The sequence below is a fragment of the Rattus norvegicus genome, chromosome 13, assembly GCF_036323735.1.
Source record: "Rattus norvegicus strain BN/NHsdMcwi chromosome 13, GRCr8, whole genome shotgun sequence".
Lineage (NCBI taxonomy): Eukaryota > Metazoa > Chordata > Mammalia > Rodentia > Muridae > Rattus > Rattus norvegicus.
In genome coordinates this window covers 15083543-15155631 of record NC_086031.1, presented here as the reverse complement: position 1 = coordinate 15155631, position 72089 = coordinate 15083543, and positions in this window count along the sequence as shown.

The window sequence follows — 72089 nt, the reverse complement described above, 5'->3', positions numbered from 1 at the left end:
CGGGATTCAAAATTTACCAAGTATCTGACTGAGCCACTCTGTAAGGAGGGGAAGATAATCTTAAACTCAAGAATAGCCATTAGAAAAGGTTCTTTGTCCTGAACTAACCACATCAGAACTTTGGGGAAGGGCCTATAAAACATCCTTGGTAGACTGTGTCTTCCTCAAATACTCAGCCATCAGAGATTAAAAAGATGGAAATTTTAACCAGTGATATAAAAACTACTGTTTTGTGCCAATAGGCACTATATTTATTTTCCCAGTACTAAAGTATTACAAAGTAAAATTGCCTACTTTCCCTACATTTTATAATTTATCACAGAGTGAGGACTTTGTTTTTCACATTAACTACCCCTACCATTCAACTGAAAACTCTGGATAATAAAAACTTTTGAGAAACTATACTCAATTTAATCAGGAACTAAAATATTTGAAGATAACAATTTAGTGTCATTTTATATAGTGCAGGCAAACTTGAACTCCTAGGGTTCTAGGGATATTTGGATAGAGTGCTATCTATTTATTTCTTAGAGTTGAACGTTTACATTCCTTAGATATTGTATTACATTTTTGTGAAAGATCTGACAGAACTTTTGTCTCATAGGAGTAGAAATTGTCCCCAAAGCCTGTATTTCTAACATTGTCTTAGACCTAGGTGCTGCCAGCATAGGAACATACTTTAGGATCCACTACCTTGGAAGGTTTAGCCGGTGTGTGAATTCTCTGCTGAGAGATATGCTATTTAATAGATGAAAGCATCTAATTGTTTATATGTGAAGTATTTATGTGTTATGTGTATGTTTGTGTATAATGTGTATGGTAGGTGTGTGTATGGTGTGTGGTGTATGTATGTGTGGTGTAAGTGCATGTGATACACGTGGTGTTTTTATGTATGTGTGTGCAGTATGAGTGCATTTGGTATGTGGGGAGTGTGTGTGTGTGTGTGTGTGTGTGTGTGTTTCTGTGCTTGTATATATGAGGGTTTGTATGTCCTATGTATAGTTTTTATATAGCTTGTATGTATTTGGTTTGTACAGGGTGTGTGGTATATGTGGTATGATTTTGTCTTTAGATGTGAGTGTGTTATGTGAGTGTGGTAGATGTGTGTATTGTGTGGTGTGTGAATGTATTATGTTGGTGTGGTAATGTATTGTTCCTGGAAGTAGAAGGACAACAGTGAATATATATATATATATATATATATATATATATATATATATATATATATTCAGTTTGGTTCCCAACACTGACTTTAGGTAGTTTAAAACTGCCTGAATCTCTAATTCCAGAGGAACCAACAAACACTCTGCTCTGACATGTGAGGGCCCTTGTCATTGAAAGCACATAATTATTATTAAAATAAAAACATTTTGAAAATAGTTCTGATTTTGTAGGAAATCAAAATTGCATCAATGATTCTGCAAAGTGATACATGTAGATTGAAAATGGGCATGGTTGGCACTGAGAGCAGAAAACAGGTTTAGAAGCAATATCAGGTAGGAGGCCATCGTGATAGGCCATTGAGGACAAAATCATAGAGAAATATGAGGAAGTGTAGTGTGACTTGTTGATTTCCAGTGGGTGTTCATTAGCTAATGATGTGGAGAAAAGAGTAAAGTAGTAGAATTTGCAGAAGGTTCCAGGACAGGTAAAGGTCAACCCAGTGTTATGGGTGAGGTAGACATCCCATCCTGGAGGCACCTGGGTAATGACGCAGAGGAAGTAAAGTGTCCCAGTTAATATTCATTCCTCTTCACTTGAGCTTTGTGAACCACCCTTTGATGCAGCTGAAGTACCCTCCCTTTCCCAGTGTTGACACCCCAGTCTTCCTTCTGGCCACACCTTCTTTATGCTTCATCTTTGTCATCACTGACACTATCATCTCACAGTTACCAATACTAACATCATTATGGCTGTTCGAGAACTGACTTCTAAGTTGTGCTCCTCTTTGGCCTCCAACGGTTGCTAGATGTTCTGTGGAAATTCAAATCTCCCAGTAAAAAAAATATTTCTGGTATTTGATTTACTTAACAATGGAAATGATCTTTTGTTTTGCTTTTGCTTTTGTTTTATTTTGTTTGTTTGTTTTGTCTTTTGGCTCAAGAGATTCATGATTTTCTGGCTCCTGCTTTACACTGTTACTTCTTAATTTTCTCACCTCAGATCAGAAATGTTACTTCCTCTATGTTGGGTATGGTGGCTCTTTGAATGGGCCCTGCATGTATTATTTTCCTAGGAGTTCATGAACGGACATCTATTCATTGCATAGAAAAGACCCACTCATTACTAGCTTAGTGAACCAATAAGTTTGCTGAGGTGACATATAGGAGAATAGGAGATGGGTTACTGCTAAGAGCATAGATGACTGGAAGGTACATTGAAAATAAGTTTATACAACATGAGTAAAGAATCAAACATCTTTATCCCTATATCCCTCTACTCTATCTGCCATCATCTCCAGAAAGATAATCTACACACTGCAGCATTTGGTTCCTGTGCTCATAGCTCAGGATTCGTGTGCTCCTATTCCCAGTGAATCTCTTAAGGTTTACTTGCTTGTGAGACTTGAAAGTTTTTTTTTTACTTCTGGGACCATTTGTATTTCATTTACTTCCTGAGTCTTACAAATTCTCTTCTTCCCCTAGGAATCATAGCCTCAACATGGAGTGATTAGCTGTGGAAGTGCATGAATGTTAGTTCTCTTTTTAACAGTTCAGTACCTGTTTGTACTGACTATTGGGTGGAGAGCCTGTGTCATGTGCTTCTAGTGTGCCATAATTTGTACTTTCTTATTCAGTTCCCTCTCTGGTGAGTTTTCCAAAGGCAATAGCCTTTTCAGTTTCCATGTACTATGCTTTCTTTCTGCTGAGGACTTTATAACCTGAGCCAGTTATAAAGATTTGTTTTGGGGACCAAAAAAGTGATACACTGGTTATGGAGAGGATTTAGATAAGAAGAATGTGACTATCTTTATCCAGAACACTAAGAAGAACAAATAAGAAAGTTATTATAAGCTTAGTGAGTGGGCTTAGAAAGCCAGACAGAATTCTAAACTGGATGGAAAGGAGAGAGATTAAGAAATCTTTATTCCCCACATTCAAGTAAGGCCCAGAAATAGTTTAGTCAGTAAAACTTTGCATCTCTGAGGACCTGAGTTCATTTTCCAGAACAGATCAAAAAGTTGCAAATGTGGTGATAGAGGTTAAAAGGACCAGGAAGGAACACCCTGCCTCTAGCTTGACTCAACCACTAAGACTTGGAAATTTCTGTCCTTGTGACTCAGCCTAAATGACCAGATTATGTTTCCTATGAAAACTACTTTCCCACTCATTGTGCATGCTCCAAGAAGACCATAAAAGCTCTTACATCCAGCCCTTTGTTGTCTCTCTTCCTGTTCAGAGGAAGATATGATCCTATTCCTCCTTTCAATAAATCTTTTATTTGAGTTTTATTGCTTGGTGTGACTTTGTGGCAGTCTTTGCCTCTTGACTGACAACATATTCCGGTGCCAGAAAAATCCCTATACAGTCAAGTGTGCCTGTAATCTCATTCCTGGGAAGGCAGAGAGAGACAGATCCCTGGGGCTCATTGGACAGTTCTGACAGTTCTGAGGCTTTGTCTGAGAAAGCAAAACAAAACCCACATGATGAACAATGCCTGAAGAATAACACCAGGAGATATTTTTTTTGATCCCATACATACACATACATGGACATTTGCATGCACAAGTATGCCTATGTTTACATGCACACATACAGATACACACACACACAGACACACATATACACACACATAGTGAGAGTGTCACAGACAGACAGCCACACATAGATAGATAGATGGATAGATAGATAGATAGATAGATAGATAGATAGATAGATAGATAGATATGGAACATGTGGTGAGGTAGGGAGGAGGTGCGGTGAAGTTCCGGGTCACTATTTATCTCTCCTTCTCTGTACACATTCATTTATTTGGGCACTTGTACCCATGCACCCAAATGCAGAGATAATAGGCATTTGGTGCCTTCTTTTAACAACCCCTTCTTAATTACCATGACATGGTATATCTTATTAAATTCACAGCTAACTCCTTTTCTTTAAGTCACCAAACAGAAAGCTGCACCTCCCTTTCGGTATTTGTACCACATCGTTTTCATTGATGGGTTACAGAAACATTACAAGTAGGACAAAAGATCTGAACCCACATCTGGGGTTGAAACACACCCTAACACAGATCTCTGAAACCTGAAATCCAACAATCCATGAGCATGAAATCTCCGCAGTCCCTGAGATCAAAATTCCAAAAATTCCCGAGCTTGGTTTGAAATCTCACCAGACTTCACATTGGAAATTTCTATTCTGGAAATCTCCCCCAAGAAGCCCTATATAAACCTGTTTCTTGCTCATTTCCCTTCTGATCTTGGCCAAACAGAGACCCTTGGGTTTTAAATCTTGGCTCTAGTCTATGCAGAACATGCCAAGCCAACATGGTCCCACATGGAGAGGTTCAATGAGAGAAGAAGAGTAGAAGGGAGGAGAAGTAAAGGCTGTCCATGGGCGTGTGGAGGGAGTGATGGGAAGGGAATGGGGAGAGAAGGGAAGAAGGAAAAGAGAGTACTAGAGCAGAGAAGAAAAGAGCAAAGGGAATGAGGAGGGGGCAAGCAGCCCCTTATACAGTGTCAGGCACAGCTGGCTGTTGCCAGGACAACTGTGAAGCAGAGCATACCTGGCTGTTGCAAGGTAGCCATGGGGATGGAGCTTAGACAGAATACCAACAGAGGCAGACACCTTCTTCTATTTGTCTCAATCAATGTCATATGTGGTTTGTAGTGTGGAGTAATTCTGTGGTATTACTTGTCTTCCAACTGCCAGTATACCTTTCTCTTTAGAGCTGTGCACGTACAATGAGTAAACCTTTCCCCAGAAGATCTATATCACCTACAGCACAGGGATGCAGTGAATTTCCAGGCTCAGACTCTCAGGTTTGTTCCGGAAGTGCTCTTTCCCCTTGAACCTTCTCCTTGGGTCAAGGCTCACTCTGTGTATTAGTTTTATTTCTATTACTCTGATAAAATGCCATACCCAAAAGCAACTTGGCAAACAAAGTTTATTTTGACTTATGATTCTAGATGGTAAGAGTCCAAAATGACAGGGCAGCATCACAACAAGGAGGTATGGTGCCCAGACCAGGAAGGTGAGAGCTTGTATTTTCACTATATACAGGAATTAGAAAGAACACGTCAGAAGTATAGACAGCCTATACATCCTGAAAGCCTGTTCCTAGTGATACATTTCCTCAATTAAGTTCAGCCTTCAAACCTCCTCAAATGCAACCACATGCTGGGCACCATGTTTTCAAATATATAAGTTGACTTTGGACATTTCTCATTCAAACCACACAGCACACTTTAAACAAACTGCATTTGGTGAAAACTGATTCACCTAAAGACCAGAATTAGTTCCTTTAGACAACATTGCAATGGTGATTTAATTAACTCTTCCTGGGCTTTTTTGCATTAACTTTTCCAGAAGAGATTCAGCAAACATTCAATCACTCCACATTGGCAACAGTGACAGTCGAATTTATAATTTCAGTAAAGTTCAACTTAGAGAGAGACCAGTGATTTTAATAGGTCTTCTTTATAGAATGTGTGAGGGCTTATGGACAAGTCTCCTATGGGAGATAAAATGGCTGGATCACCAGAAAATCCATTCTCATTATTAATGACATTCTCACTGAAGTTGTACCATATAGTCCATCATTCAGTTAAGCTTCCACTTTTTATATACCATTTACCAAGATCACTTGCACCTGAGTAAGGGAGTAGGGGAAAACCTGGACTCATAGATGAGGGTTTTCTTACTGTGCTGGTATATCAGTAGTTACACAATCAGTACCAAAGAATTGGCTCATATTTCAGTGGTCTGTTCTAGTTTTCATGGCTTCTTAGCAAGCCACAAAATACCATCATATGAGGAGGAAAAAATCTACTGTCACACAATGAAATGCTTCCTTTTAAAGCTTCCACCATTTCTCAAAATCTCACTTGGAATAATCTGCCTGGTACCTCTTAGAGACAGACTTCATCTGAACAAAAACAATTGCTTATAGAAATTTATTTACTTTTTCTTTGTTAGAGCATGTCTTACCTCTTTAAGAGATTGGTCACTCTGGCTAGACCAGACAATTTGAATAAATCAGGATATCTCTACTTCTTATAGGCCAGAGAGTTCAGAAGTCATTCTGTTTTGTGGCTTCATAACTTCTAAATCTGTAGTTTGAACCAGTACATGTGTCCTCCAAGCTCCTGGTCAGGGAGGCTACCCTATAGCAAACCATGAGCAGTGGAACTTCTAGCAGCTCTTTTCCTTTGTTAAAGTGATTTCAATGAAGGTTCTTCTGGCCTCCCTCATCATATCATCTTGTCTACAGCAGCTCTTTCTCCCCTTCATTAAACTATGTCTTCCTTTCTATTTCTAGGCCTTAACTGTTTTTTGTCCACTTGTGTTTTATGTTTGTTTGTTTTTATTTTTGTTTTTTTTATATATGGAGACATTTGTACCATACTGACAACCATATCTTCTTAGTGAAGACTCTGTGTAGTACAAGTAGAGAATATAATTGCAAAATCCTTACTTCAGAGGAAGAATGTGACTATCTTTATCCAGAACACTAAGAAGCACAGACAAGAAAGTTATTATCGGCCTAGTGAGTGGGCTCAAATGGCAAAAGTTCTTGTTGCACAAGAATGAGGATATGGGATCAGTTCCTCACAGTCTACATAAAAATCTGGACACAATAGCAAGAGTCTGTAATTCTAGTGTTCCTTAAAGGAAATGGGAGGTGGAGAATGCAGAAGACATGGAAGGTTGGCCTAGAGTATGCACATAAAAACAAATAAGTGTTTGGACCCAAAGTGGTCAAGAACTCCACAAGGAGCCCATCAGAGTACACTAACCTGTACCCATGGGAGCTCCCAGAGACTGAATCACCAACCAAAGAGCAAGCACAGTCTGGACCTAAGCAGTTGAACATCCACAGCAGATGAGCAGTTTGATCTTCTTGCAGGATCCTGAATAAATTGAGCAGGGGTTGACCCTCAGCCTATTTCCTGCCTGTCTGTGGATGAAATGCCTTGTCTACCCTCTGTGGGAGAGGAGGTGCCTAGTTCCAGTGCAACCTAGTTTTCAAGAGTGGTGTTAGTAGCGGGTTTGACACCCAAAGGGGGATTTAGCCTTTTCAAAAGAGAAAGGGGTGGAATAGTGGGATGACTTGCATGAAGGTTAACTGGGAAAAGAGGTGGGGGGGTGATATTGGGATGTAATGTGAATAAATAAATTAAAAACAATAATCAAAATGAGGTGACATTTGAATACTAATAGTTGTGTGACATTGTTGCTATTGCACCCACAGGCATATACACATGATTTCTGGTGATGCAGAACTAGTTCTACAAGTCAGAATTAGTTAGATCCTTATTTTTTTAATCTACATTTAACAGTTCACTACAATTATCTTTGAAAATCAAGAGTTGGAGCTGTCTTGACTTCCCATCTTCCCAGTAGTTCATACAACCAGGCAAACCCACAGGGCTTTTAAAAAATTCAGAGATATCTTTAGAGCTATTTAATCATTTTTGTAACAGCATTGTATTGGGACAGTGTGGTTTGATCAACAAACTGTCATGGGCTCCCGTCGGTTGAAGTAGGGACTTAAACAGAAAGAAAGAAACACAAAGCAGGCCTTAGTTTTATAGCTGTGATCCATAAAGCATGCAGCTTCTGATAATTATTTCTCTACCCAGAGTGCCCTTTGGGGTAACTCAGAGCTGTTGATGCTCATATTGATCTTGAAGTTGAAAGAGTTAGTTCACAATCACTGCCATTGACAAGGGTTCTTACAGATCATTAACCACAAGATGATGTGGTACAGTTCATTAAAATTCTTTCTCATCCCCTGCATTTGTATACAGGCTTAGGGGCATTTATCACTTTGTGACTCGTGCAGAGATTTTTCTCCATAGAATGCAGTTTTTCTTCTCCCCTTTTCCATGATGAAATTTGTACTAAGATGAATAGTCTTTTAAATGCAAATGAAAATGAAATACCAATGAAGAATCAAAGGTTTGGGGATGCAACCTCCTGTCCCACTACCGCACCCCACTTCCTATTCATGACTGTCTGGCTACATAGCTGCTTTCATAAATACGTTTGCTCAGAGCTCTCGTTAAAATAATTGTATACAAATTGTCTTAGCAGGCTCCTCTCTATAATTGCTTGCATTTAAATACAGACAGAAAAATTACATACATGTTTAAAATAGTATCTTTCCTCTTTGTTTAATTATTCTTTTTAGTAAAGATGTATTTATTTATTTTATTTTTGTTTTTGTTTATATAAGTGTGTGTCACAATGGGATTATATGTGCAAAATATGTCTAGATGCCTGGGGAGGCCAGGGCACTTTGGACCCCATGTAATTGAAGTGACAGGGAAATATAAGTTTCTTGATGTGAGTTGTGGGAACCGAAACTCGTTCCTTTACAATAACAGTGCTCTTAACCATTGAGACCTCTCTTCAGCTCTTCCATTTTTTTATTAATACATAAATACTGAGAATGCTATTCCTTGTAAAGTACCCATATTGCAATGGAGCCAGACCACAAGACTAAGGGGTAGGAAACAGGAAATGAGGGGGTGTTTTCCTTTCCTCTTCAGGGTCTCATGTAGGTTTTATTTTAGAAAAGGCTTTTTCTCTCTGAAGACCTGTATGACAAATATTTTTGGGTTGTATGGATTCTGCACCTGCACATGCTTACCAAAATGTAGCCAACGAAGCAACAGGCAAAATTTCAGCCAAATAAGAATATAAATTTATTTATATGAATTTTATATACCCTGTGTCCACATCTCCCTCCCTCCCTCTCTCTCTCTCTCTCTCTCTCTCTCTCTCTCTCTCTCTCACACACACACACACACACACACACACTGTGTGTGTGTGTTTGTGTAGATTAAACTACAATCATTCTCCAGACACTATCTGTTTTGCATTTTGAAACAAGAATTTTCACTGGCGCTGAGTCCAAGAAGTAGGCCAGACTGACTTGCTAGCAAACCCTAAACATTCTCCTGGTTTCTCTGCCACTGCATTATGTGGCTCCTGCTTCACAAACACATTTGTTCTCAGATATTCTTGTGCTAATTTTATATAAATATCAGATTTCTCAGTAGACTTTTGCACTATAATTGATTTTCTTTGAATATAAACAATAAGGGGGAGATTACAGGCAATTTACAAAGAAACTCTTCCCTCTTTCTTATCCCTGGAGTTACAAGTTTGTGTCATTATGCCTGTTTGGACTCTGAGGAACAAACAGGTTGTTGGCTTGCAGGGCATGTGATTTGCTGATGGGGTTACTTCTCCAGTCACCATACACTTTTTAAGTGCATGGAATACACATCTGTTTTCCTGTCTCAACTATTTAAAATGTATTCTTATTTCAATAGTTTCTCATACAAAGCCTCCCAGGAGAATTGCAGTTGGTGACCACCATACACAAAGGTGTTTTCTTTCCCTTTATTGGAAACAGTAGCACTCAGACAAGGGTTCTCAGATGTTGTACCTGGGCCAGTGCCAGCATCACTGGGGACGTCTGAGACTGTCTCAGTGCCAGAGACTGAAGGAGAAGGGGTGACAAATGCAATGGCCTATAACTGTTAGAATTTTTCTGGATATATACTTGTGTTCCTTCAGTACTATTTAGAAAGTCATGTCTTCCATCAATGCCCCATGTCATCATAGCCACATAAGATGGGAATGAGTGTGGAGGCCACACATCAACATATCAAATTGAGAGATGTTGGAAAATATCCAACAGTATATACCTCGGGTCTTATATAGACACATGTGTTGACAACAGCCACCCAAACCCAAGCTAGGCATGGTGGTACTTAACTGGAATTTCAGTGTTCAGAGGTGTAGAGACCAGCCAATCCCTGAGGCTTACTCTCCAGCTAGCCAAGTTACAAAGTTGAATTCTAGGTAAAAGCAAGTGACCTCTCTTATAACTGAAAGTCAGACTGAAAGAGTTTTAGTTCTGGTACACATAAAAAGAACACACACACACACACATAAACAGACACACACACACAATTATGAGAGGGAGAGGGAGAGAGAGAGAGAAAGAGAGAGAGAGGCAGACAGACACACACACACACATACACAAACACGCACACATACAATCATCCACAGATACAGCCACACATAGACATATGAACAGCAGACATAGGCACACACACATAGAGATACACATCCATACAGATACAGAAACACACACATACATACCATATAACACTGATATACACACACAGTCATATACATAGACACACAAACACACAAACACACACACACAGTCATGGGAGGGAGAGAGGGAGAGAGAGAGGGAGAGAGAGAGAGAGAGCTAGAGAGAGAAAGAGAGGCAGATACACACACACAAACACACAGGCACACACACACACACACAATCAGTCACATATACAGCAACACATAGACACATGAACAGCAGGCATATGCACACACACATAGAGATACACATCCATACAGATACAAACACACATACATTCATACCATATCACACTGATATACACAAAGGCAAACACATGTACACACAGCCATATACATAAACACCTACACACACACACACACACACATAAATCAAAAGAAGCTGACCACAATGCACAGTACTTTTCTGTGGGGCTGAGTACTCAGAACACTGTCCTAGGGTTCTGGCACTCATCAGACCTATATGACTTTCCATTCACTGCTTGATCCTCCATCTTAGACTTTAGTACCCAGAACCCAGCACTATACCAGCATCAGGGAGCTTGGGTTTGGCATATCGTAAGTTTTGCCATTGACTTGCACTGTAAGGGACTGTGTTAAATTCTTTTCTGGAGAGCAGTGGGCTGACAAGACCAGCTGTTGCCAAATGGGGATTCCTTTAAATTCACATGTATTTTGGTTATTTGTCTAACCCTGACTGGGGAGGACCCATCTTCTACTATCTGACTGGTTTTCTTTCTGTCTTTGTTGCTCAACCTTTGCTTCTATACTTTGTGACTTTGTTTATCTAATTCCCACCTACAATTCTTTGAGTCACTCCCTAGTCCTAGTATGCTTAAAATTGCTTTTCACAGCCTTAATGCAGAAAAACTGGAAAATGCAGAATGGTGCAAAGAACTTTAAACTGTTCATAACATGTTCACCTAGGCACAAAACCTCTCTTCACAGACTGACACATTTCTTTCTTTCCAGATCCTTTTATATGGCCACACAGAGGACACACTGATCTTTATCTCTCTCTTTCTCTTACACACACACACACACACACACACACACACACACTCACCCATGCATATACAGACTTACACACACATATACAAATACAGACACACATAGAGATGATACATGTACACATACTTCAAGAGAGAAAGAGAGAAAAAGAGAAAGAGAGAAAGAGAGAGAGAGAGAGAGAGAGACATGACATTCCCCTACACTTATAAAATCAGATCCCAATACAGTAATTTATTATTTTATGGGTATATGTCCAGAGGTATATGTGTACATGTATAAGGATATGTGCTTGTGTGTACACTTTTACAAGAGATCAGAGTATGAACTTAAATGATATCGCTCAGGAACTACCTTGTTTTTTTGTGACACGTGTTCTCACTGGTTCAGAACTTGGGAGCAGTCCCAGATGGTCAGCCATTGAGTCCTGGGGATCAGCTCCTTCGTTGCTCTGGAATTATAGGTATGCACTACCATAGTCAGGTTTATGTGGGTCATTGAACTCATGTTTTCATGTTTGTACAACAGACACTATACTGACCAAGCTTTTTATCCAGCCCTTACATAACCTAGTTTTTTTTAATATCTGAGCTTCACTTATCTGTATATGAATGTTTGCCAAGATGTGTTTGTGTGTGTGTGTGTGTGTGTGTGTGTGTGTGTGTGTGTGTGTGTGTGTATTAACACATGTCCCTGGAGGCCAGAGGAGAGGTGTTAGCTTCTTTGCAACTGATGTGTCACATGTTTGTGACTGTGATGTGGGTATTCAAACAGAAGGAAAGTCGTGTAGAAAAGCTCTCCAGCCACTATAAAAATGTCTTTTTTTATACTTAACATATTGTCACTATTTTCCTATAAAAATAAATGCATTTTACAGTGCTTTTGTGTTTGTATAAAGGCATGTTGTGTTTTTACCACTTTTGGAGATTTAGGTTATTTTCAACTTTTACCATAAAACAACAACCACAACAAAAACAAAAAATAAAAGCAGTATTGCAGAAAGAATTCTTGAGGCTGAGTATGTCATTCATAATTATCTCCCCAGAAATCATTTTCAGAAGAATTGCAGGTGCCTTCTCCATCTGCGTGTTTTGAATCTTCTTATTAAACAATCTCTGAATGTACAATACTTGGAATTATGCACCTGACCTGGATATGTATAAGCGTGTTTCCTAAACATTCACTGTGCAATGTAGTATAATATACATTTATGAGGTATCAAGTATTGTAAGTAATCTAAAAAGGACTTAAGTATATGAAGACATATTTAGATTTTATGCAAATTCAATCTCCCATGAATACTGGGAGCCAATTGTGGTGTTCACATACCTCCCTCAATATTCTTTGCAGAATTATGCATTATGGACATTCTTTTATGCTTGGTCAACAGCACATCTGAATACCCATTTCCCTTTGTCTTTGTCACACAAGATGTTATTATGTAAAATAAATGTCTGATTTTACTTTTGAATTAAAACACCCAACCTTACTATTTTACATCGCCTGTCTTGCATAACTAATAATGTATACTTCTTTCCTTAAATAATCATATATTTGTATTTTGGGGATTTTTGTTCCTTTTATTTATGTATTTATATTTATTCTGTATGCATTGTTCATATATATTATTTATTAAACACATTCTCCTCATTGCCTTATAACTTCCCTTTTCCTTTCATCCCTACTTCTCATAGTCTCCTTTATTCCCCCACACATTGCATTTCTGATTTTATGTCACACACTCATATATGATTTTGTGTATTTATATAAAGTAGAACCACAAACAAGATAAAACATACAATATTCATCTTCTTGAGATATAATTAAATTTCTTAATTTGATTATACCTAGCTGTATTAACTTTTTAGAAAATGATATAACTTGGTTCTTTCTGGCTAAAGACATTTTATTGTGAATTTATGCCACATTTAATTCATCCATTCTTTGGCTTTGGTCTGTGCTGCAAGAAACACTGATGGGAAAATACCTCAGTGAAATGTTGACTTGGAATCTCATGACATGTTGGTACAGCTGTGTCATAAGGAAGAACTACTTTTATTTGTTGAGAAATCTACATATTAATTTCTGTAGTGATTAGACTAGGTCACATCCCCACTGTCACTATGTAATGGATAGAATTTTTTCCATCCTCTCAGGTATTTGTTACTACATGTTTTCTTATTGCTTGTCACTTTCATTGGGGTATGACCGAATTTCACCATAGTAATAAGTCACACTTTTCTGATCACTAGTTGCCATGGCTAGTGGTAATTGTAAACTTGACAAAACTTAGAATCACCTTGAAGTATGGATTTAGGGCAAGTCCATGGTCCATTTTCTTGATTGCATTAAATAAATTGGGCAGGCTTATCCATGATGGTTGACATCATTGCATAACTAGGGAATTCTGAATTTTATAAGTATGCACAATGCTGATCATAGGTCTATATGCATGAATTTATTCCTCATTGCCTTTTGAATATGGATATGATATGACTAGTTGTCTCAAGTTCTATAATATTTCTGCAATGAGAGACTACAACTTGGAATGAAAAGCTACAATTAACCTTTCATTGTTTCCTTTAGTGTGTTTCCTTGCAGAAACTGAAATGAAACTAAGACATCTGTAGTAGTTAGCATTTCTTCTTTCCATTTCTTCCTTATTGGAGGTCTTGCTTCTGTTGTTGTTGTTGTCGTGGCTGCTGCTGTTTGTTTTGTTTTTCTCCTCCAATGTGAATCAAATTCATTGATCAGGGGTTGACAATATGTTTTGTTGACATCTTTGCTCACAGAAATTTTATTTTACTTATTGGACATTGACTCCTTCATACATTGCATTACACTGCTTTTGCTTCTCTTCTTGATTGAGCACTAATCACTTCTGTTTTATATCTTCATAAAAAACCCTGCTGTTGGGAAGGTCATTTAAAAATTGAAAAATTAACAGTACTAGAAACATATCATTCAGATAGGCTGATATTTGACTTTTAAAACATGAGCTCTTACAAGCTACTGATAATCTGGTTTTCATGGGTCCCTACTCCCACATAGCATATGGCTGATTTTAAGGTTTGTGAAGTCAGTCAAATCTCATTTGCCTCTGTTGAGGTATATGTATGTTTTTCAGTTGTTGTTCAAAGTCTGTGACTTGAAATCTTGGTCTTATGCTAACCCGTGAGACAAATGCCCATATTCACACACATTCTAAAGAACAAGCTTTAAAAAATTAATTTATCTGCTGAGAGTTCAGAGTAGCATACAGCTCAAGGGCTAGTGATTACCTGCTAAGTATTTTTTATGAATTGTAAGCAAGCACTCAGTGACGATGTGAAACTTCTAAACAACCTGAAGAAGTATTAGACTCCTCTCAGGGAAACTTTCTGATCCTAGTCAGGTTTTTTTATACAATTAGGTCTGCAGGGCATAGTTGGGATGGAGAGACTCCTCTCTTCATTGGAGTTGTGTGACTCACATCTGGTGCATAAGAAGTGACAGCCCTAGAGGTCATCTATAGTCACTATCCCTTTTTATTTCCTCCTCTACTCTAGTGTTGTGTTGTCTAAATAGTCCTGTATGTTTCTGTAGACTCATAAAAATGATTAACAATTTGAAACAAAAGTAACTATAGATATTTTTAGCATTGCATGGTACAGTAAACTTCAATGGATGGAATGATTAGATATATTGGGGAGTCCTACAATCATTACAGGAGATCTATGATATTACTTGCAATTTTTGTGTTGTGACAGTTTCATTCAGATGCAAAATTATAATTGCTTATGCTTCAACACAATTTGAGGCAAGACACCAAATAAGTTAATGCCACAGATTAACTGCAAAGGAAAATATATTGTCTTACTGAGAGAATGAAGATGTCCATAATTTAAAGAAATGTAATAGAGAGGTAGTGGTATTGCTCAATGGTGGAACTGTCTTGCTGGCTGAGAGTGAGGAGTTTGAAGCCCAGTACCTGCATAAAAAGTCCAACATGGCTGGTTGTAACTAAAACCACAGTTCTGAGAGAGGCAAGGAGAGGATGCTCACTGGGCTCGATAGTTGTTTAAACTTAAGATTCAATGACACTGTCTCAAGGGCAGAGTCATACAGTAGAACACCGTAATCTCTTCCTTTGTCTTCACCACATGTGCTTATGCGTACATGCAAATATCCTCCCCAAGTAAAAATATACCCCTATCTATCTATCTATCTATCTATCTATCTATCTATCTATCTATCTATCTCTACCTCTATCTCTATCTCTCTCTCTTCTTTCTCACTCCCTTGCTCACACACTCACATACACACATACATACATAAAAGAAAATTATGCAAGGGCAAAATTTCAAAGAAAGTGGGAGATAGACTACTTTTCTGTTGTTGTTGTTATTGTTTGCTTGTTTTTGTAACAGAGTGAAAAAATATACCACATGTGGTTTCCAACTGCCCATTTCAACTCATGTAGAGAAATTACCACTTTTCTTGCCATTGTTTAGTTATTTTGTGTGTGTGTGTGTGTGTGTGTGTGTGTGTGTGTAGTAATGAATGTGTACATATGTTTATGAATGTGTGATTGACCATGCCTGCAAATGTGGAGGTTGTTAAAGAAGTAAATGTTGCTGTGATTGATTAGAAGTTGTATGACTAGAACAATGAAGGCTGGGAGGTGGGAGGGTGCATCTCAGTTTCTAAGTTATGAGTGGAAACTGCCTGTCTTTAACTTGTTGGATCAAGACTCACCCTAATGGTCTTATTTGAATGTAAATACCTCTCTCTGTGAAGGTAATGCCTTCCAAGACTGTCAGATTTGGTACTGAATATTAGGACTTCTGCAATGAGTTTGGAGTTTAGAGGGGGCACAGTACAAGTCATAACAATGTGTCAACTCCCATTCCCCAATATTGTTTGTGTAAGAACATTTAAGTTATTGTTAACATTGAAATGACATTAAACAACAAACAAAAACGTCAATTGGTGTATGTATTGGTGTTTGGGATGAGTGTATGAGGTTCTCATTTTGTAATCACTGACTGTAGACTTTCCTGGCCAGGCCCTGTAAGGATAATTTGGAAGACTGGTCCCTGTGTCTCAAGAAGGTTCGCCTGATTACATCCTTTTCAACATGATAGCAGAGGTTTAAGTAAGCCTGTGTCAGATTAATAGGAGCAAATACACTAATCTTATCAATTGGTTCAATCCTGATGCGTTCTTACTGGATGAATTACTAAGAAGTGGGATATGTCTTAAAGAAGTATAGTACTGAAAGCATTTCTTTGGGGAGGGCATTCTCCTGTCTCTGCCTGTTTCCAGATGATATGAGAAGAGCAGTCTGTTCTGTAAAACAATCCCAAAACCAAGATGTTCCTCCTTTTGTCAGGCCCAACACAATGTATCATATCATCATGGGCTGAAACTGAGAGGCAAAATAAATCAGCCTTCTGTCTGTTTTCTCATGTATTTTACCAGCGAATGGCAAAATGTGTGAGTTTGCTCATCTACCTTCAAACAACTTAAAATGAGAACTCATTAACAGAAACTCAACTAAAGAGACCTTTCTGAATCCAGGCCCATCTGTCTGCAAAGAACTTTCCTTTCATTAACTGCAAAGGAAAATATATTATAATATATATAAATATATTAAATATATTAAAATATATTTAAATAGTTTCCATTAAAATTACCCTTGAGATATAAGAGAGTAAGGAAGCTCAGCTTCCTGTGCATAATAGCATTTAAAATTTCCCTTTGGGATCTGGGGACATGGATCCCCTCTCTGTCAAAGGCTCATGTTGTAAGCATGAGGACCTAAGTGACAACCCCTACAAACAAAGCAGAAAGACTTGGTGTACACGTGCTGGGAAGGGAGAGACAGAAAAAAGCCTGGGACTAAGCTGTTTGATCAGCCTAGTCTATTTGGCAATTTCCAGGACAGTGAGAGACAATATATCAAACAAGGAAGGTGGAGATGGGAAAGGTCAAAGCAAGGTGTATGTAAGGATGTGTGAAAGAAACATTTGAAGCCATCTGTTTTATAAACTCATTGAAACATAATTTTATAAAAAGCTTGGGTAGAGGTATTTTTGCAAAGGTGGATAATATTTCTACAAGAATCATAGTTTATTAGCTAATATTTTCAGTGCTAAATGTAGTATACTCTCCTCTGTGTTGTTTGTCAGGGAGCACCATAGTCCCCCAAACAATACAGGCTAGTGTCATTGCTCTTGGTTTCCCAGACTTTGGTGATAAAATCCTATTGGTGAAGACACCATCACACACTTCAAACAGAACATACAAAGGAACCAAGTTTTAACTGAGCAGGAAGCTTACTACCTGCTGTTTTAAAATTCATGGGTCTTAAAGGTTTTCTGAAGACTCTAGCAGAAGAGCCATGAAATCATGCCCCACTATTTGGGGAACCCACCAAAGATGTCCAGTCAGACACAGATTATAGCTAATTGAAAGAATTTATTACAGCTAAGTGGGAAGACATTCAGGCTCTCTAGACCTAAGTCTCACTCAATGTGTCCAGAACTAAAGCCTTTTTGAAGGCAAAATAAGTGTCTTGGTATTCATGTCAGCATCTGCAAAGAGGCTTTACAGAAGCAAGCCATTCAACAGAAGGTAAAAGGAGCTTAGCAGGAGGGGTTATTTACATGATGGCAGCTTAACAGATTAACAAAGGAACATTTAATTGGGGCATCATAGCCTTGGGTTTAGAGAACAGAGTTGGGTAATTTTCCATAGAATTCTCCATAAAAGAAATCACTAAGAAGAAATGATTTTGATCTGTAATGAAATAAATTCTTTATCTTTTAAATTAATTATTTTGGGATACTTAGTCATCACAAGAGAACAATAAAAATTAACACGCTGATCTCAAGGTGCAATTACAAAACCTGCCATTATTTATCAAGCAAGTGTGATGAGGAATATTGTATAATTCTAGTACACTATTACCACACGCTTTCATATTTACTCTTTACTTATTCCTTAGTAATTTCATACAAATGAACAAAGTATATTTAGATCATATCATTTTTTTAACCCAGCCAACAACTCTTAGAACTCACCCTAAATCCCCAACTCCTGTTAAAAAATACCCACTTAGATGAAAAGAGGAATGAGATTAAGCAGAATGTATTATATGTAAACGAATAAAATTTTCAGGTAACGCATTTAATTAAAAAAAAGTAGAAATTGAATTGAGTTAGTGTTGCCTATGTGTGCACAGGTATAGTGTAAATTCCTGGAGAATAAATATCTTATCAGGGTCGACCCCACTGTATGAATTGAATTCCTGTCTCCCAGAAACCTTCAGCGCTCAGTACCTATTCTTTTACGTATTGATATTTGTGAGTTCATCCTCTATCCATGTGAAAGGTTTACTTGTAAGATGTTACTCAGCCAATTACAGTTTCTTGGAGTTTTTAGCTCTTCTAATCATACTGTCCCATCTTCCATAATCTTTCCTGATCCTTGTGCTATAGGAGTAATGACATAGTTGCCTCATTTAGGGTTTAGTACTACAAAATTGCTTATTCTCTGCACTTTAACCATTTAGTGAAACTGTTTTACATCTAGAATGTCCTCCATCCAGCAGTTACTTATTATATATTTTCTGAAGACATGAATTGGTAAAATAAGACTGGAAATTAAGACCATAAATGGCAGAATCCTATCTCCTCTTTCTCTGAAGGCACTTGTATTGCTTTATAGGTTTCTTTACCAAATAACCAGTTCAACATTATCTTATGCATTAATACTGATTATCCTTTCATTTGCATATATAAACAAATATCTATTCACTCCACTTTTGGCACTGTAGATAGAGCAATAAAATGATTCCACAGGTTTGTCTTCATCTATCAATGGATTTTTCAGGTTACCTAAAATTGCGAATGTGACTCAATGGCAATTGAATGATATAACGGTGGATGGATCCTTTTTTAGTGAAAACTTAAGCAAACCTTATTCAAAACACAGTCTCCTCTCTCCAATTATATATATATAATTATATATATATAATATATATAATTTTGAGCCCAGGTTTTTGATGATTTTAAGTTTTAAGAGTTTTCTATATGGTAATTTTTGTTTATTTCTGTGCCTTTTATGTTTGCCTTAGTTTTTCATTTTAAGAGCCTTATTTCTCTTTCTAGGTGAGAGCACTTTGATCTGGAGGAAATATTTACTGAACTGTCATAATAATTCCTACATTGATATTTTGGTTCATTTTTATTTTACCAATCTTCATTGTCTATCGTCTGCTCATACAATTTTTCCTGTTGCCTCAAATTAGTGTATACATATAAATATATATTAGACTGTATGGTTTTGAGTCCTGAGTTCTCCCCTGGCATGTTAATAAACTAATACATTTCCAAAATGCAGATAGATGACATTAGGGTTTTTTTGTTTGTTTTTTGTTTTGCTTTGGCCATTAAGAGGGCATTCCTTCCAACCTCATATTTTCTCTGACATACTTGGACTTTAGGTCCTCATACTGTCAGTTAATTTGAATTCTAAACTGTTTAATTGTGTCACATCAAGAGGAAAAAAAATGTTGCTATTTTCTTAGACCTGACCTAGTTCTGTTAGAGGCCAAATGAGTCAGGCACGCTGAAGCCTAGATTCCTAATTGATGCACCTTCAAAGTATCTCTTCCACAGTTTCAGCTAAAACTTTCTGGTGCAAGATGAGCACGTCCAGAGGTATTTTTTCTCATCACTTTCATTTCTTATACATATGATCCAAAACTTGGACTAAACGCACAAAAATTGTTACTCTTTTTTAATTTCTAATTTCAGACTCACCATACTTAGGAAGTAAAAAAAGAGAATAGATGGATTTGCATTCTTCTACATACTGACATCCAGTTGAACTAGCATCATTTCTTGAAAATGCTATCTTTCTTCCATTGGATGGTCTAAGCTCCTTTGTTAATGATCAAGTGACTATAGAGGTATAGGCTCATTACTGTGTCTTTAGTAACATACAGTTTTTATGACTATTGCTCTGTAATACTGCTTAAAGTCAAGGATGGTGATTACCCCAGAATTTCTTTTATTGTTGAGTACAAGTTTTCACTAACCTGGGTTTTTTGTTATTCCAAATGAATTTGCAAATTGCTATTTCTATCTCTATAAAAATTTGAAAAGTGAGGAACTGTCTTGAACACATGGGCACTGGGAAAAAATTTTTGAACAACACACCAATGGCTCATACTCTCAGATCAAGAATCGACAAATGGGACCTCATAAAACTTCAAAGTTTTATACACCAAAAGAGTGGTTATACCAGTTTGCAATCCCACCAGCAATAAAGGAGTGTTCCTTTTTCTCCACATCCTCGACAGCATCTGCTGTCACCTGATCTTAGTCATTAGGAAAAAATGGCAACCAAGAGATTGGGAAAATTTCTTTATCAATCTTACATCTTTTGAGTAGAGAAAAACTACTGATTTGTTTGAGTTAATTTTATACCCTGACACTTTGCTGAAATCGTTTATCAGTTTAAGTAGTTCTTTGGTGGAACTTTTGGAATCACTTAATTACACTATCCTATCATCTGAAAATAGTGATCCTTTCATTTTTTTCCCTTCCTTATTGTATCACTTTGACCTCCTTTCACTGTTTGATTGCTGTGACTAGCACTTCAAGTACTATTTTTGAATAATTAGGGGGAGAGTGGGTAGCCTAGTCTAGTCCCTGATTTTAGTGGGATTACTTTAAGTTTCTCTCCATTTTGTTTGATGTTAGCTACTGCTTTGCTGTATATTGCTTATACTATGTTTATTTAGATATGGGCATTGAATTCCTGATCTTTCCAGGACTTTTATCATTAAGGTGTGTTAAATTTTGTCAAATGCTTTCTCAGCATCTAATGAAATGATCATGTGGTTCTTATCTTTGAGTTTGTTTATATAATGGATTAGGTTGATGGATTTTCATATATTAAACCATCCCTGCATCCCTGGGATGAAGCCTACATTATCATTATGGATGATCATTTTGATGTGTTCTTGGGTTCAGTTTGCAAGAATTTTATTGATTATTTTTGTGTCGATATTCATAGGGAAATTGGTCTGACGTTCTCTTTCTTTCTTGGGTCTTTTTGTGCTTTTGGTATAAAAATAATTGTGGCTTCATAGAAGGAATTTGGTAGGGCTCTGTCTGTTTCTATTTTGTGAAATAATTTGGACAGTATTGGTATGAGGTCTTCTGTGAATGTCTGATAGAATTCTGCACTGAACCCATCTGAAGCTGGGCTCTTTTTGGTTGGGAGATTTTAATAACTACTTCTATTTCTTTAGGAGTTATGGGGTTGTTTAAATAGTTTATGTGTCTTAGTACTGCTTTCATTGTATCCCATAAGTTTGGGAATATTATATCTTCATTTTCCTTATATTCTAAGAAGTCTTTAATTTCTTTCTTAGTTTTCCCTTGACCAAGTTGTCATTGAGTAGAACATTGTTTGATCTTCATGTACATGTTGGCTTTCTGTCATTATTGCTGTTATTGAAGACCAGTCTTTGTGCATGGTGATCTGATAGGTTGATGGGATTATTTCTATCTTCTTCTATCTGTTGCGGCCTATTTTGTGACTGATCATATGGTCTAATTTGGAGAAGGTTCCACGAGGTTCTGAGAAGAAGATATATCCTTTTGTTTTAGGATGGAATGTTCTATACATATCTGTTAAATCCATTTGGTTCACGAATTCTGTTAGTTTCTCTATGTCTCTGTTTAATGTCTGTTTCCTTGATCTGTCCAGTGGTAAGAGTGGGGTTTTGAAATCTCCTATTATGATTGTGTGATGTGCAATGTGTGCTTTGAGCTTTAGTAAGCTTTCTTTTATGAATGTAGGTGCCCTTGCATTTGGAGCATAGATATTTAGGTTTGAGAGTTCATGTGGGTGGATTTTTCCTTTGATGAATATGAAGTGTTCTTCCTTATATTTTTAAAGTCTTTTGGTTGAAAAGTCAATTTTATTAGATATTAGAATGGCAACTCCAGTTTGTTTCTTCAGGCCATGTGCTTGGAAAGTTGTTTTCCAGCCATTTACTCCAAGGCAGTGTCTGTTTTTGTCCCTAAGGTATGTTTCCTGCATGCAGCAAAATGCTGGTTCCTCTTTACATATCCATTCTGTGAGTCAATGTATTTTTATTGGGAAATGGAGTCTGTTGATGTTCAGAGATATTAAGGAATAGTGATTGTCACTTCCTTTTATTTTCGTTGTTAGAGGTGGAATTATGTTTGTTTGCCTCTCTTTTGGTGTCATTGCAAGGAAATTATATTTCTTGCTATCTGTATGGTGTAATTTCTCTCCTCGTGTTGGAGTTTTCCATCTATTATCCTTTGGAGTGCTGTATTTGTAGAAAGATATTGTGTAAATTTGGTTTTGTTATGTCCATCTATGTTAATTGAAAGTTTTGCTGGATACAGTAACTTGGGCTGTCATTTGCGTTCTCTTATGGTCTGTAGGACATCTCTCCAGGATCTTCTGGCTTTCACAGTCCTTCTCGTGAAGTCTGGTGGAATACTTATAGGTCTGCCTTTGTATGTCACTTGACCATTTTCTCTTACTGCTTTTTTTTTACAGTCTAGATTTTTTATTTATTTTTGTACAGTAAGCCACAGATTCACAGGGAATGGGCTCTAGAAGCTCAGGCTCCTCCACATCAGTCCTCACAGCGCATGCTTCTCTGGGTGGACCGGCTGTTGAAGCTAGGCGCCTTTCTCTTTGGCTTCCTTCTTTTTTTTTAAAATTTATTTAATACTTAATAATAATTCTTTGGTTTCCGGGCAAACATCCCCCTTCCCCCTCCCCTTCCTTATGGGTATTCCCCTCCCAACCCTCCCCACATTGCCGCCCTCCCCCCAACAGTCTAGTTCACTGGGGATTCAGTCTTAGCAGGACACAGGTCTTCCACTTCCACTGGTGCTCTTACTAGGATATTCATTGCTACCTATGAGGTCAGAGTCCAGGGTCAGTCCATGTAGAGTCTTTAGGTAGTGGCTTAGTCCCTGGAAGCTCTGCTTGCTTGGCATTGTTGTACATATGGGGTCTCGAGCCCCTTCAAGCTCTTCCAGTTCTTTCTCTGATTCCTTCAACGGGGGTCCTATTCTCAGTTCAGTGGTTTGCTGCTGGCATTCGCCTCTGTATTTGCTGTATTCTGGCTGTGTCTCTCAGGAGCGATCTACATCCGGCTCCTGTCAGTCTGCACTTCTTTGCTTCATCCATTTTGTCTAATTGGGTGGCTGTATATGTATGGGCCACATGTGGGGCAGGCTCTGAATGGGTGTTCCTTCAGTCTCTGTTTTAATCTTTGCCTCTCTCTTCCCTGCCAAGTGTATTCTTGTTCCCCTTTTAGAGAAGGAGTGAAGCATTAACATTTTGATCATCTGTCTTGAGTTTCATTTGTTCTAGGCATCTAGAGTAATTCAAGCATTTGGGCTAATAGCCACTTATGAGTGAGTGCATACCATGTATGTCTTTCTGTGATTGGGTTAGCTCACTCAGTATGATATTGTCCAGTTCCAACCATTTGCCTACGAATTTCATAAAGCCGTGGTTTTTGATAGCTGAGTAATATTCCATTGTGTAGATGTACCACATTTTCTGTATCCATTACTCTGTTGAAGGGCATCTGGGTTCTTTCCAGCTTCTGGCTATTATAAATAAGGCTGTGATGAACATAGTGGAGCATGTGTCTTTTTTATATGTTGGGGCATCTTTTGGGTATATGCCCAAGAGAGGTATAACTGGATCCTCAGGCAGTTCAATGTCCAATTTTCTGAGGAACCTCCAGACTGATTTCCAGAGTGTTTGTACCAGTCTGCAATCCCACCAACAATGGAGGAGTGTTCCTCTTTCTCCACATCCTCGCCAGCATCTGCTGTCATCTGAGTTTTTGATCTTAGCCATTCTCACTGGCGTGAGGTGAAATCTCAGGGTTGTTTTGATTTGCATTTCCCTCATGACTATTTCTTTAGTTGTTTCTCAGCCATTCGGCATTCCTCAGCTGTGAATTCTTTGTTTAGCTCTGAACCCCATTTTTTAATAGGGTTATTTGTCTCCCTACGGTCTAACTTCTTGAGTTCTTTATATATTTTGGATATAAGGCCTCTATCTGTTGTAGGATTGGTAAAGATATTTTCCCAATCTGTTGGTTGCCGATATCTCCTAACCACAGTGTCATTTGCCTTATAGAAGCTCTGCAGTTTTATGAGATCCCACTTGTCGATTCTTGATCTTAGAGCATAAGCCATTGGTGTTTTATTCAGGAAATTTTTTTCCAGTGCCCATGTGTTCTAGATTCTGTACTAGTTTTTCTTCTATTAGTTTGAGTGTGTCTGGTTTGATGTGGAGGTCCTTGATCCACTTGGACTTAAGCTTTGTACAGGGTGATAAGCATGGATCGATCTGCATTCTTCTACATGTTGCCCTCCAGTTGAACCAGCACCATTTGCTGAAAATGCTATCTTTTTTCCATTGGATGGTTTTGGCTCCTTTGTCAAAAATCAAGTGACCCTAGGTGTGTGGGTTCATTTCTGGGTCTTCAATTCTATTCCATTTTTCTATCTGTCTGTCTCTGTACCAATACCATGCAGTTTTTATCACTATTGCTCTGTAATACTGCTTGAGTTCAGGGATAGTGATTCCCCCTGAAGTCCTTTTATTGTTGAGGATAGCTTTAGCTATCCTGGGTTTTTTGTTATTCCAGATGAATTTGCAAATTGTTCTGTCTAACTCTTTGAAGAATTGGATTGGTATTTTGATGGGGATTGCATTGAATCTGTAGATTGCTTTTGGTAAAATGGCCATTTTTACTATATTAATCCTGCCAATCCATGAGCATGGGAGATCTTTCCATCTTCTGAGGTCTTCTTCAATTTCCTTCCTCAGTGTTTTGAAGTTCTTATTGTACAGATCTTTTACTTGCTTGGTTAAAGTCACGCCGAAGTACTTTATATTATTTGGGTCTATTATGAAGGGTGTCGTTTCCCTAATTTCTTTCTCGGCTTGTTTTTCTTTTGTATAGAGGAAGGCAACTGATTTATTTGAGTTAATTTTATACCCAGGCACTTTGCTGAAGTTGTTTATCAGCTTTAGTAGTTCTCTGGTGGAACTTTTGGGATCACTTAAATATACTATCATGTCATCTGCAAATAGTGATATTTTGACCTCTTCTTTTCCGATCTGTATCCCTTCGATCTCCTTTTGTTGTCTGATTGCTCTGGCTAGAACTTCAAGAACTATATTGAATAAGTAGGGAGACAGTGGGCAGCCTTGTCTAGTCCCTGATTGTAGTGGGATTGCTTCAAGTTTCTCTCCATTTAGTTTAATGTTAGCAACTGGTTTGCTGTATATGGCTTTTACTATGTTTAGGTATGGGCCTTGAATTCCTATTCTTTCCAGGACTTTTATCATGAAGGTGTGTTGAATTTTGTCAAATGCTTTCTCAGCATCTAATGAAATGATCATGTGGTTCTGTTCTCTCAGTTTGTTTATATAATGGATCACGTTGATGGTTTTCCGTATATTAAACTATCCCTGCATGCCTGGGATGAAGCCTACTTGATCATGGTGGATTATTGTTTTGATGTGCTCTTGAATTCGGTTTGCCAGAATTTTATTGAGTATTTTTGCATCGATATTCATAAGGGAAATTGGTCTGAAGTTCTCTTTCTTTGTTGTGTCTTTGTGTGGTTTAGGTATAAGAGTAATTGTGGGTTCGTAGAAGGAATTCGGTAGGGCTCCATCTGTTTCAATTTTGTGGAATAGTTTGGATAATATTGGTATGAGGTCTTCTATGAAGGTTTGATAGAATTCTGCACTAAACCCGTCTGGACCTGGGCTCTTTTTGGTTGGGAGACCTTTAATGACTGCTTCTATTTCCTTAGGAGTTATGGGGTTGTTTAACTGGTTTATCTGTTCCTGATTTAACTTCGATACCTGGTATCTGTCTAGGAAATTGTCCATTTCCTGAAGATTTTCAAATTTTGTTGAATATAGGTTTTTATAGTAAGATCTGATGATTTTTTGAATTTCCTCTGAATCTGTAGTTATGTCTCCCTTTTCATTTCTGATTTTGTTAATTTGGACACACTCTCTGTGTCCTCTCGTTAGTCTGGCTAAGGGTTTATCTATCTTGTTGACTTTCTCAAAGAACCAACTTTTGGTTCTGTTGATTCTTTCTATGGCCCTTTTTGTTTCTACTTGGTTGATTTCAGCTCTGAGTTTGATTATTTCCTGCCTTCTACTCCTCCTGGGTGTATTTGCTTCTTTTTGTTCTAGAGCTTTTAGGTGTGCTGTCAAGCTGCTGACATATGCTCTTTCCTGTTTCTTTCTGCAGGCACTCAGCGCTATGAGTTTTCCTCTTAGCACAGCTTTCATTGTGTCCCATAAGTTTGAGTATGTTGTATCTTCATTTTCATTAAATTCTAAAAAGTTTTTAATTTCTTTCTTTATTTCTTCCTTGACCAGGTTATCATTGAGTAGAGCATTGTTCAATTTCCACGTATATGTGGGCATTCTTCCCTTATTGTTATTGAAGACCAGTTTTAGGCCGTGGTGGTCCAATAGCACGCATGGGATTATTTCTATCTTTCTGTACCTGTTGAGGCCCGTTTTTTGACCAATTATATGGTCAATTTTGGAGAAAGTACCATGAGGAGCTGAGAAGAAGGTATATCCTTTTGCTTTAGGATAGAATGTTCTATAAATATCCGTTAAGTCCATTTGGCTCATGACTTCTCTTAGTCTGTCTACATCTCTGTTTAATTTCTGTTTCCATGATCTGTCCATTGATGAGAGTGGGGTGTTGAAATCTCCCACTATTATTGTGTGAGGTGCAATGTGTGTTTTGAGCTTTAGTAAGGTTTCTTTTACATATGTAGGTGCCCTTGTATTTGGGGCATAGATATTTAGGATTGAGAGTTCATCTTGGTGGATTTTTCCTTTGATGAATATGAAGTGTCCTTCCTTATCTTTTTTGATGACTTTTAGTTGGAAATTGATTTTATTTGATATTAGAATGGCTACTCCAGCTTGCTTCTTCTGACCATTTGCTTGGAAAGTTGTTTTCCAGCCTTTCACTCTGAGGTAGTGTCTGTCTTTGTCTCTGAGGTGTGTTTCCTGTAGGCAGCAGAATGCAGGGTCCTCGTTGCGTATCCAGTTTGTTAATCTATGTCTTTTTATTGGGGAGTTGAGGCCATTGATATTGAGAGATATTAAGGAATAGTGATTATTGCTTCCCGTTATATTCATATTTGATGTGAGGTTATGTTTGTGTGCTTTCATTCTCTTTGTTTTGTTGCCAAGACGATTAGTTTCTTGCTTCTTCTAGGGTATAGCTTGCCTCCTTATGTTGGGCTTTACCATTTATTATCCTTTGTAGTGCTGGATTTGTAGAAAGATATTGTGTAAATTTGGTTTTGTCATGGAATATCTTGGTTTCTCCATCAATGTTAATTGAGAGTTTTGCTGGATACAGTAATCTGGGCTGGCATTTGTGTTCTCTTAGGGTCTGTATAACATCAGTCCAGGATCTTCTGGCCTTCATAGTTTCTGGCGAGAAGTCTGGTGTGATTCTGATAGGTCTCCCTTTATATGTTACTTGACCTTTTTCCCTTACTGCTTTTAATATTCTTTCTTTATTTTGTGCGTTTGGTGTTTTGACAATTATGTGACGGGAGGTGTTTCTTTTCTGGTCCAATCTATTTGGAGTTCTGTAGGCTTCCTGTATGTCTATGGGTATCTCTTTTTTTAGGTTAGGGAAGTTTTCTTCTATGATTTTGTTGAAGATATTTACTGGTCCTTTGAGCTGGGAGTCTTCACTCTCTTCTATACCTATTATCCTTAGGTTTGATCTTCTCATTGAGTCCTGGATTTCCTGTATGTTTTGGACCAGTAGCTTTTTCCGCTTTACATTATCTTTGACAGTTGAGTCAATGATTTCTAGGGAATCTTCTGCTCCTGAGATTCTCTCTTCCATCTCTTGTATTCTGTTGGTGAAGCTTGTATCTACAGCTCCTTGTCTCTTCTTTTGGTTTTCTATATCCAGGGTTGTTTCCATGTGTTCTTTCTTGATTGCTTCTATTTCCATTTTTAATTCCTTCAACTGTTTGATTGTGTTTTCCTGGAATTCTTTCAGGGATTTTTGCGATTCCTCTCTGTAGGCTTCTACTTGTTTATTAATGTTTTCCTGTGTTTCCCTAAGTGTGTTCATGTCTTTTTTGAAGTCCTCCAGCATCATGATCAAATATGATTTTGAAACTAGATCTTGCTTTTCTGGTGTGTTTGGATATTCCATGTTTGTTTTGGTGGGAGAATTGGGCTCTGATGATGCCATGTAGTCTTGGTTTCTGTTGCTTGGGTTCCTGCGCTTGCCTCTCGCCATCAGATTATCTCTAGTGTTACTTTGTTCTGCTATTTCTGACAGTGGCTAGACTGTCCTATAAGCCTGTGTGTCAGGAGTGCTGTAGACCTGTTTTCCTCTCTTTCAGTCAGTTATGGGGACAGAGTGTTCTGCTTTCGGGCGTGTAGTTTTTCCTCTCTACAGGTCTTCAGCTGTTCCTGTGGGCCTGTGTCTTGAGTTCACCAGGCAGCCTTCTTGCAGCAGAAAATTTGGTCTTACCTGTGGTTCTGAGGCTCAGGTTCGCTCGTGGGGTGCTGCCCAGGGGCTCTCTGCAGCGGCAGCAACCAGGAAGACCTGTGCCGCCCCTTCTGGGAGCTTCAGTGCACCAGGATTCCAGATGGTCTTTGACTTTTTCCTCTGGCGTCCGAGATGTGTGTGCAGGGAGCAGTCTCTTCTGGTTTCCCAGGCTTGTCTGCCTCTCTGAAGGTTTAGCTCTCCCTCCCATGGGATTTGGGTGCAGAGAACTGTTTATCCGCTCTGTTTCCTTCAGGGTCCGGCGGTGTCTCTGGCAGGGGTCCTGCCGCTCCTGGGCCCTCCCCCACGGGAGCCCAGAGGCCTTATACAGTTTCCTCTTGGGCCAGGGATGTGGGCAGGGGTGAGCAGTTTTGGTGGTCTCTTCTGCTCTGCAACCTCAGGAGTGCCCACCTGACCAGGCAGTTGGGTCTCTCTCTCACCGGGTCTGGGAGCAGAGAGCTGCTGCGGGCCGGGATCCGCGGGTGTGGGACTTCCGGTAAACACAGAACGTTCCCGGTCCTAGAGAAATTCTGCTTCCGTGTGTCCCAAGCTCACCAGGCAGCTTTCTTGCAGCAGAAAATTTGGTCTACCTGTGGTCCCGAGGCTCAGGTTCGCTCGTGGGGTGCTGCCCAGGGGCTCTCTGCAGCGGCAGCAACCAGGAAGCAATAGGCACAAATTTTGACATCTGGACATTTAGCTAATCTATTAAACAACTCCTACAATTGATAAACATTTTCAGCAATGTTGTGGACAGAAAATCAACTTGAAAAACTTGTAGCCCTTCTTTATAAAATAAAAAAAATGGGCTAGGAACAAAATTAATGAAACAACAACCATTTATTGCTTTGTTTATTACTTTTCACATCACTTACCTATGATCCACAAAATTGTAATTTTTCATTTACTCACTAACCATCTGTCAAGAGACAGAATTTTGTTTTTTATGTTGACTGTCCTATAGAGTAATGCCAATAATTGATGACTAAGATCCTATGACTTCTGTAAATACATGTTAAATGGTGAGTAGAGCCTTCAGCGTGAATACAGAGAGATAGTGGGGAGAGAGAGAGAGAGAGAGAGAGAGAGAGAGAGAGACAGAGAGACAGAGACAGAGACAGAGACAGAGACAGACAGAGAGACACAGAGAGACACAGAGACATTGAGAGACAGAGACAGAGAGAGACAGAGAGACAGAGAGAGACACAGAGAGACACACAGAGAGAGAGAGAGAGAGAGAGAGAGAGAGAGAAGCAGAGAGGGAGAGAGGGAGAGGGAGAGAAGGAGAGAGGAAGGAAAAGAATATTTGCAGTAGAAGCCTGTAGAGGAACTGAGGTTACTATCCAGAGAACCTAGCCTACCTGTGATTCAAAACCTAATAAAAAATTATTATCTTTAAAAAAGTGGCTGGAGGATGGCTTTGCCAGGCATCAATGGGTGTATAGGTCATTTTTCCTGTGAACGCACTGTGATCCAGTATAGGGGAATGCCAGGGAAGGTAGGAGGCAGGGAGTAGATGCATAGGGTAGCACCCTTATAGAAACAAGGAGAGTAGGATGGGATAAAGTGCGGCTGGAGGGAAAATAGGGAAAGGGGATAATATGTGAAATGTAAATAAATAAAATATCCAATATAGGGGAAAAAAGTGGCTGCTGAGCAATGACACTCAAAGTTATATTTAGGTCTCTTACAGGGGTGTGAACAAATGTACTCATACATGTAACCATTTCCCCATCCCCAAAATTGTTCCAAACAACCCTCTCTCCATCCATTGCCACACAAAAGATTTAAAACCATTATTACTTCAATGAGAATCTTTCATAACATAAGAGAATGAAAGACAATAGGAACATTCCTTCATTGTCTACCAAGGTCCCTGCACTCTGCTATCAGAGAAACTGTAAGGAGAGAGATGACTAGGTGGCTCAGTAATTATGAACAACTGGCTGTTTTCTAGTAGACCTGAGTTTATTTTCCGTCATCAACAGTCCACTGTTTAGGACCACATTTAAACTTAGATCTAGGCACTGTGGCATTGATATCCATTGGTATTTATGCTCATACATGTTTACACACACACACACACACACACACACACACACACACACACACACACACACACTCACATAGGTCTAAAATGAATTTAAAATAAAATATCCCCTACTCTACCTCCCTCTGTCACAACATGCTATGTAATGTACAAATCTATTAATCTCTATGAAAGCTGTTTGCCATTTGCATTATAGCATTGTGCAGAGAAGTCAAGTAAATGATTCAATAATTTTCATGTAAGAAATACAGCAGAGGTAAAATTCTAGTTGTTGATTTTTCACACTGTTCTCTTTGTTTAAAATTTTTTGATTTCAGCCATGAGTTTGGCTATTTCTTTGCATATTTCCTCTTTGCTGTGATTGCTTCTATATTTTCTAGAGTTTTATTGTACGTTGTTAAGTTTGTGATATAGGATTTGCTCAATTTCTATATGGAAGCACTTAGTGGTATAAATTTTTGTTTTAGCACCAGCTTCATTGTTTTAAGTTCAGTAATCTGTGCCTCCATTCACTGAATTCTAGAAAGTCTTTATTTTTTTATGTCTCCCCTGACCAAGTTATCATTTTGTAGTTTCCACCAATATGTGGGCTTTTTATTGTTTTATTGTTTTTGTAAGTCTAGCCTTAGTTTGTAGTGTTCTGGTAGAATCAATGGAATTATTTCAATCTGCTTTTATCTTTGAGGCTTGCTTTGTTTCCTATTGTATGGTTAATTGTGGAGAATACTCCATTAGGTTCTGAGAAGCAAGTATATTCTCTGTTGGGGGGACAAATGTTCTGGAGATATCTGTTAAATCAATTTGGTTTGTAACTTCTGTTAGTTTCACCATGCCTCTGTTTGGTTTCTGTTTTGATGTCTTGTACATTAGTTAGGGTGGGGTGTTGAAGTCTACTACTCTTATTGTGGGAGATCCAGGATGTGCTTTAGGCTTTAGTAAAGTTTCTTTTACAAAAGTATTTGCTCCGATATTCAGAGCATAAATGTTCAGAATTGAGACATTATCTTAATGGAATTTTTCTTTGATAAATATGATGTCATCCCCCATCTTTTTTGATTACTATATTTTGGATATTAGAATGTCAACTCTATCTTGTTTCTTGGGATCATTTGCTTGAAAAATGTTTTTCCAGACCTTATGTCTGAGGTAGTGTTTATCTTTGTTGCTGTTTCTTGTATGCAACAAAATGATGGACCCTGTTTTTTTATGCTGTCACTTTATATGAGGGCTTTTATTTGGGAATTGAGTCCATTGACATTGAGGGAAATTAAAGACCAAAGATTGTTTGCTCCTTTTATTTTTGTTGTTGGTTATATTATGAATTTGTGATTCTCTTCTTTTTGTTTGGTTTATGTTTTCTTGGGTGCAGTTACTCTTCTGCATGAGTGTTTTTCTCCTAGTAGCCTCTGTAGGGCTGGATTAGTAGAAAGAAATTGTTTAAATTTTGTTTTCTCATTGAATATCTTTGTTTCTCATCTATGGGGATGGAGAATTTTGCTCGGTTTAGTTGCCTGGACTTGTATTTGTGTTCTCTTAGGGTCTGTATGACATCTCTCCAAGATCATCTGGCTTTTAGTGTCCCTCTTGAATAGGCTCCTATAATTTCCGTAGATCTAACTTTATATCTTTCTTGGCATCTTTCCCTTACAGCTTTTAATATTCTTTTTATTTTCTGTACATTTAGTGTTTTGACTATTATGCCACTTGAAAATTTTCTTTTTTTGGTGCAATTTATTTAGTATTTTTTTTAAGCTTCTTGTACATTGAAGGCTCTTTTTTATTTTAGGAAAGCTTTATTCCATGATTTTATTGAAGACATTTTCTGACCTACTGAACTGTGAATCATCACCCGCTTCTATTTCTATAATTCTTAGGTTTGGTATGTTTACTGTTTCCTGAATTTCCTGAATATTTCGGGTTAGGAGCATTTTACTCCTTGTAATTCCTTGAGTTTTGTGTCAATGTCATTTATGGTAATTTATGGGTGAGATTCTCTCTTCCATCTTTTGTATTCTGTTGGTGATGCTTACATCTGTGGTTCCTTAACTTTTTGCTGTTTTTCATCCCCAAGATTGCCTCACTTTTTGCTTTCTTTATTGATTCTATTTACATTTTAACATCTTGGAATATTTTGTTCAATTCCTTCCTTTCCACTATTTGACTATTTTCCTGAATTTCTATTAAGGGATTTATTTGTTTCCTCTCTAAGGGCTTCTACCTATTTGTCTATGTTTCCCTATATTTGTTTAAGGGAGTTTTTAAGTCTCTTTAAAACCCTCTATCTTTTTAATTATGTGGTATTTTAGGACAGAATATTGCTCTTCAGGTGTTTTAAGTTATCTAGGGCTTGCTTTGGTAGGAGTACTAGGTTCTGTTTTTGCTAAATCACATTAACTTCTGTTGCTTATGTTCTTGTGCTTGCCTTTTACCATCGACTTACCTCTAGAGCTGATTGGCTAGTGTGTCTCACACTGAAACAGTCCTCCTTTGCCACACGTAGAGCTGTGACCTGGACTAGATCAGGCCTTCTGGAGGGCAGTTAGTGCTGCCTCTGGTTAGGTAAGTTCTCCTGTGTCCCTGGTTAGAGCAGTCTTCCTGTGTCCTTGGCTCAGGCAGACCTCCTAGGAGACAGGCAAGTTATGGGATTCAGATGGCCAGCATACAGTTGTGCCAGAAGTGAAGGTAGAATGGGGAAAATCCCACATCTGCTGGGCAATGTGGAAGTTCCAGCTTATGTGGATATGAGGACAGTGCTTTTATCTGTGTCTCTGGTTAGGGCAGACCTCCTGGGAAACAGATAGGCTTTAGGGTTTGGAGAAAGGTATGGCAGTTTGACTTGGGTTCAGGTAGAGTATCTGGAGGGATTTCTTAAAAGTTACCCATTATGGAATGTAAACCAAGATCAGCTAAACAATATATACAATCCTATCGTCCCCAAGGGAAAAAAAAGCAGTCATTAAAAGTTTCAAAAAAAAAAAAAGTGCCAGGTCAAGAAGGTTTTAAAGCAGAATTGTACCAGGCATTGAAAGACCTTTAGGCCAATACTCCTCTAACTATTTCATAAAATACAAACACAAGAACATTACCCAACTCATTCCAATGGGCCACAGTCACCATGCTACCTAATCCACACAAAGACTCAACAAAGAAAGAAAATTTCAAAACTATTTCTATTCTGTATGTCAATGCAAAAATCCTATAAAAAACACAGTAAATCCAAAACACATTAAAAACCTCATCCACCATGTTCAAGTGGGTTTCATCCACAGGATGCAGGGATGGTTAAATATATTAAGTTTTTGCAATGTAAACCACCACATTAAAAAAAGTCATATGAAAAAAAATCTCATTACATTAGCCCTTCATTTAAAAGTCCTGGACAAATCAGACACACAAGGTCCATTTCTAACCTCAATCTCATCCCAAACATGAAAAATGGAAATAAACTTAAAACAATTCCACTAAAATAAGGGACCACACAAGGCTGGACCCATTCTCAGTATCTGTTCAACATAGTACTTGAAGTTCTAGCAACAACAATAAAACAACTGAAGGAGATAAAATGGATATAAATTGTAAAAGAAGTTAGAGTATCACTCTTTTCAGATGATATGATTGTATATGTAAGTGACTCTCAAATTTCTATTAGACAGGTCCTACAGCTGATAAACACCTTGAGCAATGTGGCTGGAATAAAAATCAACTTGAAAACATTAGTAGCACTTCATTATTCAAATGCTAAATGGGCTGAGAAAGAAATTAGTGAAATAACAATATTTTCAATATTAACAGATATTAGACAATATCTTGGTATAACTCTAATGAATCCTGTAAAAACTTGCATGACAAAAATGTAGTCTTTGAAGAGAAAAATTGGTGAAGACATCAAAATTGGAAAGATCCCCTATGCTCATGGATTAATACAATTAGCATAGCACAAACAACCAATATACCAAAAATGTCTGACCAAACTGTACTTACAGATTCAAAGAAATTCCAAACAATATTCCAATACAATTCTTTACAGATCTTGAAAGAAAAATGCACAACTTCATTTGGAAAAACATAACCCAGAATAGCTTAATTAGGAAAGAATTTCTGGAGGGATCACAATCCTTTATATCAAGATGTTCTATAGATTCATAGTAATAAAAACTGTTTGATATTAGCATAAAAACAGACAAGCTGATCAGTAGAATAGATTTCATAATCCATAAACAACCCGAGATATGTTCAACATTTAATTTTCTTTTTTTTTTTCATTCTTTTTTTTTTTTTATTAACTTGAGTATTTCTTATATACATTTCGAGTGTTATTCCCTTTCCCGGTTTCCGGGCAAACATCCCCCTCCCCCCTCCCCTTCCTTATGGGTGTTCCCCTCCCAACCCTCCCCCCATTGCCGCCCTCCCCCCATAGACTAGTTCACTGTGGGTTCAGTCTTAGCAGGACCCAGGGCTTCCCCTTCCACTGGTGCTCTTACTAGGATATTCATTGCTACCTATGGGGTCAGAGTCCAGGGTCAGTCCATGTATAGTCTTTAGGTAGTGGCTTAGTCCCTGGAAGTTCTGGTTGCTTGGCATTGTTGTACTTTTGGGGTCTCGAGCCCCTTCAAGCTCTTCCAGTTCTTTCTCTGATTCCTTCAATAGGGGACCTATTCTCAGTTCAGTGGTTTGCTGCTGGCATTCGCCTCTATATTTGCTGTATTCTGGCTGTGTCTCTCAGGAGCGATCTACATCCGGCTCCTGTCGGTCTGCACTTCTTTGCTTCATCCATCTTGTCTAATTGGGTGGCTGTATATGTATGGGCCACATGTGGGGCAGGCTCTGAATGGGTGTTCCTTCAGTCTCTGTTTTAATCTTTGCCTCTCCCTTCCCTGCCAAGGGTATTCTTTTTCCTCATTTAAAGAAGGAGTGAAGCATTCACATTTTGATCATCCGTCTTGAGTTTCGTTTGTTCTAGGGATCTAGGGTAATTCAAGCATTTGGGCTAATAGCCACTTATCAATGAGTGCATACCATGTATGTCTTTCTGTGATTGGGTTAGCTCACTCAGGATGATATTTTCCAGTTCCAACCATTTGCCTACGAATTTCATAAACTCGTTGTTTTTGATAGCTGAGTAATATTCCATTGTGTAGATGTACCACATTTTCTGTATCCATTCCTCTGTTGAAGGGCATCTGGGTTCTTTCCAGCTTCTGGCTATTATAAATAAGGCTGCGATGAACATAGTGGAGCACGTGTCTCTTTTATATGTTGAGGCATCTTTTGGGTATATGCCCAAGAGAGGTATAGCTGGATCCTCAGGCAGTTCAATGTCCAATTTTCTGAGGAACCTCCAGACTGATTTCCAGAATGGTTTTACCAGTCTGCAATCCCACCAACAATGGAGGAGTGTTCCTCTTTCTCCACATCCTCGCCAGCATCTGCTGTCACCTGAGTTTTTGATCTTAGCCAATCGCACTGGTGTGAGGTGAAATCTCAGGGTTGTTTTGATTTGCATTTCCCTTATGACTAAAGGTGTTGGACATTTCTTTAGGTGTTTCTCAGCCATTCGGCATTCCTCAGCTGTGAATTCTTTGTTTAGCTCTGAACCCCATTTTTAATAGGGTTATTTGTTTCCCTGCGGTCTAACTTCTTGAGTTCTTTGTATATTTTGGAAATAAGGCCTCTATCTGTTGTAGGATTGGTAAAGATCTTTTCCCAATCTGTTGGTTGCCGTTTTGTCCTAACCACAGTGTCCTTTGCCTTACAGAAGCTTTGCAGTTTTATGAGATCCCATTTGTCGATTCTTGATCTTAGAGCATAAGCCATTGGTGTTTTGTTCAGGAAATTTTTTCCAGTGCCCATGTGTTCCAGATGCTTCCCTAGTTTTTCTTCTATTAGTTTGAGTGTGTCTGGTTTGATGTGGAGGTCCTTGATCCACTTGGACTTAAGCTTTGTACAGGGTGATAAGGATGGATCGATCTGCATTCTTCTACATGTTGCCCTCCAGTTGAACCAGCACCATTTGCTGAAAATACTATCTTTTTTCCATTGGATGGTTTTGGCTCCTTTGTCAAAAATCAAGTGACCATAGGTGTGTGGGTTCATTTCTGGGTCTTCAATTCTATTCCATTGGTCTATCTGTCTGTCTCTGTACCAATACCATGCAGTTTTTATCACTATTGCTCTGTAATACTGCTTGAGTTCAGGGATAGTGATTCCCCCTGAAGTCCTTTTATTGTTGAGGATAGCTTTAGCTATCCTGGGTTTTTTGTTATTCCAGATGAATTTGCAAATTGTTCTGTCTAACTCTTTGAAGAATTGGATTGGTATTTTGATGGGGATTGCATTGAATCTGTAGATTGCTTTTGGTAAAATGGCCATTTTTACCATATTAATCCTGCCAATCCATGAGCATGGGAGATCTTTCCATCTTCTGAGGTCTTCTTCAATTTCTTTCCTCAGTGTCTTGAAGTTCTTATTGTACAGATCTTTTACTTGCTTGGTTAAAATCACACCGAGGTACTTTATATTATTTGGGTCTATTATGAAGGGTGTCGTTTCCCTAATTTCTTTCTCGGCTTGTTTCTCTTTTGTATAGAGGAAGGCAACTGATTTATTTGAGTTAATTTTATACCCAGCCACTTTGCTGAAGTTGTTTATCAGCTTAGTAGTTCTCTGGTGGAACTTTTGGGATCACTTAAATATACTATCATGTCATCTGCAAATAGTGATATTTTGACCTCTTCTTTTCCGATCTGTATCCCTTTGATCTCCTTTTGTTGTCTGATTGCTCTGGCTAGAACTTCAAGAACTATATTGAATAAGTAGGGAGAGAGTGGGCAGCCTTGTCTAGTCCCTGATTTTAGTGGGATTGCTTCAAGTTTCTCTCCATTTAGTTTAATGTTAGCAACTGGTTTGCTGTATATGGCTTTTACTATGTTTAGGTATGGGCCTTGAATTCCTATTCTTTCCAGGACTTTTATCATGAAGGGGTGTTGAATTTTGTCAAATGCTTTCTCAGCATCTAATGAAATGATCATGTGGTTCTGTTCTTTCAGTTTGTTTATATAATGGATCACGTTGATGGTTTTCCGTATATTAAACCATCCCTGCATGCCTGGGATGAAGCCTACTTGATCATGGTGGATGATTGTTTTGATGTGCTCTTGAATTCGGTTTGCCAGAATTTTATTGAGTATTTTTGCGTCGATATTCATAAGGGAAATTGGTCTGAAGTTCTCTTTCTTTGTTGTGTCTTTGTGTGGTTTAGGTATAAGAGTAATTGTGGGTTCGTAGAAGGAATTCGGTAGGGCTCCATCTGTTTCAATTTTGTGGAATAGTTTGGATAATATTGGTATGAGGTCTTCTATGAAGGTTTGATAGAATTCTGCACTAAACCCGTCTGGACCTGGGCTCTTTTTGGTTGGGAGACCTTTAATGACTGCTTCTATTTCCTTAGGAGTTATGGGGTTGTTTAACTGGTTTATCTGTTCCTGATTTAACTTCGATACCTGGTATCTGTCTAGGAAATTGTCCATTTCCTGAAGATTTTCAAATTTTGTTGAATATAGGTTTTTATAGTAAGATCTGATGATTTTTTGAATTTCCTCCGAATCTGTAGTTATGTCTCCCTTTTCATTTCTGATTTTGTTAATTTGGACACACTCTCTGTGTCCTCTCATTAGTCTGGCTAAGGGTTTATCTATCTTGTTGATTTTCTCAAAGAACCAACTTTTGGTTCTGTTGATTCTTTCTATGGTCCTTTTTGTTTCTACTTGGTTGATTTCAGCTCTGAGTTTGATTATTTCCTGCTTTCTACTCCTCCTGGGTGTATTTGCTTCTTTTTGTTCTAGAGCTTTTAGGTGTGCTGTCAAGCTGCTGACATATGCTCTTTCCTGTTTCTTTCTGCAGGCACTCAGCGCTATGAGTTTTCCTCTTAGCACAGCTTTCATTGTGTCCCATAAGTTTGAGTATGTTGTATCTTCATTTTCATTAAATTCTAAAAAGTTTTTAATTTCTTTCTTTATTTCTTCCTTGACCAGGTTATCATTGAGTAGAGCATTGTTCAATTTCCACGTATATGTGGGCATTCTTCCCTTATTGTTATTGAAGACCAGTTTTAGGCCGTGGTGGTCCGATAGCACGCATGGGATTATTTCTATCTTTCTGTACCTGTTGAGGCCCGTTTTTTGACCAATTATATGGTCAATTTTGGAGAAAGTACCATGAGGAGCTGAGAAGAAGGTATATCCTTTTGCTTTAGGATAGAATGTTCTATAAATATCCGTTAAGTCCATTTGGCTCATGACTTCTCTTAGTCTGTCTACATCACTGTTTAATTTCTGTTTCCATGATCTGTCCATTGATGAGAGTGGGGTGTTGAAATCTCCCACTATTATTGTGTGAGGTGCAATGTGTGTTTTGAGCTTTAGTAAGGTTTCTTTTACATATGTAGGTGCCCTTGTATTTGGGGCATAGATATTTAGGATTGAGAGTTCATCTTGGTTGATTTTTCCTTTGATGAATATGAAGTGTCCTTCCTTATCTTTTTTGATGACTTTTAGTTGGAAATTGATTTTATTTGATATTAGAATGGCTACTCCAGCTTGCTTCTTCTGACCATTTGCTTGGAAAGTTGTTTTCCAGCCTTTCACTCTGAGGTAGTGTCTGTCTTTGTCTCTGAGGTGTGTTTCCTGTAGGCAGCAGAATGCAGGGTCCTCGTTGCGTATCCAGTTTGTTAATCTATGTCTTTTTATTGGGGAGTTGAGGCCATTGATATTGAGAGATATTAAGGAATAGTGATTATTGCTTCCCGTTATATTCATATTTGATGTGAGGTTATGTTTGTGTGCTTTCATTCTCTTTGTTTTGTTGCCAAGACGATTAGTTTCTTGCTTCTTCTAGGGTATAGCTTGCCTCCTTATGTTGGGCTTTACCATTTATTATCCTTTGTAGTGCTGGATTTGTAGAAAGATATTGTGTAAATTTGGTTTTGTCATGGAATATCTTGGTTTCTCCATCAATGTTAATTGAGAGTTTTGCTGGATACAGTAATCTGGGCTGGCATTTGTGTTCTCTTAGGGTCTGTATAACATCAGTCCAGGATCTTCTGGCCTTCATAGTTTCTGGCGAGAAGTCTGGTGTGATTCTGATAGGTCTCCCTTTATATGTTACTTGACCTTTTTCCCTTACTGCTTTTAATATTCTTTCTTTATTTTGTGCGTTTGGTGTTTTGACAATTATGTGACGGGAGGTGTTTCTTTTCTGGTCCAATCTATTTGGAGTTCTGTAGGCTTCCTGTATGTCTATGGGTATCTCTTTTTTTAGGTTAGGGAAGTTTTCTTCTATGATTTTGTTGAAGATATTTACTGGTCCTTTGAGCTGGGAGTCTTCACTCTCTTCTATACCTATTATCCTTAGGTTTGATCTTCTCATTGAGTCCTGGATTTCCTGTATGTTTTGGACCAGTAGCTTTTTCCGCTTTACATTATCTTTGACAGTTGAGTCAATGATTTCTAGGGAATCTTCTGCTCCTGAGATTCTCTCTTCCATCTCTTGTATTCTGTTGGTGAAGCTTGTATCTACAGCTCCTTGTCTCTTCTTTTGGTTTTCTATATCCAGGGTTGTTTCCATGTGTTCTTTCTTGATTGCTTCTATTTCCATTTTTAATTCCTTCAACTGTTTGATTGTGTTTTCCTGGAATTCTTTCAGGGATTTTTGCGATTCCTCTCTGTAGGCTTTTACTTGTTTATTAATGTTTTCCTGTGCTTCCCTAAGTGTGTTCAGGTCTTTCCTGAAGTCCTCCAGCATCATGATCAAATATGATTTTGAAACTAGATCTTGCTTTTCTGGTGTGTTTGGATATTCCATGTTTGTTTTGGTGGGAGAATTGGGCTCCGATGATGGCATGTAGTCTTGGTTTCTGTTGCTTGGGTTCCTGCGCTTGCCTCTCGCCATCAGATTATCTCTAGTGTTACTTTGTTCTGCTATTTCTGACAGTGGCTAGACTGTCCTATAAGCCTGTGTGTCAGGAGTGCTGTAGACCTGTTTTCCTCTCTTTCAGTCAGTTATGGGGACAGAGTGTTCTGCTTTCGGGCGTGTAGTTTTTCCTCTCTACAGGTCTTCAGCTGTTCCTGTGGGCCTGTGTCTTGAGTTCACCAGGCAGCTTTCTTACAGCAGAAAATTTGGTCTTACCTGTGGTCCCGAGGCTCAGGTTTGCTCGTGGGGTGCTGTTCAGGGGCTCTCTGCAGCGGCAGCAACCAGGAAGACCTGTGCCGCCCCTTCCGGGAGCTTCAGTGCACCAGGGTTCCAGATGGTCTTTGGCTTTTTCCTCTGGCGTCCGAGATGTGTGTGCAGGGAGCAGTCTCTTCTGGTTTCCCAGGCCTGTCTGCCTCTCTGAAGGTTTAGCTCTCCCTCCCACGGGATTTGGGTGCAGAGAACTGTTTATCCGGTCTGTTTCCTTCAGGGTCTGGCGGTGTCTCCGGCAGGGGTCCTGCCGCTCCTGGGCCCTCCCCCACGGGAGCCCAGAGGCCTTATACAGTTTCCTCTTGGGCCAGGGATGTGGGCAGGGGTGAGCAGTGTTGGTGGTCTCTTCCGCTCTGCAGCCTCAGGAGTGCCCACCTGACCAGGCGGTTGGGTCTCTCTCTCACCGGGTCTGGGACAACATTTAATTTTCAAAGGAAGAGAAAACCGTACAATGGAAGAAAGAACACATTTTCAATCATAGGTGCTAGTTTAACTGGTTGTCTTCATGAGAAACAATGCAAATAAATCCATATTTATCACTCTGAACAAATCTCACGTTAAAGTAGATCAAAGACCACAATAGCAAAGTGAATACATTAAAAGAAGTAACATTGGTTTACTGCCTCGAATACATTGGTGCAGGAGAAAAATTGCTAATCCAATATCTCAACAGTAAGACCAAAAAATTAATAAATGGGATCAAAGGTGAAAGTCCACATCAATAGGATAAAAAAAAACAGCTTACAGAATGGCAAAATATTCTTACCAACCCTATATCTGACAGAAGGCTAATATAAAAATATATAAAGAACTCAAGAGAGTAGGCATCCATAAACCAAATAACATAATTGAACAATGTGTTAGAGATCTCACCAGACAATTCTCAGTAGAGAAATTTTTAATTGCCAAGATGCACTTAATAAAATGTTCAACATCCTTAATCATCAGGTGCAAACAAATAAGAAGCTTGAGATTTGGTCTTATACCAGTAAGAAAGGCTAAGTTCAATACTCAAATGGCAGAAGCAGCAGGCTTGGTTGTGGAGGAAGGGGAACACTCCTCCACTCTTGTTGGAAAGAAAACTAGTACAAACACGTTGGAAATCAGTTTGATGAATTCACAGAAAGTTTCTCATAGTTTTAACTAAAGATACAGCTATACCACTTGTGGGCATATAACAAAAAAATGCTCCACTAAAACACAAAGGCACTTGCTCAACTATGTTCATAACAGCATTATTCATAATAGCCAGAAACTGGAAATAACCTAGATGTTTCTCAACCGAAGAATGGATAAAGAAAATGTGGTACATCTATGTAGGATGCCATACAGGTGAGGGCAGGTACAGGTTAGAATGAGGCCTGTTATTGGACGAGAAGGAAGGATGGGTGGAAAAAAGTTTTCAGGGAAGGAGGAGACTGGAGGAGAAGGGGAGAAGGTGCTGAGAGAAAATGGAGGCTGACCTTAAGAGTCCACTCTCTGTGTTTACAGGTTTTTATGAATGTTCTTAAGGGATGGATGTGTATAGGGCTTAGTAGGTTTAGATGGGAAATTATATCTTATCAACTATTGTGTTGTGTGTTCTTTCTTTCGGCGATTTGACTTTGGGAGTGTGTATGTGGTGGCAGAGACATCGGGCCACCACAGAGTTGGGATGTGTATTTCTGTCAAGATATCTATTAGATATCTTGGGGCACTGCAGTGCCTGATCTAGAATGGGTAAAAGACAGCATTTTAATATAATTTTACAACACATCTAATCAATGGAATACTACTCATCTATTAAAAACAAAGACATCATGAAACAGGCAAATGGAAGGAATAAGAAAATATAATTCCACGTGAGATAATTCAGGCACACAAAGACCAGCATTTTAAATACTTACTTATAAGTGCACATTAGCTATAAAGCACAGAATAAGCAAAATACAATTCAGAGATAAAAGAAACTGATTATTAAGCAGTGCTCAAAGGAAGAAGAGTGAATCTCACTCAAAAGAGAAAATCTAATATACACTGGAGGTGGAGGGCAGGAGGGAACTGGATGTGAGAGGGGGTGAATAATAGAACAGGGATAGGGATAAAGTTGGGATAATAGTGGGCATAAGAGAACTTGGATACAGAAAAGAAATCAGTGGGGGTCATATCTCAAAGTAGCTGGAGGCCTGGGACAGGAGAGTCTCCCAAGTTTCTATGGGGTGACTTTAGTTGAGACTCCTAGGGGTTAGACATAAGGAGACTGAAGTGACTACCTCCTGAAATCAGGAGGGATTTCCTGTGAGGGAGAGGACAAATATTTCACCCAAAATTTGTCCTGCCTACAAAATATGGAGAGATAAAGGTGGAACACAGAATGAAAGAACAGCCAACTAATTCCTGGCCCAATGTGAGACCCATCCCATGTGAGAGACCGAATTCCTGTCAATATTAATGATACTCTATTATGCTTGCATACCTGTGCCTAACACACTTGTCTCCTGTGGGATTGCATGCAGCAGCAGATAAATACAGATGTGGCCACCCATAGCCAAACATCAAGCAAAGCACAGGTTGTCTTGTGCAAGATCGGGCAATAGGTTTGAATGAGCTGGAGGAGCCAAGGACAACACAGAAACCTGCAAAATCAACCAACCTGGGATCATGTGGGTTCACAGAGACCGAACTAACAATCTCAGAACATTCAGGAGTTGCTCTTAACCACCCCCTTACATATTTGTAGCTTATATATAGCTTGGTCGTCAAGTGTGTCCCCTACCAACTGCGGAGGGCTGATCTCTGACTCTGATTACTGTTTTTGGATCCCTTTCCCCTGGCTGGGCTGCCTAGTTAGGTTTCACTAGGACAGAATGCTCTTTGTCCTATTGTTATATGTCTGAGAGCAGGGCTGTATACAAGGAGGGCTTCCACTTCTCTGAGAAAAGCAGCAGGGAGTAGCAGGAGGGATTTTTGAGGGTGGGCCTGGAAGAAAAGGAGGGAGGGGTTGCATTCATGATATGATATGAATAAATAAATTAATGAAAAATAAAAAAAATCACAAACCACTTTAGCAAAAATCCACTCCTTCAAGATTATAAACTTGTTTATGAGATATATTTTTATTTTATTACAAAAGCTATAGACGAGGAATTTAATTTCATGCTATATCTCTTTTGCTCAGTTATGGCTTTAGTGCTGTCACTGAAAGGATTTGAAAGAGACCCTGCTCTAATGTGATCTAAAAAAAAATCTTGATTGGTTTGTGTCTAAATAAAGGGTGACACCATAAGGGGCAACTTAAGACCCTTTATTATAATTAAAGTATTGAGTCTCTCTGTATGAATATTTAAAAGTGATACATATTAGTTACTGATGAGTATAATCTAAGATTAGGCTGTTAAGATGGGCAAATTAAGCATTCATTGAAACAGTGGAACGTTCATTGTTTTCTAATTATAAAATTTGCCTTTGAGGGAGGGCTATGAAAAGTGAACTTCAGGTTTCTGTTCCATTTAAAAGTTGTGAGTACTCTTTCTTAGTCATTTTTGTTATACAATTATGTGTGTGGGCAAGAGGTTGATATTTCTGTAATCAGAGGACAACTATGCATTATCAGTTCTTTCAATTTACCCTGTGGGTCCTTGGTCACTAGGCTTTGGATTAAATTCTTGTCCTACAAGTCCTCTCTTTCTCTCTCTCTCTCTCTCTCTCTCTCTCTCTCTATATATATATATATATATATATATATATATATATATATATATATTACTTTATTCGTTCTTCCTTCGGTACCTCCTTTCCTGTCTTGTTTTCATAATTCTCAGGAACTTCTTAGAAGAATAGGTCAGCATGCTGTCTTTGATAGTGCTATCCAGTCATGTGAAGTGGTCCCTGGTATCACTAGTATAAAGCGCTGGGCTTCATGTATTCATCACCATAAGTAATAAGCACTCAGTTGATGGACCAATGCACAAATTTCATGCTTCTCTTCTATCTTCACTAATGAAAAAAAAAACTCTTTTAAGAAAATTTAAAAAAGAATTTTCATTTATATGCATGTTTGTATGAGTGAAGGCTAGATAATAACCGTGAGTATCATTCCTCAGGTACTGTTTACCTTGTTTTTCAGAGAGGGTTCTCACTGGTCCAAAGCTTTCCTAATGTGCTGTTAGCTATTGAATAAACCCAGGAATCTGTTTCCTTTCCTCTCCAGAGCAGGGACTAAACATTTATAAAATAAGATTTTATTTTCCAATAAGAATAAGAATTTACAAGCTTTTGTTATGTAGCAGAAGTCTGCAGAGGTATGTGAAGAAATGATAACATACAGAATCCTGCTCATTTACATACTGGTTATTAGATTATGTATTCAGACTCTGATATGAATCATCATCATGTATATTGTCCCCCTTGTCACCTCCCACTGAATCCTGCTGTCATTTGGACCCATCAGGTACACAGAACCTAATGGCCATGATTTGGCATCCTTTGAATATGAAGGCCTGGTCCTATTATCACCTTTTCAAGCCATTCTTCATCCAACCTGTAAAGGCCCCTATATATTTCCTGGAAGTCATCACTCTCTCTCAAATGAGAAACAAACAAACAAACAAACAAACAAAAAATGACAAAAAACAAAAAAAACCCAAAAACCAAAATTAAGTTCTCTGAGAGGAAATATTCTTCTTTCTTTTATTTATTTGAGGCTGGGGAGTGGGCTGATGTTAGGAACTACAGCTTGCAACTTTATATTAAGTCTGACTGGGCTATGTGGATATAGCATTTCTGTTTTTGCAGGCTGCTTGCTTTTCCTGTGGATAGGCACCCTGACCATGTGCCAGGGAGAAAGAGGTCTGAGGATTAAGACCATACACCTGTCACTGATAATCAGCATAGCTCCTGGAACTGAGTCTTGTCCACATTTAACTGGATAAGCAGGTAAATCTGTAGACTACAAGCTTCTCCAGGCCCCATCACTTCCTGCAGGCAGCTGTTATTGCTGGCACCTGGTATTTTTTTTTTCTGAATTTGACATTTACTTCTTCACTTACTTAGACAATGTTGGTCACAAGAATTTCCTCTGGCAGGGGCTGCCAAGAACAAAATTTGGCAAACTACTCGCTATTCTTTCCGTAGATGAGAAAGTATCAGTCTTAGTGAATTTCCAAGCAAGCCATGTCCTAAATGAATATCCCATCTAAATACTACTGCATATTTATTTTCAGATGCCCATGGTAAGTAACCCTGTAGCATTATCAGTATATAAGTTGAGCGCATCATGAACAAAGCTAGTAGTTTTCCATTGAAAGACTTTTATTAGGCTTATATGTTCATTTGAATCAATGTTGTATCCTTTTCAAAATTTATATGGTGGGACAGGGGAGATACCTTAGTTAATAAGAATTTAATTTCCTACAAGAAGATGAACTTGAGTTCCATTCCTAAAACCCATGTAAAGCTAAAAATCTGACTGTTGTGGCATATGATTCTAAAGCTAGATCTACGGAAGGAGAGACAGGTGGGATCTTTAGGACTTGTTGGCCAGCCAGCCTAGTATACTTGATGAACTCCAGGCAATGGGAGACTCCTTTTCCCAAAATAAAATGAGCAGCACTTGAATAATAGCAACTGAGGTTGTAAACATTTACACCTTCCTGCGTTTGTGTGTGTGTGTGTGTGTGTGTGAATGTGTATAGGGGTATGTGTGTGTGTGTGTGTGTGTGTGTGTGTGTGTGTGTGTATGTGAGCATGCTCAAGTGAGCACGCACACACACAAACACACAGACACAGAAACACACACACACACAAACACACACACATACACACACACTCACATTATTTGTTGAAAACCAGGACTGGAAATGATGGTTTTATGAGGTGATGGCTTTGGGAAGTTAGTAGTCAACACACAGAGCCCTTGATAGCTTGAGATCCAAGAGAGCTATCTTGCTTTATCTAACATATTGGAACCAGTGAGGAAATGTCCTGTGAATCAGGACACATGTCCTTACCAGATACTAAATCTTTTCCTGCATTATTTTGGACATCTCAGCCTCCAGTACCATGAGAACTAGGTTTTTGTTTCAGTAAGTCATCTAGTTTATTCTCAGGATAGAACCATAACTTCAAAGTCAACTTTTATGGTCACTCAGGAACTGCATTCACTGAGTTCAGGTTTGTGTTCACTATAAAAAGGCATCAGAGGACTACACGGGCAAGGAAAAACTATCCTGTCTTAACTGACATAGAGAGCCCAGAGGAAGTGTGAACCTGGATTCCAAGGAAAGCAGATGGTTGAGTCAGGTCCTATCGATATCAAGTCATGCTCCTGATTTTACATCTTTTTTATTCCTGTTTTTGCACAGGGCTTTTAACATTTGCTTTCTATTCATGTGACACTTCACTGCCTAGATTTTAATGTCTAAGTGAGACATGAAACTGAGTAGAGAAGAAGGATGTGCCTGGTACTATAAACTTGCCCAATTACCTGAGGCTCCTGAAACTGTGGATTGCTGCCTTTTATCACCACTTTATGAAACTAGTAGTTCATAAATAACAGCATTCTAAATACTTATTCTATGCTTACCAATAAGCTCAGACCTCATCAAAGAAATATCATGGGGAAAAATAGAGACCATAAAAAAAGAGAGAAAGAAAAAACAAAAAGAAAGAAAAGAAATTTAAAAACCACTACTGGTTAAAATGCAGAGAATAACTTAATAGAGTATCTAACACCATCAATATGTCTAGAAACAATTCCTGAACCAGGGAGCATCACTGAAGAAGTAGGTGGAAAGACTGTGTGAGGCATACTGAGAAGTCTGCTTTGAGTGTATCTAGAAATGATATAGAGCTTCACCCTGGGTTTCTTAATAACGTGGCTGAATAACAAGATCTGACCATGACATCAATATCTTGTGACTTGCATGTAAAATGCCTCGTACATTTTCAAACACTTACTCTCCTGATGGTGGTGCTATTTGTGAAGGTTGTGGAGCCTTTAAGGTCATGAGTCTTGCTGGAGTAGGTGTGTCACTCGCGTGTGAGCCTTGATGTCTTATCTGTAGACCACTCCGAGTCCTCAAAATTATTCCAGAAAGCAGATGAAGCATGATTAGTTAGCTTCCTCTTCCTGCTATCTTGCCTTCCCTCCTAGAGTAGACTGTCAAATGGAATCAACCAGTTCTTCCTTAACCTGCCTTGGTCAGGTATTTTGACAGAGCTCTATTTAAAGTTACTAAGATAACTTTCTGTCAGATTTTACTTCAACCCAAGGTTTGAGGTTTCTTGTTGTTACGCTGGTTAAGAGGATACCAGACTTCTCCTTGTGGATTCAGACTGTTAGGAGAATCAAAAGAAAATGAGTAACTGAATCACACACACACACACACACACACACACACACACACACACACACACACAAAATAAAACACAAAGTCAAAACGAACAAAGAAGAAAAAACATGCTCATTCCATGTTTTGGAACCGTAATTTCCATTGAATAAATTGAATTGTTGGGTCAGCTCATCACTTTAAACAACTGGGCTACTCTCCCATTCCCACCCACCCCCAAAAATGATCAATTTTGACAAACATATTCCTTCACTCCAAGTTAAATGCTTACATGTGAGAGTGCTAATTAAACTTTCATTACTCTATATAACTTCCTGTTTCTAATTGCCTACTATAAATGTAATGAAGCTTTTCTTCTTTTCTTTTCTTTTCTTCTTTTTTTTTAATGGCCCCATAGTAGAATAGAAGTTGCCTTGTGCGAATGCTTTTGCATGGCTGACAGGCACCATCCAGAAGAGAGGTGGGGCAGTGAGAAAACAGATGAATTATGGGGTTGGTTTATTTGTATCTGTTCCTAAATGAAATGGTTGCTGTAAGTATAAAGATAATAAGTGTTTTGGCTATTTCTAACAGAGTAGACACTTTCTAACAGAACACCTCTAAAGGCTAGGCAGCTATCTATGCTGTGAGATTTTGGGCATGATCCCTGTCTTCAGTGGTTCTTGGACCACTTACTCTATTTGATATGTGTGATCTCCTGGTCTGGGAAAAGGTTGCCAGTATCAATAGCATGGATGAGTTTACTATAGCAGCTCAGAGATGAAGACTATACTAAGGCTGGCAAAGAGTATATGTATTTTGATGCTGATTGTTAAAGAAAATACCTCAAATGTCTATACAAATAAATTTTTTGAGTCAAGGATAAAAATAGACTGGATCATTAGAAGTCAAACCCATGTTGGTTGACACCATCATTTTTTTTTTTTTTACAATATTGATTTTTTTTTTTTTTTTAGTTCCAGACTGATATTCTTTGCATTGAACCTGGGCTATGCTTAGCTCCAGTATTTTCCCATAGTAGCAGAACCTTACTTTCATCCTCCCTTTAGGGCATTGTAACTAAATTCTCAGGGTACATTTTGAAGCTATTTTCATATCCATCCTGACAGCATCAGTACTAGACAATGGATGCCTCCTGCCTGGCTGTTAAGTAGCATCCTGGACATTTTTCAAGCATAGTCACTTTCTGCTTTCCAGCCCCGTATAATATTAACACAAAAAAGAAGTCTGACAATTAGAGTCACCTTGACTGTAACTGTCACTTGTGACATATTTATTCTGGAAACTTCCCATGCACTTTTACCTGACGACCTTGTGGCATCTTTAGACATTTAATTTGACATCTTGGCACTGTGTGCACCAATCTTGTATAAGATAAATAACATGCATGGTGTGGATTACACACCATTAAAGTGAGAAACTTAGTTCCGAAACTGCTATAGACTCGCTTTGTCTTGGAGATGGGTTCTGAAAAGGCACTATCTGTGAATGGCAAAAGAACAACTTAAAATCACAAAATTGGTTGAGTTGATGACCAATGTTGCCTTGAGACAGCTTTCAGGATTGTTCTCTCTAGGTTCTGTTTGAGACAGCTTTCTAATTCTATCTTAAAATCTCACTGGATCTCTTACAGATGAAAAGTCCAGTCTTGGGGTTGGGGATTTAGCTCAGTGGTAGAGTGCTTGCCTAGAAAACGCAAGGCCCTGGGTTCAGTACTCAGCTCTGAAAAAAGAAAGAAAGAAAGAAAGAAAGAAAGAAAGAAAAGTCCAGTCTTTTATTTGCATATTGATTAATTCATCTACCCCAAAGTCCGTTCAATTATCCTATCAATGAGCATTCTACTATCCTAGTACCTTGATTCTTAGAAGGAGGGAGCAAGCACATTTTTTTTTAACATTGAAAAGTAATTCAGAGATTTGCCTGTCTTTGTAAAGCATAGACAATAAGATATCTGGGTGGGACTCAGCCCTAAAATTAGCATCCCTATCATGCCTGAGCCTGGACCTAAACTCTGTCTGTACCAAGCTCACCTTGAACTCAGGAATAGGCCTGTCTTTGTAAGCACACACACACACACACACACACACACACACACACACACACCAAACACACACACCACATGTGGAATCTTGCTTTGCAATCAGCACTTCCTAAGTCTATATATTTCTTTTATTAGTATCTTTCTGACAAGCTACCTCACAGTGCAGCTGCTTCTGTTCTTTTAGATCTATATAGCTCCTTATAGAATTCATATTGCAATCTTATATATTTTGAATAGTTCAGAAATTATTTATTTTTGAACTCATGTTTTCAGAGTTGTCCCACACCCTTAAGTAATGTTCTGAAGGTCTCATCATTTGCCATTTTTGCTAAGTAAATAGACACATTCTTGTGCCTTGACCTTGTGCTATGTCTAATTATCTTAGTCATTAAACTTAATCTGGAAAACCTTCCCTGAATGAAGAACATAAAGTATGAAAATTAATATATGAACAAGCCTTAAACACACAAAAAATATCAATACATGTGGAACCCCATACCCTGATGACTGTTCCAGGGGTGGGAACCATGTCACGAGTACCTTCCTTGGCAAAGGTGGACTTTGCATCTCTCCTTTCTGTTCTAATTCATGAATGTGGTGATCCCCTCATAGTTCTCTTTGCTTTTTGGGTGGCAATTTGGACAGGTTTCATACTCTGGAAACTCTGGAAAGTAGAACAGGATGAGAAGAAGCAGAGGCACTGGGTGGTACTCTGCTGTTATGGCCGAAGGTATTGTTTTTTGAAATAGGGAAAGCCACTGTAATGGTATTGCCATTGCCAGCCCTCGTGCCAGCAAGTATGTAATGTCAGCAGAGAGGAGGACAAAATATGTAACATTCTCAGAACACCTTGCAGGCCTAAGCAGGTCTCTTCAGGCTTGTTAGCATTTTTAAGCTAATTGATTCAACAGTTTACCTGCTATCTCTTCATTAGTTATAATTTTTGTGATTGCATATATTTTATTGGCCACAAAATCAATATATGCCTTTTCTCTGCCCTGGAAGTTGTCTGCCAAAGCTGAGTTTTGTAACCCCAAAGAGGGTAACTTCCTCAGACATTAATAGTAAGGTTTAAGATAACCATCAACTTTTCTTTTGATATTTTTTAATTGTGCCTTTGGGTCCAAAAATGCCCCTGTTTTATTTAATCCTTGATATATAGTCTTATTATTTTCTTCTCTTTTGAAGAATAATACTTTTCTGACCTTCTTCAAATACTCCAAAAGAAAATTGTCTTTCTGAGAGACAGGCTTTGCCACCTACTGCCTGTCCTATATTGTCCGAGAAGTGCCTGTCAAGAGAGGAAAAAAATTATTGGGAGCTGCTCGTCTGAGTCAAGAGCACCACCAGAATTGGGTAGTTCATCTACTGATATGGTGGCTTTCTCAGATTTGGCAAAATTTGCATGTAAAACCTGTGACATCAGGGGAGCTGATAGTGGCCTCCTAAATAATGACATACCTTTCCACAAATTAGTTAAAGCAAATTGACTTTACCGAAGTTGCACTAAAATGATTCAAGTCATCAACCATTACTGTCATTAATGTTTGCTTAAATGTATTCCACAGGAAAAGAAAATACATAGCTATTTTTCCCCCTCATGAACCCATACCTACTTGTGAAGTTCTTTTCCAACCCTGTGCCTTGTATCAGGGCTCAATGATCCTTTTTCAGGGAATTATTGAGTAACTTTCTGAATGAACTCAAAGAAATTTTGCAAAAGAATGTATTCATCCTCAACTTTCTTACTAATGGTTTGTTTCAAAACTATTCTTTTTTTTTTTTTTGGTTCTATTTTTCGGAGCTGGGGACCGAACCCAGGGCCTTGCACTTCCTAGGCAAGCGCTCTACCACTGAGCTAAATCCCCAACCCCCAAAACTATTCTTTTAATGATGTTTTTTAAAAATTTATTTGACATACTCTTTTTATTTATCAAATCTGCCTTTTTTTTTAACCTAGCTCAGAGAAGGGGGGTCTGAGACACCATTATTGAGATGCATCCCTAACTGAACTTGCCCAATATACTTAACTTCCCTTGTACAAGCTACTGGTTTGGGTGCTACCTATGAAGAAACAGGCTTGGCTTGGACAAGAGTTCTAAAGAAAGGATGACTGGGAAGGACAAAAGAATGACTTCAGGTCAAATTGTGAATTACACACTGAGGGCCCATATGCTACTCTAAATGGCTTTCAAGGATACTCTCTATTCTGCCTTAAACAGCTTTCTATTGCTATCCTTAAAAAAAGAAAAAAAAGTCTCTGGATAGCTCATCTTTTATAGATCAAAAGACCAGTGTTTTATTTACATATAAGTCCAGCAATCTACCTCACATTCATTTATGATCATCCTATGACCATAGTCCCTTGATTCTTAGAGACAGCAAGCACATTTTTTTTTAATTTCAAAGAATTCATAGATCTACTTGCCTTTGTGAAGCACAGACAACAAGCTCGGCACATTCTAAAATTTCAGTTCCTACCATGCCTGAGTCGGGACCTAAACATCTTCTGTCCAAGGCTGATTTTGGACTCAGGAATATGCCAATCCTTCTAAACACAAAGAAATTAACAAGGTGGAAACTTGTTCTTCAATCACCACTCCATAAATCTATCTTCTTTATCATTACCTTTCTGACAAGCAGACTCATAGTACTCTCTTTACTTTTAGATCTGTGAAGCAGCTTATAAAATTCATATTGCATTCTTGTATTTTGTATAGTTCAGAAATTATGTATTTTTGGAATCATGTTTTCAGAGTTCTTTACAGCAACCTTAAGGGGTGTCCTAAAAGCCTTAGCATTTAGCATCTTTGCTGAGAACATAGACACACACCACTGACTCCTATACTTGTGCTGTTTCTAATTTTCATGGAGTCATTAATGTTAACAGGGAGAGAATTATCTGAAGGAGTAATTTGAAAATATGTAAATTATCATATAAACAAGACTTATGCCTAAAGTAAATATCAACACTCACGGAGGCCCACACACTGCTGATTCTGTTCCAGAAGTAGGAACCTTGTGAATCCAGACTCAGAATGAAGTAGATGGGTTTACCATTACACATGGATCTATTGAGTGATCATAATCTACAAAACAAAGGTCTGCACTCTTACATAGTCCTAGAAGAAAAGTAACTTCATATTCTTGGCTCTGAAGGTCTCTGGTGCACTATTACTTTTGAGGTCTTCTCATTTTACCAAAACTATAGCCATGTTTTATTCAGTCTCCATTTTGCTCATAAGGTGAAATTAAATTCAGCATCACAGAAGTAATTATACATAGTTGTCATAAAGAAAGCTACAAATCAGCCAAAATGTGGTTGTAAAGAAATAAGTTTCATAGATGCAAGAAACAAAGCTGTAAGAACGAAGTTCTGGGAATACAGGAGCAAGGTCTTGGTGGTCAGCGTGACCATGCTTAATGGAAACAAGCCAAAACAAACAAACAAAAAACAAAACAAAAGAAAACAAGAACAAACAAACAAACAAACAAACAAACAAAAAAACTCTTCTCCCTACCCATCCCTGAGGTTGATTCCAAGAAAAACCACAAGATGTCAACCTGATCCTGCCTGACTACCCAGTTCCTCTCCACCTCTAAGGGATGTGCCAACTTAGCCCTTTCACAGTGATTCTCCAAGGCCAGGTGCAGGGCTAGATGAGGAAAGTGACCAACTAAGTCAAGAAGAGCCCCTTGAGCAGGTTAGCCAATACCTGACCAGATCCTTTATCCTGTGAACCACCAATGAAAATAGACCAGCTAACACTGTTGCTGAAGTCTGCACTCTGTAAGGAATAAATTTTGTGTGCTTTTTTGGTTTGGGGTTGCCTCTCCCTGAGTGAATGAGCAAGCCCACATATGTGGATCATTAAGCCTCTTGCTATTGCAGTGGTTACTTTGTCATTTTGGGATTTGTGGGTTGCACTCCTGAGATAAGACCGCTATGGGGTATTACAACAGTTGAATCACTTGTACCTTGTTATCTCAATGTTTTAAAATCCCCATGTTCACCACCTGTCCATCACCATTCTTATCTCACTCAGGACTACCAAATAGTGGTGTTTTGATTTCTTCCTTTCCATTTTGCATCTCTTTGACTTTTGTTTTGTTTTCTGATTGCTCTGGTGATGACTTCGAGTACTATATTGAATAAGTAGGGAGAGAGTGGGCCGCCTTGTCTGATCCCTAACTTTAGTGAGATTGCTTCAAGTTTATCTGTATTTTGGTTTGATGTAAACTACTGCTTTGCTGTATATTGCTTTTACTATGTTTGGGCATGGGCCTTAATTTATTGATCTTTCCAAAACTTTTAACACAGAGGGGTGTTGAATTTTGTTAAATGGTTCCTCAGCATCTAATGAGATGATCATGTGATTTTTTTCCTTGAGTTTCTTTATGTATTGGATTATGTTGATGGATTTCTGTATATCGAATCATCCCCATATCCTTAGGATGAAGCCTACTTGTTGATGATTGTTGATCATTTTGATCTGTTCTTGAATTTGGTTTGCAAGAATTTTATTGAGAATTTTTGCATGAATACTCATAAGGGAAAATGGTCTGAAGTTATCTTTCTTTGATGTCTTTGTGTGGTAATTGTAACTTCATAGAAGGAACTAGGTAATGTTCCTTCTGTTTCTATTTGCTGGAACAGTTTGGATAGTATTGGCATTACGTCTTCTATAAAGGTCTGAGTGAATTTGAATTCTCCTCTAAACCCATCTGGGCTTTTCTTTTGTCTTTTTTTTTCACTTGGAAGATTTTAATGACTACTTCCATTATTTTAGTAGTTATGGGGCTGTTTAGATAGTTTATCTGATCCTGATTTAACTTTGTTAACTGGTATTTGTCTAGAAAATTGTCTGTTTTACCAGATTTTCCAGTTTTATTGAATATAGGCTTTTTCAGTAGGATCTGATAATTTTTTGAATTTCCTCAGATTCTATTGTTATGTCTCCCTTTTATTTTCTGATTTTGTTAGTTTGAATACAAGCCCTGTGCAATCTGCTTAGTCTGCCTAAAGGTTTGTCTATCTTTTTAATTTTCTCAATGTACCAGATCCTGGTTTTGTTGGTTCCCTTTATAGATCTTTTTGTTTTTATTTTGTTGTCATCCCTGAATTTGGTTATTTCCCTCCTTCTACTTCTGTTGACGGTATTTGTTTTTTCTTGTCCTAGAGCTGTTAGATGTGCTTTGAAACTATTATTGTATGCTCTTTCCAGTTTCATTTTGGAGGGACTCAGAGCTATGTGTTTTCCTTTTAGCACTGCTTCCATTGAGTCCCATAAGTTTGAGTATGTTGTGCTTTCATTTTCATTAATTTCTAAAGGGTCTTTTTTTTCATTATTTCTTCATTGACCAAATTGTCATTTAGTACAGCATTGTTCAGCTTCCATGTTTATAAGGGCTATTGTTGTTGTTGTAGTTATTGAAGTCCATGGTGATCTGATAGGATGTGTTAGACTATTTCTATCTTCTTGTATCTGTTGAGGCCTGTTTTCGGATTGTTTATACGGTCAGTTTTGGAGAAGTTGCCATGAGTTGCTAAGAATAGGGTATATTCTTTTGTTTTAGAATGAAATGTTATGTAAGTATCAATTAAGTCCATTTGGTTCATAACTTCTGTTAGTTTCTCTATGTCTCTGTTCAGTTTCTGTTTCCATGATCTGTCCATTGATGAGGTAGGGTATTGGATCCTTCCAATATTACTGTTTGAGGTGCAATTTGTTTTCAGCTTTATTAATGTTTCTTTTATGAATGTAGGTGCCCTTGCATTTGGAGCATAGATATTTAAGTTTAAGAGTTAAATCTTGGTGGATTTTTCCTTTAATAAATGTGAAATGCCTTTTGTTACTATTTTTTGATAACTTTTGGTTGAAAAAGTTTTTGTCTATTCGATATTACAATGGATATTCCAGCTTGATTTTTTGGGACAATTTGCTTGGAGAATTGTTTTCCAAACTTTTACTCTGGTTAGTGTCTATCTTTTTCACTGGAGTATGTTTCTTGTATGGAGCAAAATGCTGGGTCCTCTTTCTGTATCCAGTCTATTAGTGTATGTCTTCTTACTGGGGGATTGAGTCCACTGATGTTAGGAGGTATTAAGGAAGAATGATTGTGGCTTCCTAATATTTTTATTGCTGGAGGTTGAATTATGTTTGTGTGGTTCTCTTCCTTTGGGTTTGTGGCAAGAATATTAGTTTATTGCTTTCTCTAGTGTGTATCCTTGTCTTGGAGTTTTCCATCTATTATACTTTGAAGGGCTAAATTTTTGGAAAGATATTATGTAATTTTGTTTTTATCCTGGGGTATCTTGGTGTCTTGATCTATGGTAATTCAGAATTTTGCTGGGTATAGTAGCCTGGGCTGGCATTTGTATCGTCTTAGTGATGGTTTGACATCTGTCCAGGATCTTTCGGCTTTCATAGTCTCTAGTGAGAAGTCTGCTATAATTCTGATAGGTTTACCTTTATATGTCACTTGACCTTTTTTCCCTTACTTATTCTTTCTTTGTTTTGTGTTTTTGGTGTTTTGACTATTATGTAACTGGAGGAATTACTTTTCTGGTCCAATATATTTGGAGTTCTGTGTGCTTCTTGTTTATTTCTCTTTCTTTAGTTTAGGAAAGTTTTCTTCTATAATTTTTGTTGAAGATATTTTTTGGCCTTTCATTATCTTCTCAACCTATTATCCTTTCTATTGACTTGGTCTTCTCATTGTGTCCTGGGTTTCCTAGGTGTTCTCGTTTAGGAGCTTTTTGTGTGTCTTACATTTTCTTTGATACCTATGTCAATGTTTTCCATGGTACCTTCTATCCATGAGATTCTTTCTTCTATCTCTTGTATTCTATTGGTAATGCTTGTGTCTATGTCTCCTGATGTCTTTCCTAGGTTTTCTATGTCCAGGATTTTCTCTCTTTTTTGTTTCTTTATTGTTTCTATACACATTTTTAAATCCTTGATGGTTTTGTTTAATTTCTTCACCTGTTTGGTTGTGTTTTTCTGTAATTCTTTAAGGGATTTTTGTCTTTACTCTTTAAGGGCTTCTAGTTGTTTACCTGTGTGGTCCTGTACTTCTTTTAGGGACTTGTTTACATCCTTCTTAAAGCTCTCTATCATCATCATAAAATGTGATTTTTTAAATCCAATCTTGTTTTTCAGGTGTGTTTGGATATCCACTATTGCTTTGGTGAGAGAACTAAGCTCTGATGTTGACAAGTAACCTTGGTTTCTGTTTCTTAGTTTCTGTGCTTGCCTCTCACCACCTTGTTATATTTGGTGTTCACTGGCCTCATTGTGTGGGACAGTGGCCTGATCCTCCTGTCATCCTCTGTGTTAGCACTCCATTAGCCTTATTTTCTTTCAGCCGGATCCGGGTACTGAGAGCTGTGGAACCGAATCAGCTCTGGGCACAGACAAAATTAGGAAGGGTCCTGTCTTAGACTACTCCTGGGTTTGTTTGTCCTGAGGGTTCCAGGCTGGTTCCTCAGAGCAGAAGTTTTGGTCATTTCTCTATTCTCAAATGTGTCAGTATTCCTGGTGATTGGCTTTCAGCTATGGACGTAAGCAGAGACTGGAAAGATGTTCTCTCTGTATACTCCTAGGTTCCTGTGTCCAGAATACTCTAGACAAGTTCCTCTTGTTCCAGGAATATGTGTAGAAATAGTGGGCTCCCCTGAGCATTCAGGATTGTCTGTAAATCTGAAAGTCCAGCTCTCTCCCAGACAGCATTTTGGTACAGATTGTTATGGAACTGGATCATTTTAGGTAATAGGTAGAAACCACAAAGTTCCTGCCCCATAAAATTGACTTCTGTTTGTTAAACCACTGTGGTTTGTTAGTGACTTATTACTATATATATGCTTATCATGCATAGGTGAGTTTGCTGTGTAGGTAGGTTTCTGCTAAAGAGAGTCACCAAAAAATAATTTAAGGCTAGCAAAAGATGGTGAACAACAAATGAAAGGCTTTGAGTTTTTATTGGAACAAGTGAGACATGAACGCAAGTGGAAGAAAGAGTGTAAGAGATTAGCCAATAAAGGACTTGAAAGCAGGAGGACATGGCATGGTGGTGTGTACCTTTTATCCTACCCATAGGGAAGTGGAATCAGATTGATTCCCAGATCTTGCTGGCTAGTGAATCTAGTCTACTTGACTATCTGCAGGCAAGTAACATATGTGCACAAATATGCACAGATATTCACAAAAGATTGATGAGTAGAACATTCACATAGGGCAGCATAAGTATAATTATGTTTGTGGATTGTTGGGCTGAACGGGTTATTTGGCTTGTAAAAAAATTGGGGCATGTTTTCCTGTTTCTGAACCACCTACATACTAGCAAATTATCTGCTATCAATAGTGATTCTAAAGACAGATTCATACATCTATTGCATTCTTATTGTTGCAGTATGTTCTGGCTTGAATTCAGACTGTTAGTAATGTTGCTTCCATCTCTCTTGGGTGATCAGTCCTCTTTAATTCTGCCCATTGTAAATTCCAGAATGAGTAGTCTCTTCTCAGGTATTACTCACCTCTTTAAGAATGAAATGAAAGGCTGGCACTTCCTACAGTATGTTCTGTTTATACTGCTCAGGTTCCTTTATAGGGCCAAGATCCAGTTATACTCAGATGTATCTCATTATGAAATAAGGCTTATAGGGTGCTTCTCAAGCTTGTAGATTTAACCATGTCACTGATGAGTTACTATGGAATTTCCTTACAGAAAATCCTTTGCATTCAAATGATTTTTTCATCATTTCCTTCTGAAGGGATCTAAATTATGAAAATTCCTTGTAAATGTAATTGTCCATATTTGTGAATGTAAAAAGATTAAAGCAAATAGGATTTGTCAGACTCTTGCATTAAAAGACAAAGATAATGATGTGGATACTATTGTCTTTTAGGATTGTACCCCACATATTTAACTATCCTTCTAGGAAAAAAAAGTGAAACAGTTTCTTATGAAGCAAATTTGTGTGTGTGTGTGTGTGTGTGTGTGTGTGTGTGTTCACATGCTTGTGTTATGTGGAAAATATGTCACAACCTTAGATAGTATTCACCTTGGTTTTTTGAAACAGGGTTTCACATTAGCCTAGATCTCACCAGTTAGGCTAGGGTGTCTGCTCATTGATTACCAAGAATTGAGCTGTATCTGCCTTCCAGTGCTTACAGATACATACCTTCACAGTTTGATTTTTATGTAAGTTCTAGGAATGGATCTCAGGTTCTCATCCTGCATAGTAAGCATTAATTAAGTGAGCCATCCTCTATCTGTTATTCTAGTTTTTAATATAAATATAATATGTTCAAAAGAGTTAATGACTTGGCTAAGGTTCATGAAGAGGAAGGGTACCACTTGTAGCCTGCAGAGCTTTGGCACTAGGCAGAGAGCAGCCACAAGCAAGCAGAAAGGGAAAGCACCTCTAAAGTGATGGTGTTGTATATGTTAATCTTCTGACTCTGAGCATTGCTTTTCAATGGAACACCTCAGACACCATTCTCCATTCAGCTTCAGATGGCACACTTCATGTCAATAGGAGAGAGCATACTTCTCATGTATCTCCTGTAACAAAACTCTATGTATGTGGGTATGTAAGGCTACTACATTGTAACCTCATGTCAAGCCTACACAGCATTTTTCTCTTAACTTTTCCCAGGTTCTCTTCTAGAGGGTGCTGGATATTTATCTGGTCCTGCCATAACAAAGAACCACATGCTGGTTGATTTTAGAGAAGACATTTTTGTTTATATTCTCACGGTTTTGAAGATTGCAAGTTTGGAATTAGGATCCTTCATTTTTCCAGGTGGCACTCCACTTGGCTTATAGATGGGTGTCTTCCTGTTCTCCAGAAAACCTTCCCTTTGCATGTTTCTATATCCTAACATCCTTCCTTTATAAGGACATCCATCATGCTGTATTGTGTAGGACATTTTAACGTTTATTATTTCTCTAAGAATCCTCTTTTAAAATACACACACACACACACACACACAGACACACACGCTCAATAGGAGTGGATGAATGTGGTGTCACAAACAAACAAACAAAAAAACAAACAAAAAAATTTAGTAATGTCAGACCCAATCTATCACTTTATCTATATAACAGGGAGCTGGCAATTTTCCTAGAAGTGGGAGGGAAATTTTTTTCTTCATTTTCTATAATAACCTCAAATGTAGGAAGCTTTCTGAGAATAAAGCCTAAGTAGTTCCTAAGTTGCATGTGGAATATGTCAACAAATTCTGTGCTTGTTGATGGCCATTGCCAATTTGACAGGGTCTAGAACCACCCAGGAGATTTTGCTCTAAACTATGTCACACTGTCCCATGTGCTAGACTTTTGCTCTGAATAAGGAAAAAAAGGGTGGGGGGAACTAACACCAGTGTGCATCTCTCTCTGTTTCCTAAATGTGGAATCCATGTGAACTTCTTGTTCCAGCTGCCACAGCTTTCCTACACAATGGGCTGAAGTTATCAACTATGAGCTGAAGTAAACTCTATTTTCCTTAACTTGCTATTTTCACACATTTTATTAAAGCAATGAGAAAGTTGTTTCTGATCCTTTGAATGGAAAGTAAACTGAGTTGCTTGAGAGTTATGATGGAGGGTATGTGAAACTACTATGATATCTTGTAGATCCTAAGTCCTGAGTCAGGACAATAGCTTTTTCTGTACTCCCAGTAATTTTTGCTTTAAGCATTCCTGCTTACAGGCCTTTTTTAATCCATAAGTGCTGCTCAGGATATTTTAGTTCCTTTTTTCTAGTGAGGCAAGGTCAATTGAACCAAGGTTCTTTAGCTGCCAGAAGTAATTAGAAACTGGTGAAATTGCTTCTGGGGATCTTTACGCAAATCCTGTGGCTGGCAGCTTAATGGGGCTAAATTAAGGACTGGGCAACAGGATTGTATGGCTCCAAGGGATCTAGGAAACATTTGCTGATGGGGAAAAACAACTCCAGAATTGCTCAAAATAGAATACTGGACATGAACAATCATATGCTGAACTTCTTTTCCAGACTCTGCAGCTTTTCAGAGAGGAGGTGATATTAGACATTTTTTCAAAGCAGAATTATATATACATGTATTAAAGCATTGCCCTGACCTGCAAGGTAGTCAGCAGAGGTTGGGGACCAAGTAGGAGAGAATGAGGGACAAAAGACTTGAAGAAGGATGCCAAGACAAGAATCTGATCAAAGCAACACATTTATTTTTCCCAAGGCTGAATTTATACTATAGCAGGGTTAACATAGGGAGGTCAGAATTGGGAAACATTTATGGAGGCCAAGGATACAGCTCTTCTGGTCAGGCGATCAGCTACCATGAACAGGATGTCAAAAAGTTTACAAGTTTGACAATATCATTAAGCATCCTGACCACCACAAGTTTGTCATATCATTAGGCAACCTGACCACCAGATGTATTTCTCAGAAAGGTCACAATTTTTTTTATATCTTTAGGCATCCTGACCACCAGATTTGTATTAATCTTCTGCAGCTTACTGGGGATTTTCCATGAACCCAGTCATACTTAACTCTAACTATAATATTAACATGAATAATGAAGGGTTTTAAGAGCATCACTCCCAACAAAGCACTTTAGCTTATAGGGCTGAAAACAAACAAAAAGGGAGCACTAGGTAGGAGAGAGGTAAGTGTCCTTCATAGTCTTAGGAAAAGAGAGGGCTGGTTTACTAGGACAAATGGCCTAAAAAAGGTCTCTGTGGAGTGTATACTCCTCAACTGAGGAGCCTCTCCCAGGGGCTACAGAGTGCTCTGCAGAGTCAGGTCTTTCTCTGGGTGTGAACTATCTACTTTTTAAATAGAGCTGATGCTTAGAACCCCAGAAGAAAGCACTCAAGAAACATAGACATTTAAGAAGAGAACACTATGTGGCTGTTGTTCATACCTTAATAACACAATAATTTTGGTCTGTAGGGTGTACAAATGAGTTAGGCCTGTTCTAATATATGTTACTGGAACTATGGTCATTTATAGTACAGTGGCAGCAGAACACACAAAACAGGAGTTGCTAGGGGCTGGTGAAATGGCAGAGTGAACAAAGGGTCTTGCCACCAAAACTGTGGACATGAAGCCTGGGACACACTTGATGTTAAAAGAGAACTGACTCTGGTGATTCTGCCCCACCACCGGGTTGTGGGACCTGCCTCTTGGGCAGGTGAAATGCAGACATCCCTGATGTGAGTCTCTATTGTGCCCTGCTGCTGGGGAGACAAATCTTGGGGAATAGGAGAGGGGTACTAACTGTACTGCAATCAGGTACTGGGCTTCAGGGAAGTGCTGAGACATCACTCAGTGGGTCTGAGCATGCAGTCTAAGATGGGAAGATTGAAGGTGGGATTCTCTGACTCGTAGACATGTAATCAACATATGCTACTGCTGGATTGCTGCCCAGAGGAGTCAGAATGAAGGACAGGGGTTCAAATGGCCACAGTGAGGCCAGACCCATTGGGAGCCTGTGGGGTGAGGAAGACAATAAACCAGGATCACTGGAAATGGGGCACTCCAACTCAGCCTCATCAGTGAGTTTTTTAGCTTGGTGGTGGTTGTGTGAAAGTGCAAAGAGGACTTTATATGGGAGACTTAGTCTGTTACTGTAAACAAAGGCCTCCACTATGTTCCCCACATCTGATTCAAAGGAACAGATAGTCCCTGTTAATCCAAACCATTTTTGACTATTCATCATGGAAAATGGATACATACCAACTTCTCAGGGTGTACTTCAAATTAAATATCTTTTGCAAGAAAGAATTTTGGGAAGGTAAGCATATTGGCAAAACTGTTAAGGCCTCTACCTATCTCATTAACATGGAGAACATTGTTTTGGGCTATGTGACGAATGTGGGACCTGTGGACATGTGTTCCGACCCAGAAATAGTAGTGAGCAGAGTGGCACTTACCAGTCTCAAGCCTATACCCAAGTGCTGGGTGTCTCCCACTCTCTCTAACTTACCAAGTTTCTTGGTATTTTCTAATGTCCCATAGACTCTCATAAGTTGTTCTTGGTCCATAACAGCATGCATGTTATGGAATGTGTGATCTCCCTATACACACAAAATAAAAATTAAATAGGAAAGGGTATAAGGCATCCATGCTCTCAACTCTGTACAGGAGTCAGCAGTTCTCAGAGCTCACACGCTAGACTCAGAGGACAGAAGATAAGCATGTAAGTGAAGGGCATGTGTTAGAGAGAAGGTAGTCATAAAACCTCAGGACATATGTTGGAGAGGAAATAAAGAAAGAGACTAGATTCCAACTATTGCTCAAGGTCAATACTGCAGCAATATCTCTCTCCTCAGCTACTCACACCTGAGACACTGATTCTCTAGCTAACAGACTTCTAGGTACTAGGAACCCTCAATCTAGAAGTGAGTTTACATCAAAGTGAGTATTGATGGCAACACTCCTGTTTCCCATTCCTTCTTTGCTCCTTGCATGGGAATCAGAGTGTCTGTCTGCAGGCTTTTGTAGGAAAGCATTTTCATCCCAAAGAAGGTGAAAGAACAAACCCTAACTTTCCCTAAACCAGTCCCAATTCTCCTTGGAGTCCCTTCCATTTTTTCTATTTCTGGTGCTGAAATCTGAACTCTCCTCAGCTGCTGCAAGGCTGTTATCCGTTTGTTTGCCCATGGGATTCATTACTGTTCTAGTAAGCTCCATACTCCCTAACAATATGCCTTAATGTCCTTGAACCTGCAATAGAGACTTCTCACCATGCGATGAACTCAACATGTGTGTGTTTGTGTGTGTGTGTGTGTGTGTGTGTGTGTGAGATTAGGCATGAGGACAACCTTAGCTAATGTCCCTCGCACACACCAGAGTTTACACCTATTTTTTTCTCCATCTTTATTAAATTGGGTATTTATTATTTACATTACAATTGTAATTCCTTTTCCCAGTTTCCAGGTCAACATTCCAATAACCCTTTCCCCTCCCCTTCTATATGGTTGTTCCCCTCACCATTCTCCCCCCATTACTGCCATCCCTGCAAATATCCCATTCACTGGGGGTTCAGTCGTGGTAGGAACAAGGACTTCCCCTTCCACTGGTGCCCTTACTAGGCAATTCATTGCTATCTATGCAGTTGAAGCCCAGGATCAGTCCATGCATAGTCTTTGGGTAGTGGCTTAGTCCCTGGAAGCTCTGGTTGGTTGGTACTGTTCATATGGGGTCTCAAGCCCCTTCAAGCTCTTTCAGTCCTTTCCCTGAATCCTTCAAATGGGGTCCTGTTCTCAGTTCAGTGGTTTGCTGCTGGCATTCACCTATGTATTTTTCATATTCTGGCTGTGTCACTCAGGAGAGAACTACATCCGGTTTCTGTCAGTCTGCAGTTCTTTGTTTCATCCATCTTACTTAGTTTAGTGGCTGTATATGTATCTGCTACATGTGGTGCAGGCTCTAAATGGGCGTTCCTTCAGTCTCTGTTCTAAACTTTGTCACCCTATCTCCTCCAAAGGGTATAATTGTTCTGCTTTTAAAGAAGGAGTAAAGCATCCACATTTTGGTCATCTTTCTTGAGTTTCATGTATTCTGTGCATTTAAGGTAATTCGAGCATGTGGGTTAATATCTACTTATTAATGAGTGCATACTGTGTGTGTTTGGCTGTGATTGGGTTACCTCACTCAGGATGATGTTTTCCAGTTCCATCCATTTGCCTATGAATTTCATAAAGTCATTGTTCTTGATAGGAGTGTTGTAGTCCATTGTGGAGATGATTCTTCTTTTGAAGTGCATCTGGGTTCTTTCCAGCCTCTGGCTATTAAAAATAAGGCTGCTATGAATATAGTGGAGCATGTGTCTTTGTTACATGATGGAGCGTCTTTTGGGCATATGCCCAAGAGTGGTATAGCTGGGTCCTCAGGTAGTGCAACGTCCAATTTTCGGAGGAACCTCCAGACTGATTTCCTGAATGGTTGTACCAGTCTGCAATCCCACCAACAATGGAGGAGAGTTCCTCTTTCTCCACATCCTCACCAGCATCTGCTGTTGCTGGAGTTTTTGATTTCAGCCATTCTCACTGGTGTGAGGGGGGACTTCAGGGTTGTTTTGATTTGCATTTCCCTTATGCATAAAGATGTTGAACATTCCTTTAGGTACTTCTCAGCCATTAGGCATTCCTCAGCTGTGAATTCTTCATTTAGCTCTGAGCCCAATTTTTTAATATGGTTGTATGTCTCCCTGTAGTCTAACTTCATGTGTTCTTTGTATATTTTGGATGAGTCCCCTATCAGTTGTAGCATTGGTAAAGATCATTTCCCAATCTGTGGGTTGCCATTTTGTCTTAACCACAGTGTCCTTTGCCTTACAGAGTGATCCCATTTGTCAATTCTTGATCTTAGAGCATGAAACATTGGTGTTTTTTCAGGTAGTTCTCTCCAGTGCCCATGTCTTCGAGATTCTTCCTTTCTTTTTCTTCTATTAGCTTGAGTGTATCTGGTTTATTGTGAATGTTCTTGACCCACTTGGATTTAAGCTTAATACAGGGTGATAAGAATGGAGCGATCTGCATTTTTCTACATGTTGACCTCCAGTTGAAACAGCACCATTTGGTGAAAATGCTATCTTTTTTCTTTTTTTTTTTTTTTTTTTTTTTTTTTTATTAACTTGAGTATTTCTTATATACATTTCGAGTGTTATTCCCTTTCCCGGTTTCCGGGCAAACATCCCCCTCCCCCCTCCCCTTCCTTATGGGTGTTCCCCTCGCAACCCTCCCCCCATTGCCGCCCTCCCCCCATAGACTAGTTCACTGTGGGTTCAGTCTTAGCAGGACCCAGGGCTTCCCCTTCCACTGGTGCTCTTACTAGGATATTCATTGCTACCTATGGGGTCAGAGTCCAGGGTCAGTCCATGTATAGTCTTTAGGTAGTGGCTTAGTCCCTGGAAGCTCTGGTTGCTTGGCATTGTTGTACTTTTGGGGTCTCGAGCCCCTTCAAGCTATTCCAGTTCTTTCTCTGATTCCTTCAATAGGGGACCTATTCTCAGTTCAGTGGTTTGCTGCTGGCATTCGCCTCTATATTTGCTGTATTCTGGCTGTGTCTCTCAGGAGCGATCTACATCCGGCTCCTGTCGGTCTGCACTTCTTTGCTTCATCCATCTTGTCTAATTGGGTGGCTGTATATGTATGGGCCACATGTGGGGCAGGCTCTGAATGGGTGTTCCTTCAGTCTCTGTTTTAATCTTTGCCTCTCCCTTCCCTGCCAAGGGTATTCTTTTTCCTCATTTAAAGAAGGAGTGAAGCATTCACATTTTGATCATCCGTCTTGAGTTTCGTTTGTTCTAGGGATCTAGGGTAATTCAAGCATTTGGGCTAATAGCCACTTATCAATGAGTGCATACCATGTATGTCTTTCTGTGATTGGGTTAGCTCACTCAGGATGATATTTTCCAGTTCCAACCATTTGCCTACGAATTTCATAAACTCGTTGTTTTTGATAGCTGAGTAATATTCCATTGTGTAGATGTACCACATTTTCTGTATCCATTCCTCTGTTGAAGGGCATCTGGGTTCTTTCCAGCTTCTGGCTATTATAAATAAGGCTGCGATGAACATAGTGGAGCACGTGTCTCTTTTATATGTTGAGGCATCTTTTGGGTATATGCCCAAGAGAGGTATAGCTGGATCCTCAGGCAGTTCAATGTCCAATTTTCTGAGGAACCTCCAGACTGATTTCCAGAATGGTTTTACCAGTCTGCAATCCCACCAACAATGGAGGAGTGTTCCTCTTTCTCCACATCCTCGCCAGCATCTGCTGTCACCTGAGTTTTTGATCTTAGCCAATCGCACTGGTGTGAGGTGAAATCTCAGGGTTGTTTTGATTTGCATTTCCCTTATGACTAAAGATGTTGAACATTTCTTTAGGTGTTTCTCAGCCATTCGGCATTCCTCAGCTGTGAATTCATTGTTTAGCTCTGAACCCCATTTTTTAATAGGGTTATTTGTTTCCCTGCGGTCTAACTTCTTGAGTTCTTTGTATATTTTGGAAATAAGGCCTCTATCTGTTGTAGGATTGGTAAAGATCTTTTCCCAATCTGTTGGTTGCCGTTTTGTCCTAACCACAGTGTCCTTTGCCTTACAGAAGATTTGCAGTTTTATGAGATCCCATTTGTCGATTCTTGATCTTAGAGCATAAGCCATTGGTGTTTTGTTCAGGAAATTTTTTCCAGTGCCCATGTGTTCCAGATGCTTCCCTAGTTTTTCTTCTATTAGTTTGAGTGTGTCTGGTTTGATGTGGAGGTCCTTGATCCACTTGGACTTAAGCTTTGTACAGGGTGATAAGGATGGATCGATCTGCATTCTTCTACATGTTGCCCTCCAGTTGAACCAGCACCATTTGCTGAAAATACTATCTTTTTTCCATTGGATGGTTTTGGCTCCTTTGTCAAAAATCAAGTGACCATAGGTGTGTGGGTTCATTTCTGGGTCTTCAATTCTATTCCATTGGTCTATCTGTCTGTCTCTGTACCAATACCATGCAGTTTTTATCACTATTGCTCTGTAATACTGCTTGAGTTCAGGGATAGTGATTCCCCCTGAAGTCCTTTTATTGTTGAGGATAGCTTTAGCTATCCTAGGATTTTTGTTATTCCAGATGAATTTGCAAATTGTTCTGTCTAACTCTTTGAAGAATTGGATTGGTATTTTGATGGGGATTGCATTGAATCTGTAGATTGCTTTTGGTAAAATGGCCATTTTTACCATATTAATCCTGCCAATCCATGAGCATGGGAGATCTTTCCATCTTCTGAGGTCTTCTTCAATTTCTTTCCTCAGTGTCTTGAAGTTCTTATTGTACAGATCTTTTACTTGCTTGGTTAAAGTCACACTGAGGTACTTTATATTATTTGGGTCTATTATGAAGGGTGTCGTTTCCCTAATTTCTTTCTCGGCTTGTTTCTCTTTTGTATAGAGGAAGGCAACTGATTTATTTGAGTTAATTTTATACCCAGCCACTTTGCTGAAGTTGTTTATCAGCTTTAGTAGTTCTCTGGTGGAACTTTTGGGATCACTTAAATATACTATCATGTCATCTGCAAATAGTGATATTTTGACCTCTTCTTTTCCGATCTGTATCCCTTTGATCTCCTTTTGTTGTCTGATTGCTCTGGCTAGAACTTCAAGAACTATATTGAATAAGTAGGGAGAGAGTGGGCAGCCTTGTCTAGTCCCTGATTTTAGTGGGATTGCTTCAAGTTTCTCTCCATTTAGTTTAATGTTAGCAACTGGTTTGCTGTATATGGCTTTTACTATGGTTAGGTATGGGCCTTGAATTCCTATTCTTTCCAGGACTTTTATCATGAAGGGGTGTTGAATTTTGTCAAATGCTTTCTCAGCATCTAATGAAATGATCATGTGGTTCTGTTCTTTCAGTTTGTTTATATAATGGATCACGTTGATGGTTTTCCGTATATTAAACCATCCCTGCATGCCTGGGATGAAGCCTACTTGATCATGGTGGATGATTGTTTTGATGTGCTCTTGAATTCGGTTTGCCAGAATTTTATTGAGTATTTTTGCGTCGATATTCATAAGGGAAATTGGTCTGAAGTTCTCTTTCTTTGTTGTGTCTTTGTGTGGTTTAGGTATAAGAGTAATTGTGGCTTCATAGAAGGAATTCGGTAGGGCTCCATCTGTTTCAATTTTGTGGAATAGTTTGGATAATATTGGTATGAGGTCTTCTATGAAGGTTTGATAGAATTCTGCACTAAACCCGTCTGGACCTGGGCTCTTTTTGGTTGGGAGACCTTTAATGACTGCTTCTATTTCCTTAGGAGTTATGGGGTTGTTTAACTGGTTTATCTGTTCCTGATTTAACTTCGATACCTGGTATCTGTCTAGGAAATTGTCCATTTCCTGAAGATTTTCAAATTTTGTTGAATATAGGTTTTTATAGTAAGATCTGATGATTTTTTGAATTTCCTCCGAATCTGTAGTTATGTCTCCCTTTTCATTTCTGATTTTGTTAATGTGGACACACTCTCTGTGTCCTCTCGTTAGTCTGGCTAAGGGTTTATCTATCTTGTTGATTTTCTCAAAGAACCAACTTTTGGTTCTGTTGATTCTTTCTATGGTCCTTTTTGTTTCTACTTGGTTGATTTCAGCTCTGAGTTTGATTATTTCCTGCCTTCTACTCCTCCTGGGTGTATTTGCTTCTTTTTGTTCTAAAGCTTTTAGGTGTGCTGTCAAGCTGCTGACATATGCTCTTTCCTGTTTCTTTCTGCAGGCACTCAGCGCTATGAGTTTTCCTCTTAGCACAGCTTTCATTGTGTCCCATAAGTTTGAGTATGTTGTATCTTCATTTTCATTAAATTCTAAAAAGTTTTTAATTTCTTTCTTTATTTCTTCCTTGACCAGGTTATCATTGAGTAGAGCATTGTTCAATTTCCACGTATATGTGGGCATTCTTCCCTTATTGTTATTGAAGACCAGTTTTAGGCCGTGGTGGTCCGATAGCACGCATGGGATTATTTCTATCTTTCTGTACCTGTTGAGGCCCGTTTTTTGACCAATTATATGGTCAATTTTGGAGAAAGTACCATGAGGAGCTGAGAAGAAGGTATATCCTTTTGCTTTAGGATAGAATGTTCTATAAATATCCGTTAAGTCCATTTGGCTCATGACTTCTCTTAGTCTGTCTACATCACTGTTTAATTTCTGTTTCCATGATCTGTCCATTGATCAGAGTGGGGTGTTGAAATCTCCCACTATTATTGTGTGAGGTGCAATGTGTGTTTTGAGCTTTAGTAAGGTTTCTTTTACATATGTAGGTGCCCTTGTATTTGGGGCATAGATATTTAGGATTGAGAGTTCATCTTGGTTGATTTTTCCTTTGATGAATATGAAGTGTCCTTCCTTATCTTTTTTGATGACTTTTAGTTGGAAATTGATTTTATTTGATATTAGAATGGCTACTCCAGCTTGCTTCTTCTGACCATTTGCTTGGAAAGTTGTTTTCCAGCCTTTCACTCTGAGGTAGTGTCTGTCTTTGTCTCTGAGGTGTGTTTCCTGTAGGCAGCAGAATGCAGGGTCCTCGTTGCGTATCCAGTTTGTTAATCTATGTCTTTTTATTGGGGAGTTGAGGCCATTGATATTGAGAGATATTAAGGAATAGTGATTATTGCTTCCCGTTATATTCATATTTGATGTGAGGTTATGTTTGTGTGCTTTCATTCTCTTTGTTTTGTTGCCAAGACGATTAGTTTCTTGCTTCTTCTAGGGTATAGCTTGCCTCCTTATGTTGGGCTTTACCCTTTATTATCCTTTGTAGTGCTGGATTTGTAGAAAGATATTGTGTAAATTTGGTTTTGTCATGGAATATCTTGGTTTCTCCATCAATGTTAATTGAGAGTTTTGCTGGATACAGTAATCTGGGCTGGCATTTGTGTTCTCTTAGGGTCTGTATAACGTCAGTCCAGGATCTTCTGGCCTTCATAGTTTCTGGCGAGAAGTCTGGTGTGATTCTGATAGGTCTCCCTTTATATGTTACTTGACCTTTTTCCCTTACTGCTTTTAATATTCTTTCTTTATTTTGTGCGTTTGGTGTTTTGACAATTATGTGACGGGAGGTGTTTCTTTTCTGGTCCAATCTATTTGGAGTTCTGTAGGCTTCTTGTATGTCTATGGGTATCTCTTTTTTTAGGTTAGGGAAGTTTTCTTCTATGATTTTGTTGAAGATATTTACTGGTCCTTTGAGCTGGGAGTCTTCACTCTCTTCTATACCTATTATCCTTAGGTTTGATCTTCTCATTGAGTCCTGGATTTCCTGTATGTTTTGGACCAGTAGCTTTTTCCGCTTTACATTATCTTTGACAGTTGAGTCAATGATTTCTATGGAATCTTCTGCTCCTGAGATTCTCTCTTCCATCTCTTGTATTCAGTTGGTGAAGCTTGTATCTACAGCTCCTTGTCTCTTCTTTTGGTTTTCTATATCCAGGGTTGTTTCCATGTGTTCTTTCTTGATTGCTTCTATTTCCACTTTTAATTCCTTCAACTGTTTGATTGTGTTTTCCTGGAATTCTTTCAGGGATTTTTGCGATTCCTCTCTGTAGGCTTTTACTTGTTTATTAATGTTTTCGTGTGCTTCCCTAAGTGTGTTCAGGTCTTTCCTGAAGTCCTCCAGCATCATGATCAAATATGATTTTGAAACTAGATCTTGCTTTTCTGGTGTGTTTGGATATTCCATGTTTGTTTTGGTGGGAGAATTGGGCTCCGATGATGGCATGTAGTCTTGGTTTCTGTTGCTTGGGTTCCTGCGCTTGCCTCTCGCCATCAGATTATCTCTAGTGTTACTTTGTTCTGCTATTTCTGACAGTGGCTAGACTGTCCTATAAGCCTGTGTGTCAGGAGTGCTGTAGACCTGTTTTCCTCTCTTTCAGTCAGTTATGGGGACAGAGTGTTCTGCTTTCGGGCGTGTAGTTTTT